Genomic DNA, 72,089 nt, shown 5'->3' with positions numbered 1-72,089 from the left:
TCTCTCCAGCCCCTTGGACCATTTTCAAACAATACACACCTGTCATGAGACAGTTTCCAGCTCTATTTTCCTCCATGTTTGGAGATACCTTAATTTTGCCTAGTAATAAATTATAAATTTGGAGTGTTTTACTACAAAAGTATACAATGATAGATAAAAATGGTGTAACTGTACTAAAATAAGTCTGTGATGCTCTTTATTTCTATAACTAACCATGTTTTATTTGAGATATTTTATGTCCTGTTTTTCTCTATCTTTGTTATCAGTTTAAATCCTATCTGATCACATTAATCAAGTACTAATATACACAATTTTAATTGAGCAAAACTTCTCTCACTTTTCTTTACTAGTGTAATGTTAGCTATAGCAGTGATTTTCTTTTTTCCCCCTTTTATTTATTGAGATTTTTTATTCATTTTTACATACCAACCCCTGATTCCCCTGTCCTGCCTCTTCCCACCCCCAAGCCCTCCTCCCCAACCTACACCTCATTCCCACTTCCTCCAAGTCAAGGTATCCCAGGGAGAGTCAGCAGAGCCTGGTACACTCAGTTGAGGCAGGTCCAAGCCCCTCCTCCCTGCACCAAGGCTGCACAAAGTGCAAAGTGTCTCATCACAGGTACTAGGCTACAAAATCAGCTCATGCACTAAGTAGGAGTCCCATTCCCACTGCCTAGGGGCCCCCTAAACAGTTCAAGCTGAACAACTGCCTCACTTATCCAGAGGGCCTAGTCCAGTAGCATGGGAGCTCCTCAGCTATTGGTCCACAGTTCATGTGTCTCCACTAGTTTGGCCAGTTTTCTCTGAAATTTTTCCGATCATGGTCTCGATATCTCTTGCTCATTGAATCCCTCCTCTCTCTCATTGATTGGACTCCTGGAGCTCTGCCTGGGACCCAGTCATGTATCTCTGCATCTGCTTACATCAGTCACTGGATGGGAGTTCTATAATGACAGTTAGGGTATTCAGCTGTCTGATAACCAGAGTAGGTCAGGTCAGTCAACCCCGGGATCATTGCCAGTACTCATTGGTGGAGTCATGTTTGTGTATTCCTGGGAACCTCCCTAGCACTCTGCTTCTTCCTACCCCCATGGTGTTTTTATTTATCATGGTATATCTTTTCTTGTTCTCCCACTCTGTTCCCATTCCAGCTCAAACCTCCCACTTCTCTGGGCTCTCATTCCCCGGTCCCTTGCCCTCCATTATCTCCCCTCAACCTCAGTTTACTCATGGAGATCTCATCTACTTCTCCATTGCTGGGTGATCCTTGCATCTTTTCTAGGGTCCTCCTTACTAGCTAGCCTCCCTGAAGCTGTGGATTGCAGTCTGGTTATCCTTTGCTTTACATTTAGTATCTACTTATGTGTGAGTACATATTATATTTGTCCTTCTGAGTCTGGGTTACATCATCCAGGATGATATTTACTAGTTCCACCCATTTGCCTACAAACCTCATGATGTCATTGCTTTTCTCTGTAGCAGTGATTTTCAATTAATTGAGATTCATGGAAGAATTGAGTGATGCATACATAATAGATTCCTATATACTATTATGTGTCTAAAATTATAAAGCAACTCTTTTAAATAAATCTTTATCCTAAGACCTAACAAGTTAAAGAAGCACAGTGAGAGACTAACTATGAATTGGAAGACTTGGTTTCACACAGCCTATGCTTAACATTTTCAGGCACAGCTTCATCCTTAGCAAGCAGGATCTGAGAGCATGGTTGCAGGTGAGATGGCCATGGAGGGGATATTGTTTGCATAGACTGTTGTTGGAATCCAGGGAAATTCTTCTCTCCTCTATCATTTTCTGTTTCTTCACCACACTGGGTGCAGGTTAAGGTTCACAGACTGGATCTGGCAGCACTTGGTTGCAGCCAACTTGTTAACTCCCTGTGTAGAGGAGTGCCACAGACAATGGCTGCTTGTGACTGGAAAGACTTCCTTGATGATTTTGGGTCCAAACAGCTCTTCTATCTTCACAGAGTAGAGAGGAGGTTCTTTGTTTCATTTTGTTGTGCCAGGACTTTTTAAAAATATTTTAAATTGCCGGGCGGTGGTGGTGCACGCCTTTAATCCCAGCACTCGGGAGGCAGAGACAGGTGGATCTCTGTGAGTTTGAGGCCAGCCTGGTCTACAGAGTGAGTTCCAGGAAAGGCACAAAGCAACACAGAGAAACCCTGTCTCGAAAAACCAAAAAAAATTTTTAAATTTAATCTTTCTCTTTTTTAAACGCAATTTTAATTTATCTTTTATTTTTATTTTCTCTCTCTCTCTCTCTCTCTCTCTCTCTCTCTCTCTCTCTCTCTCTCTCTCTTCTCTCTCTCTCTCTCTCTGTATCTTGGCCATATTGGTCCTTTGCATAAATAAATATAGCTTGTAGCTTCTGGTTTTGTGGGGTTTTTTTTTGAGTCCTGAGTGTGTGAAAAAGTGGCTTTCTCAGTGATTATGTGTTTCTTGTTTCTTTTCTTGGGATCTTTTCCATCTCTTTGCTGACTTTGTTTTATTCCATTATTTTTGGACTCATTTTATTTTATTATTATCCCTCAGAAGCTTGTTTGTTTTCTAATGAGACAGAAGGGGTGCATCCAGATGGGCGGAAAACTAGGGAGAAACTCGGTGGAGTAGAGGGAGGAAAATGAAAAATGAGTAGATTTCATACAAATAAAATCTGTAATTTTTGATTTCCAGATGTTCCTCAGTTAGGGATTTCTTTATTGATTCTATTTCTTCTTCCATGTCTTGAACTGTTTTTTTCATCTTGTTTCACTGGTGGGAATGCAGGGATTCCTTCCAATCCAGGGATGCAAGTACGTTAACTGCAGATCTTCATCTCTGACTCTTTCACTCTACCTCCAACCCCTGCTCTCACCCCCAGCTCTGTAACAGATCACCTACTGAGGCCCCCCTTCTCCGATATACCCATCTCCAGTGAATCATGAAGACCCTTTCTTCCAACCTCCCTCACCACATACAATGTTATCTAAATCTGCAGTGCCAACAGGACTCTCCTCAGGCCTGTTCCTTCAAAACTAAGCAGATCTCAGTGGATCACCTTGTCTCCTCCTGCCTTTGGTCCCACTCAGATGTATTCTGAGCTCATCTCCATTTCTAAGTGTCATCTCACAATAACTAGAAACATATTTTACCCTGAAGGCTCAATGACCAAAGTTATAATGATCATAGACAAAGTTCCTACCAGGTAACATCAGACACAATACTCTCCTAACAATGGGGGAAGGCAAAAGAAATTTTAAAAAATGCAGTGTCCACAAAATAAAGACTAGTTCAGATATCAACACCTAGAATTATAATCATACTAAACCTAGATGCCTTGACATCAATGTAAAAATACAATCAATAATAACCCGAACACTGTCTCCACTAGAGCCCCACAACACTACTACTAACTACTCCAATGAGTGGGGCAACACAGCTGGAACGCATGACAAAGATGTAAAAATACCATTTTTTGCATATAATAGAGGTCTTTAAAGATGAAAATAATAAATCCCGTAAAGACATCCATGAAAACGCAAATAAACAATGGAAGGAAATGCATAAATTCGTTCAAGACAGGAACGTGAAAATAGAAACAATAACTAAATCCCTACCTGAAGAAAATCTGGAAATTAAAAATGTAGGAACTCAAACAGGAACCTCTGATACAAACCTTACAAGCAAAATATAAACCATGGAAAAGAGAATCTTAGGTACTGAGCATAATAGAATAAAGAGTTACCTTAGTAATGAGAACATAAAATCTTAAAAACTCCTGGCACAATTAGGGTGTTTGGCCATCCCATCACCAGAGTAGGTCAGTTCGGGCTGTCTCTCGACCATTGTCAGCAGTCTGTTGTGGGGGTATCTTTGTGGATTTCTGTGGGCCTCTCTAGCACTTTGCTTCTTCCTATTCTCATGTGGTCTTCATTTACCATGGTCTTCTATTCCTTGTTCTCCCTCTCTGTTGTTGATCCAGCTGGGATCTCCCGTTCCCCCAAGCTCTCTTTCCCTCGACCCTTGCCCTTCATTACCCCCACTCTTGTCCAGGCTGTTCATGTAGATCTCTTCCATTTCTCCATCATTGGGTGATTCCCATGTCTTTCTTTGGGTCCTGTTTTTCAGGTAGCCTCCATGGTGATGTGAGTACCAGTCCAGTCATCCTTGTTCCACATCGAGTATCCTCCTATGAGTGTGTACATACCATGTTTGTCTTTCTGAGTCTGGGTTACCTCACTCAGGATTATTTTTTCTAGATCCATCCATTTGCCTGCAAACCTCATGATGTCATTGTTTTTCTCTGCTGAGTAGTATTCCATTGTGTATATGTACCACATTTTATTTATCCATTCTTCAGTTGAAGGGCATCTAGGTTGTTTCCATGTTCTGGCTATTACAAACAATGCTGATATGAACATAGCTGAACAAGTGCTCTTGTGGTTGTCAAGCTAGAAACCCCATCCAACTACTGAGGGATCTGGATGCAGAGATCCACGGCTAGGCCCCGGGTGGAGCTCTAGGAGTCCAATTAGCGAGAAAGAGGAGGTTTTATATGAGCAAGAATTGCTGAGACCAAGGTTGGATAAAGCACAGGGACAAATAGCCAAACGAATGGAAACACATGAACCATGAACCAATGGCTGAGGGGTCCCCATCTTGATCAGGCCCTCTGAATGTGTGAGACAATTGATTGGCTTGATCTGTTTGGGAGGCATCCAGGTAGTGGGACTGGGTCCTGTGCTCATTGCATGAGTTGGCTGTTTGAAACCTGAGGCCTATGCAGGGTCGCTTGGCTTGGACTGGGAGGAGGGGACTGGACCTGCCTAGACTGAGTCTACCAGGTTGATCTCAGTCCGCGGGGGAGGCGTTGCCCTGGAGGAGGTTGGAATGGGTGGTGGACTAGGGGAAGGTGAGGGGGGCAGGAGGGGGGAGAACAAGGGAATCCATGGCTGATATGTAGAACTGAACTGTATTGCAAAATAAAAAAAAGAATCTCAAATAAACTAATTTTTTCTTAAAAAGCAAAAAAAAAAAAATAATAATAAAAACACAAAAAAACAAACAAACAAAAAAACCCTCCTGGCACAAAGCCTTCAGGAAATCTGGAATATTTTGAAAGACCAAATCTAAGAATACTTGGACTGGAAGAAGAAAATCAAATCAAGGCACAGAAAATATTTAAACAAAATTATACCAGGAATTTTCCCTAACATAAAGAAGGAAGTGCCTAAAAAGGTACAGGGAGCAATTAGAACAGTAAGTAGACTGGACCAGAAAGACAATTTCCCTTGGTTCATAATAAAAATACTGAATGTATAAAACAAAGAAGTTTGTTAGAAGATGAAATGGAAAATGATCAATTAACCAATAAACACATAAAGTCAGAGCCTAACACCTGGGTCCTCTGTGAACTGTTTTTTTTTTCTTTTCCTTTCTTTCTTTTTTCTTTTTTTTTTGGTTTTTTGAGACAGGGATTCTTTGTGTAGTTTTGGCACTTTTCCTGGAACTCACTCTGTAGCCCAGGCTGGCCTTGAACTCACAGAGATCCACCTGCCTCTGCCTTCTTGGTGCTGGGATTAAAGACATGCACCACCACCGCCTGGCATTTTTTTTTTTGGCTCTGTGAAGTCTTTAAAAGTCAGAATGTCATGGGCAATTATTTTCCAGACTCTAAGAGACCTTTGCTGCCAACCCAGACTACTATACCCAGTAAAATTTACAGTCACCATTGATGGACAAAATAAGATATTTGATGATAAAACTAAATTTTAGCAATAGCTGTCTATAAATATTGTTCTACAAAAGGCACTAGAGAAATCATATAACCTAAAGAGGTTAATCACACCCTAGGAAACACAGGGAATAAATGTGCCACGCCCACCACGGTGTCGCCCGTGTGACAGATGCCTTGGATGAGGTGGTTATGTGGGAAAGGGGGGCTTGCAGCCCTTGGGTCTATGCCCCCGGCGACCCCTTATCAATCTGCCCGAATCATGGTGCCAGGCTACATGGAACCACACAAAATCTGCTTGCAGAGGCTGGCTGGCACTTTGCCTTTTTTCTCTTTGCAGCTGTGACTATTGCTGTTTCCTTGTGTATTGATTTCAGGGAGTTAGCTCTCAATGTTCCTGATGTGCCCCATAAAGACAATAATGATTCCTCAAAAGTGGCCTCAATACCCCCACCTATAATTCAAGCTTTTAGGCAAACAGTTAAAGAGGGTCCTAGAAGTTTGAGGGAATTTATGAATGATTTAGAGCAAAAAGAACTTATGACTCAGAGGGACAAAGATTCTAGCGAGGAGAGAATGAAAGTAAAAGTCCAGGAACTCATGAGCAATCCACACGCGCAGCCAACAGCAGCTGCAAGGAAGCAGTTACAGGAACTAACCAGTCCTACAAGAATTATCCAGGGACAAATAGAGTTTCTCATCAAGGGTCGGTGGTGGCAACCCCCTAACTTTAATCCTAGATATAATAATTATTTGGAGCCATTGCCCTTTACGGGAGCTTATGATAAACATGGGAACCAATGGGTGAATCATAACAGTATGAAAACAGAATGGCATAAGTTACAGTTCATGGAAAGAATAGCTAGGTCACAACCCCCCTGGTGCCTTCTCACCTGCAGGCAAAGGTTAAATATTTTCACACAAATGAAACCATGTTTAGAATGATGGTGGGAAGGGTTTAATTTTGATACAAAACAAAGGTCTAATAATTACGTAGAAGGAAAACTTCAGCTAGGGCCGTAATGTTCTCTGTCTGGATGAGGGACCACAAAAGAGGAAATAACACCTGTACTCAAGAGATCTGTTAATCATTCTGAGAAAATTGTGTGACCACATTGTTAATTCTATATCTATCGCCCCACTGGCCGATTGCCTTGTTTTCTTCAAATGATTGTATAAAAAACACTGCTTGATCTGAGTAAAACTGCAGCAGTTTCACAGCATACTCTCATGTCTGTGTCTGTCTGTCATTCGCCGAATCTCACTTATCCTGAGTACCTTCGACCTGTTCTCCCTCGGTCTGGTGTTCCTACTGAGACCCAGTCCACGGCATAAATGATTCCTGACAAACAAATTAGAAGAGTAAAGACATACACACACAAATACACACACACACACACACACACACACACACACACACACACACACACACACACGACACAGGCACTGCTACTACCACCACCACCAAAACAACAGCAAAATAACAGGAATCAACAATCATTTTTCATTACTATCTCTCAATCTCAATGAGTTCAATTCCACAATAAAATTACACACACTGATAGAATGGATGTGAAAACAGAATCCATTCATCTGCTTAGGAGACACACCTTTACATCAAGGATAGATTTCACCTTAGGTTAAATGATCAGAACTATATATTCCAAACAAATGACCTAACAAGCACACAGGTGTAGCCGTTTTAATTTCTGATAAAATATACTTCAAAATAAAATTGATGAGAAGAAATAGGGAATGTCACTACATATTCATCAAAGAAATACTCCACCTAGAAGACATTGCAATTCTTAACATCTCTGCACTAAAATTAAGGATACACTAGTACATAAATAAAACACTATTATGTCTTAAGTGACATATTGACTCTCAAACACTGATAGTGGAAGACTACAATGCCCCACTCTCATCAATGGACCAGGCATGCACACAAAAATTAAGCAGAACCATGCTGAAGCTTGCTGACATTAAAAAAAAATGTTCTAAGAGTTATTTTTGGAACCTTTAACTCAAACATGCAGAAAAAATACTTTTTCACAGCAGCTCATCTGTTTCTCCAAAACTGACCACATGCTCAGTTACAAAGCAAGTATCAACAGATACAAGAAAAAATGAAACAGCACCTTTCATCCTATCTGAGCACCATGGTTATGTCTGGAATCAACAACAATAGAAACAGGAGAAAGTTTACAAACCATGGAAAATATAAGACTAACTACTGAATTAAAAATGGGTTAAGACAGAAATTGAAGACTTGCTAAAATCAATGGAAAATTATTACAAAGCATACCATAACTGGGTATAGGAAACAGTGAAGACAGTACTGAGAGGAGAGTCCATAGCACTAAATGTCTACATGAAAAAAGTAGAGATAACATACACTACTAACATAACAGTACACATGAAATCTGTAGAAAAAAAGTAGAAATCACACCCAAAATTAGACAGCAAGAAATAATTGAACTCAAGGCTTAAATCAATAAAATAGAAACAAAAACAAATATAAATCCTGGAATCAATGAAAAAGAGTTGGTTCCATAAGAAAATTGATAAGACTTAAATATCCTTGTCCAAATTAATTAAAGTTGGTGAGAAAAAAATCCCAAATTAGCAAACTTAAAAAAGAAAAGGAGGACATAACAGCAGACACCAAGGAAATGCAGAAAATTGTAAGGACATATTTTAAATAACTTGGTTCCACTTAACTTAGATATGTAAAGACATGGATAACTTTCTCAATGCATACCACTTACCAAAGTTAAATCACGATCAGACAAACGACTTAAACAGACCTATAGCTCCTTGTATAATAGAAGCAAACATTTGAGCTCTCACAACCAAAAAGAAAAAGAAAAAACACCTCAGGATCAGATGGTTTCAGTGCAGACTTTTACCAGAATTTCAAAGAAGACCTAACATAAACACACCTCACATTGTTTCTCAAAACATAAAAAAAATTGTCCAATTCATTGTCCTAACCAAATAAGCATATAACAAATAAACAGAATTACAGACCAATTTCCGTCATGAACATAGATGAATATTTTCTCAATATATTCCAAATAGATGGATCCAATTACACATCAAAATGATCATTCACTATTATTAACTATGCTTCATCCTAGAAATGCAGGGATATTTCAACAGTTGAAAATCAGTAAATGCAATTCACCATATAAGCAAACTGAAAGAAAACAAAATCTCCAGGATCATCTCATTGAATGCAGAAAAGGCCTTTGACATAATTCAACACCTCTTTATGATAGAATTACTAGAGAAATTAGAGATACAAGAGATATACCTCAGCAAAATAAAGACACTTTACAGCCAGGCCATCACCAACATGAACTTAAATAGAGAGAAAATCATAACAACTCCATGAAAATCTGGAAAAAAAACAAGGCAACTCACTCTATGTTGAACTTGTATATTATATTTTTGCTTCATCTAACTATGTTTTAGGTTGTCATATTTGGTTGTTTTCTCTTAGAAGCCCATTCTTTTCTTATGAGAGACAGAAAGCCAGTGGATCCAGAGAGCAGGAGATGTCAGAGAACTTGGAAAGAGTAGAGGGAGGGAGGATTATAATCAGGATATATTTTGTGAGAATATATCCTGATTATAATCTATAATCTATAAAAGAAATTTGGGATTTTGTGTCTACTTCCCAGTGCCATGCTAGAATTTTTTTTCTCACTTAAGCAATCCCAGGTCTTGTGAATACTGTCACAATCACTGTAACTTCAAATGTTCACTTGCCCTGTGGTGTTTGGAAAGCAATGTTGCCCTCAGTCTATTCACACACTCTGGTTTTACACTCTTTCTACAGACCTTCACCAAAGATCTCTATGTTTAGTGGGGATGAATATATTCTTTGTCCCATTTATGGCCTTCACAGTCTCTTATTGTCTGCAACTTGATAAGTTGTAGGTTTCTGTTTGAATTGCCATCCAATTCAAAAGGGACGTTCTTTGGTGAGGATTGAGAGGTTCAGTAATCTGTGGTATATCAATATTTAACTAGGCCTTGTTTTAATACTGTGTCCATTGGCAGAATACCAGAATTTGTTTTTCCCCTAAAGTCTATGAACGATCTTGCCACAGAAATTTAGTTATGTTTATAATTCCAGTCAGGTGTTCCATACCCTGGGATGGACCTTAGATCCAATCAGAAAATGGTTGGTTACAAACATAACTTTCTGTTCATTTACCCCCACACAGGCCAGTTGTTACTGTACCTATCATGTTTCACAGCTGGGTGAATGTGATGATTGTATTTCTTCTGTGAGATGATTCATAGTTTCCCAGCATGATAAAATCAAACCAGAGTAATTGCATCTTTCAGACGAGTAACTTGGTTTCTGTATATTATGTGATTCAGCTTGTGGTGTCTTCAGCAATGGTGTTTTACCATTAAATTATGGAGTATGTAATCCTGTACCTTCCCAATATATATGCTAGATAATAAATGTTAAAAATGTATGGTGCTTTCCTCTCAGATTATGATATACTTGGCTTAAAATTCTGTTCCTCATTTCTATTTACTTATTTTTTTCCTGCAGGATTTATGATTTCTTACTTCCTTGCAGGTGAATAAATCTTCATCATGTTGGTCTGTGCATTGAGATACAAGCATATAAGTTGCATTTTCTTTATTCAGTAATATCTCATTAGGTACCTAAGACAGTTTTTGTGTCTTAAACAGTGCCAAACAAAAATAAATGTGTATCTAGGTGATGTGGTATGTCGATTGAAATACACAGGAGTTCAACAGTCTGTTCAGGTGGCATGTGCACTTTTCAGTGGTAGTACACATTTGTGTGGAGCACATGTTTTGCTTTCTGTATTTACAAATATGTGGATCTGCCCATCTCTCTCTCTGTCTCTTTCTCTGCCCCTCCTCTCTCTTCCTTTCTCTCTCTCCAGTTGCTTTTGTTAGTTTTTTGTACCCACAAGAATATTCATCATTATCATGACTTTTTATAAAAGCCCTAAGTTGTGGACTAGTGTACTGGGTCATTACGTTAGCTTTGGTATGGTTCAAGTTTCTAATTGCACTTATTTTCATGCTGTTACAGTTCTTTAGATGGTACATAAAATTACTTGTTATATATGGGGCATGAATAAATATAGGGCTTTTAATTAAAGTAACTAATTTCTAGGGACACGGTGTGTAGTTGGAAGTTTTCCTGTGTGCCACTCACTCTGCAGCCACTCAGATCCAAGTAAACACACAGAGGCTTATATTCATTAAAACTGCTTGGCCATTAGCTCAGGCTGACTACTGACAAGCTCTTACACTTAAACTCAGACCATTTCTTTTAATCTATCTGTCACCATGTGTTCAGTGGCTTTACCTGTGTGCCATTACATGATGCTTCCTGGAGGGTGGGCAACCCCTGCAACAATGTAATAATGTAAAAAGATTTCTGTTAAGAGATGTGCTCAACTGTGACTGGGATAGTTGCAAGTGTTCCAGGAAGGACCATTGTGACCTTTGTGTAAACTCCACTCCCACCCAGATACCCCCCTTGAGGTTTCAGGAAGAATGTACATGTGGTCATGACTGTACACATTCTGTGATCAGACCATAATCTTGTGAAACGAAATTGTATGGGAATTGTAATCTTATGGCTTTTGTGGGTTTTTCCTTTAAAAACCCCCATATGGCTGCAGTAAGTTGCGACTCTTGCTCTCAGGACAAGAGTTTGCCCATCTGTACAGTTGCTTCTTCAATAAACACCTCTTGCTGTTGCATCAACTGGACTGGAGTCTGGGTTCTTGGGGCACCCCCTCAAGAAGGTAGTACTCTGGGTCTGGGGTCTATCATTTGGAGGTCCCACTGAGATTTTTTGGGTGCCCCTGGACCCCCACTCTGCCAGTTGGAGGTAAAAATCACCTCAATCTATGTTTTATGTTATTGTGTCCTTGTCCTTTGTCTGGTTGATTTGGCATCTGTACTCTGTGCCTGTGCATGAGGTGAGCGCAGGACCTGTATCTGGGACCTGTGTGGGGAGCAGACATGCTCAGATGTCCCTGGGTCCCCCTCTGGAGGTTTCCTCCAGAGTGGTCTGGAGGAAGGAGGTAGACATAGTGTCTCTCCTTCCCGGGGGGGGGGGGGGAGCGAGGATGCAGGCTGTTCGTGGCCACTCCCATCTGAATCTGTGCTTTTGGTTCTGTGGCTGAATCAACCACCGTGCAGACTGTGTCTGTCTTTGTCCTCTTTGTTTTTGTTTTTGTTTTTGTTTTTTTTTTTTTTTGAGTCTCTCTTTTGCCTCTACCTCTCTCTCTCCATATGGAGCAACAACTAACAACTCCTCTAAGTCTGACTTTAGATAACTGGAGAGATGTTCTCGCCTGGGCTCACAATGCCTCTCTGGGTGTCAAGAAAAAGAAATGGATCACCTTCTGCTCCTCAGAATGGCTGACATTTGGGTTTGGCTGGCCGGGGGATGGGACTTTTAACGTTGATATTATTTCACAGATGAAGGCTCGAATCTTTGACCAAGGACCACACGGGCACCCAGATTAAGTGCCTTACATTTCAGTCTGGGAGAGTTTCGCCAGAGACCCACCTGCCTGGCTGAAGTTGTTTCTCACTGCTTCGCCTGCCCCAGCAACGCTGGGACCCAGACCCCCACCTCTCCCTTCTCAAACTCCCCTTATACCCTTACCCCAAGCTCCCCAAGCTCCCCTTGTTCTACCAGCCCCGTCTGCCCCTCAACCATTTCCAAACTCTCCTACTTTCTCCTTTTACCCCCTTAAGGAAATCCAGCATAAAGAATCTAAAGAAAAGAAACCCCTGATTCTTCCAGAGGACCAGGGAGATCTACTCATGATGGAATCACCCTCCCTTATGCCAGTCCACTGGCACAGGGAAGGAGAACTCAAAATGGCTCTGGAGGAGAACTCTCCCAGCCCCTTCCCTCCCCCAAGCAGCCATCTCCACTCCCGCCATGATAGGGCCGGGGAGGGAGGAGACACTGGGATGTCACAGGTTTTTCCCCTTGGCTCAGTGGGCGGCCAAATGCAATACTGGCCATTCTCTGCTTCGGAACTCTATAACTGGAAAACTCATAATCCGTCCTTCTCCCAAAACGCCCAAGCATTAACCAGGCTAATAGAGTCCATTCTCCTCACCCATGTCCCCACATGGGAGGATTGTAACCAATTATTACAGGCCCTCCTCACAACTGAAGAGAGACAGCATGTTATCTTGGAGGCTCGTAAGAATGTGCCGTGGGATGATGGCAGGCCCACTCAACTGCCAAATGAAATTGAGAAAGCCTTCCCCTTGACCCGCCCCGACTGGGACTTCAACACCCCTCAAGGTAGGGAATGACTCTGTCTTTATCGCCAGATTCTCATGACAGGTCTCAAAGGGGCAGGTAGATGCCCCACAAATTTGGCAAAGGTACGGGCTATAGTTCAAGGGTCAGAGGAAACTCCGGCAGGGTTTCTAGAAAGATTAATGGAAGGATACCACATGTATACTCCCTTTGACCCCCAGGCGCCCAACAGACAGGCTGAGGTCAAAATGTCCTTCATTGGACAATTGGTCCCCGACATCCGTACTAAGCTGCAGTGGCTGGAAGGGCTCCAGGAGTATACTTTGCCAGACCTAGTAAGAGAAGCTGAAAAGATTTTTAGCAAAAGAGAAATGCCGGAAGAAAAAGAGGAAAGATTACGCAGAGAACAGGAACAGAGAGAGGACTTAAGAGATAAAAAGAGAAATAAAGAATTATCTAGATCCTGTAGTCTCAGGAACAGAGCAGAATAAGCCTAGACAGAATAAAAACCTGGGAAACAGGAGGAGGCCGCTGCTGGAACAGGATCAATGTGCTTATTGCAAAGAAAAGGGACACTGGGCCAAAGATTGTCCAGTCCGTATCCAGAAGACAAAAACGTGTAAGCCTGTCCCGGTACTGTCCTTGGAAAAAGATTAGGTGAGTCAGGGCCAGGAGCCTCTCCCTGAGCCCAGGGTAACTCTTAAAGGGGGATTCCAACCGGTGACATTTCTGGTTGACACAGGGGCCCAACATTTGGTCCTCACCCAGACCAAGGGGCCTCTGAGCTCCAAAACATCATGGGTCCAGGGGGCTACGGGGGGAAGACTATATAAATGGACTTCAGAAAGAGAGGTCCAATTATCCACGGGGAAAGTCACTCATTCATTCTTGCTGGTACCAACAGTCCATACCCATTACTGGGAAGAGATCTCCTCTCCAAGGTAGGAGCCCAAATTCACTTCCAAGAAAAGGGAGTCTCTGTTATAAAGCCTCTCCAGGTACTGACCCTGAGACTGGAGGATGAACACCGGCTACACAAAACTCCTCCAAAACCTCTCCGAATAGACCCCAAATGGCTCACCAACTACCCCTTGGCATGGGCAGAAATAGCAGGCATGGGACTGGCCACCCAGCAGCAACCGCTGGTGATAACTTTAAAGCCTACCGCCACCCCCATGTCTATCCGTCACTATCCCATGGCCAAGGAGGTGAAAGAGGGTATAAGGCCTCATATCCAGAGACTCTTACAATTGGGCATTTTGAAGCCCTGCCAATCGGCATGGAACACCCCCTTGCTGCCAGTCAAGAAACCTGGCACAAATGACTATAGGCCGGTCCAGGACCTGAGAGGGGTAAACAAAAAGACTGAGGACATTCATCCCACTGTACCTAACCCTTACATTTTGCTCAGCACCCTGCCTCCAGGACAATCTGGTACACCGTACTTGATTTAAAAGATGCCTTTTTCTGTTTGAGATTGAGCCCTCAGAGCCAGACCCTTTTTGCCTTTGAATGGAAAGATCCAGAGTCTGGATAATCGGGGCAGGGATTCAAAAATTCCCCCACCTTGTTCGATGAGGCCCTGCATCAAGACCTGGCAGACTTTCGAGTTAACCATCCAGATCTGACCCTCCTCCAATATGTAGATGATCTGTTCCTCGCAGCTGAGATGGAACAAGGATGCCTCCAAGGTACCAGGGCCCTGTTGAAAAGACTGGGGGAGCTGGGATATCGGGCCTCAGCCAAAACGGCCCAAATCTGCCAGTGAGAAGTGACTTACTTGGGGTATCTTCTACAAGAGGGCCAGAGATGGCTAACTGAGGGACATAAACAGGCCGTGGCTCTCATATCCCACCCTCTAGCGCTAAGAAGCTGAGAGAGTTCCTAGAGAGTGCAGGCTTCTGCTGCCTCTGGATACTGAGGTTCACAGAAATGGCAGCCCCACTATACCCCCTCACAAAGTCCAATGCTCCCTACACCTGGGGCGAGAAAGAACAGCAAGCCTTTGATAACATCAAGAAGGCTTTATTGTCAGCCCCCGCACTGGGCCTCCTGGACATGAAAAAGCCATTCACCCTGTATGTGGATGAATGAAAAGGGATACCAAAGGGAGTCCTAACCCAACAACTGGGCCCCTGGAAAAGACTGGTAGCCTACTTTTCCAAGAAATTGGATAATATAGTGTCAGGATGGCCTCCTTGTCTCTGCATGAGAGCCTCAGTGGCAATCCTGGTCAAGGACTCTGATAAGATCACACTGGGACAACCTCTCACAATAATGGCCCCACATGCTATAGAGACAGTGATCCGACAGCCCTCTGACCGGTGGCTCTCAAATGCAAGAGTCACCCACTACCAGGCTATGCTGCTGAACCCTGAGCGAATCCATTTTGGGACCGTCAATTCCCTCAACCCAGCTACTCTGCTCCCTGAGAGAGGAGCAGAAACTGCAGTGGAGCACAACTGTCACCTAGTGTTGGCTGAAACTCACGACACTCAAGAAGATCTGACAGATCATCCACTTCCGAATGTAGACATCAGCTGGTTCACTGATGGGAGCAGCTTTCTACATCAGGGAGAACAGAGGGCAGGTGCAGCAGTGGTGGATGGCACCAATGTGATCTGGGCAAGGGCCCTAACTCCTGGGACCTCGACCCAGCAGGCTGAACTAGTGGCCCTTACACAGGCCCTGAAGACAGCTAGAGGTAAGGCAGTTAATATTTATACCGACAGCCAGTATGCGTTTGCCACTGCACACAGTCATGGGGAGATATATCGCAGGAGAAGATTGCTGACCTCTGCAGGGAAGGACATTAAAAACAAGCAAGAGATTCTGGATCTCTTAGAAGCCCTTTACCTGCCCAAGAGACTGAGCATTATACACTGCCCAGGATACCAAAAAGGAGATGACCAGGTACTGGGGGAAATAGAATGGCCAATGAAACAGCCAAGGCCGCCACTCTAGGTGAACAGATACTCACCCTAAAAGAGCCTAGAGAACAGCCTCAAACCCCAAGATATAAATATTCAGATAGAGATCTGGATGTTATTTAGCAGATAGGGGCACAATATGATGAACAAGAAGGAGCTTGGAGACTTCAGGACAAAACAGTCCTACCCCAAAAGATGACTAGAATGCTAGTGACTAACCTCCACTGCCTGACCCACCTAGGACACAAAAAGCTCAGAGAGCTACTACAGAGAGAAGAACATTTTTATTTCATACCTAACCTAAACTCCCTGATCAAGCAGATTACGGGGTCCTGTGTTCCTTGTGCCAAGGTAAATGCCAGCCATCGGATACTGTCAGAAGGGGCCAGAGTTCAAGGATCCTGCCCAGGAACAAACTGGGAGATAGACCTCACTGAGATCTGCCCAGGACGATATGGAGCTAAATATCTCTTAGTCTGTATAGACACGTTGTTAACGTGGATAGAAGCTTTCCCTATGAAGAAAGAAGAGGCACAAGTGGTGGTCAAAAAGATCTTGGAAGAGATTTTTCCCCGTTTTGGCCTGCCCAAGGTAATAGGGTCGGATAATGGCCCTGCCTTCATTTCCCAGGTAAGTCAGTTGTTGGTCAGAATTTTGGGGCTGAGTTGGAAATTACATTGTGCCTATAGACCCCAAATTTCAGGACAGGTAGAACGTACCAATAGAACCCTCAAAGAGACCCTCACTAAATTAACGATGGAGACTGGCACTTGAGACTGGGTCGAACTCCTCCCCATGGCCTTGTTCTGGGTTTGGAACACCCCTGCTTTCTTTGGATTAACTCCCTATGAAATCCTCTATGGGGGCCCTCCCCCAATAGCAGACCTGTTGGGACCTCACATAGATTCCTTTGCTACATCCCTCAGTCTCCAGGCATGACTGAAGGCCCTCCAACTCATCCAGAACCAAGTCTGGAAACCGCTGGCAGCTGTGTACCAGTCCAAACCACCTAGTGTGCCTCATCCCTTCCAGATTGGAGACTCTGTCTATGTCCGAAGACATCAGACTAAGACTCTGGAACCTCACTGGAAGGGACCTTATGGCGTCCAACGTGGTGGCAAGAGTTTCCACCTAAAACCTGAAAAAAAAGATTCTAAAACGGAGCTAAAAACAGTTCCTAATTGTCTCTCTCAAATGAGCGGCAGCTGCCGGTTTGAGCTACTGGCGGGTTGCTGGCGTGCGCGCTCGACCTGCAGTATGGCGGGAATGAGGCCTCTGCAAGTGGCACATTAAGCTACATTGTGGATTTAGCCTTTGCTAGTACAAAACAAAAGAGGTTTCTGGGCTACACGCTACTTGGATAAAAGCATAGACCCAGGATAGCTCCCAGAGCTGGTGGTAAAGTACCACGCCATGTTGGGAAGCTGAGGTGGGCGGAGCCAGCAGCCACAGCTGCTGCAGCTTAAAGCAATAGATTCACAATAAGGCAGATTCAGATGTAATAGTTTAAAATGTGTGTAAAATATACGTAGGCTTAAAAGAGAAAAAAAAAGGTGATATATACAGTATAGAAACAAATACATGGTTTTAAAAAATAAAATCTTTAAAGAGACAGTAAAAAATAAGCCACGTAGAGATGACTATTACACAGAGAGTCTGGATTGTGTTGTCTTTGGGATTCTTAACTACAGAGAGATATTTGATTGTAAAGGAAGCTGAGTTAAACCAGTATGTATATTTTAAAGATACTTTGACTTCAAAATTTGGATGTAAGGATATGTTGCTTTGGAAAAGAGTCTCTTTTGTTTCCACAGAAAGCAAGAGGCTATGGATTTGTTCCAGATTAAGACACATCAGGTTTGACCAGCCAAGACCACCTGAAAGGTCTCCGATGACACCATGGCCCAGATGATCCAACATCCAGAACCGTTTCAAGGCAACTGGCTCAGATGATACAGCCTCACGGACTACTCCATGATCCTAAAATTTTCTTTGTTTCCCCAGAAGATACAGCACCCCCCTCCAGCAGGAAGTAGTAAGAGAAGCTACGCCCAAATTCCCAAATATACCAAGCTGACTTTGGAGATGTGTCAAGGTTAAAACCTTCCTTTTTAAGAAAAGAAAAGGGGAGGTGCTGTGGGATGGTCTGTATGTCAAATGTGTTGCTGATTGGTCAATGAATAAATCACTGATTGGCAGTGGCCAGGCAGGAAGTATAGGCGGGACTAACAGAGAGGAAAATTGAGAGAACAGGAAGCTGGGAGGGGAGACACTGCCAGCCGCCATCAGAACAAGGAAGATGTAAAGTACCGGTAAGCCACAAGCCACGTGGCAAGGTATAGATTAATAGAAATGGATTAATTTAAGCTGTAAGAACAGTTAGCAAGAAGCCTGCCATGGCCATACAGTTTGTAACCAATATAAGTCTCTGTGTTTACTTGATCGGGTTTGAGCGGCTTGGGACTGGCGGGTGAGAGAGATTTGCCCTGACTGTGGGCCAGGCAGGAAAACTCTAGCAACAACCTTACACCATGTTGCTGGACACCCTGACAGCTGTTAAGATCGACAGAATTGCTGCTTGGATCCACACCTCTCATGTCAAGTCGGCACCTGCTGAGGCCAACGAGGACCCTACGACCCTGAGATAGAAGCTTCAGCGAACTCAATATCCTCTAAAGCTCGAAATCATGCATGTCTGACACTGGACTTCATAATGGGGATGACTGGGACACTGTCTATGAATAACCTCCATACACCAGGAACAACTACCTGGACCTTAACTGTTGCAGACACTGATGTTGTTCTGGATACTAAATCTTTCATCGGCCCATACAGGGTTGGATGCCCAAACAAGATGGAAGCAGACCTCAAAAAGATCCTCGAGCCTTCCTTGCCCCAGACCCCATCCCTGGGCACCAGCCACTCCAGGGAAGACCTGCCCAACTTGGCCCCAGGTTCTGGCCACCGGGCAGGTTCCCTGCTAGCCCCACCGGGAAGGATCCCCTTCTCCAAGACCCCTGGCAGACCCTGCAGTCTCCACGCCCTGCCCCCACGCCCATCTGCCTGAGGCCCAAGCCTCTTCCTGAGACTTAGAGGCCGGCCCCCAGCTCCCATCTTGCTCCGGACGTCCCTTTTGGAACACTCGTGAGTACCCTTCCTTGCCCCAGACCCCATCCCTGGGCACCAGCCACTCCAGGGAAGACCTGCCCAACTCGGCCCCAGGTTCTGGCCACCGGGCAGGTTCCCTGCTAGCCCCACCGGGAAGGATCCCCTTCTCCAAGACCCCTGGCAGACCCTGCAGTCTCCACGCCCTGCCACCACGCCCATCCGCCTGAGCCCCAAGCCTCTTCCTGAGACTTAGAGGCCGGCCCCCAGCTCCCATCTTGCTCCGGACTTCCCTTTTGGAACACTGGTCTGTCTGAACCTAGTGTTCGGATAAGGCCAAGAACGAACCACAAGGAGATGGGCAGACGTCAAGGCAGAAACATATACAACAAAATGAATAGCAATACAGCATCACCAGGCCCTAGCCCTCCTCCAACACCTAGACCTGAACATCAGAAATTGGAAGAAGCAGAAGAAAACAGCCTTATGAATGACATCATGAAGAAGCTAGAGGCTTGCGTAGAGGAAAAGACAAAAAAAAATGTGAAGAACGCTGTAAACAACTAGAGGAAAGGGCAAACAAATTAGAAGAAATCAATAAAGTCCTGGAAGAAAACAATAAAATACTGAGAGAAAATCAAGAAAAATCAATGAAACAAATGAAGGAAACAGTCCAAGACCTGAAAAGGGAAATAGAAAAAATGAAGAAGACACAAACAGAGGGAATGCTGGAAATAGAAAATCTGAGAAAACGATTGGGAACTTCAGATGCAAGTATAATCAACAGAATGCAAGAGATGGAAGAGAGGATCTCTAGCGTTGAAGATACAGTAGAAGAAATACATTCATCAGTCAAAGAAAACACTAAAGCCAACAAAGTCATGAACCAAAATGTCCAAGAAATTTGGGACACCATGAAAAGACCAAACCTAAGAATAATAGGGGTCGAAGAAGGAGAAGAATACCAACTCAAGGGCACAGAAAATATATTCAACAAGATCATAGAAGAAAACTTTCCCAACTTAAAGAAGGAAATGCCTATGAAGATACAAGAAGCTTATAGAACACCAAACAGACTAGACCCCCAAAAAAAGTCCCCTCGCCACATAATAGTTAAACAACTAAACGTACAGAATAAAGAAAGAATATTAAGAGCAGCAAAGGAAAAAGGCCAAGTGACATATAAAGGCAAACCCATCAGAATAACACCCGATTTCTCAATGGAGACTTTGAAAGCCAGAAGAACCTGGACAGATGTAATGCAGACACTAAGAGACCATGGATGTCAACCTAGACTAATATACCCAGCAAAACTTTCAATCACCATAGATGGAGTGAACAAGACATTCCATGACAAAGCCAGATTTAAACAATACTTATCCACAAACCCAGCCCTACAGAAAGCACTAGAAGGAAAATTCCAATCTAAGGAAGTCAGATACACCCTCGAAAACACAGGCAACAGATAAAGCCACAGCAGTAAAACCCAACGTATAGAAGTACCCACACATCACCACCAAAAAATAACAGGAATGAACAATCACTGGTCATTAATTTCCCTCAATATCAATGGACTTAATTCACCTATAAAAAGACATAGGCTTACAGAATGGATACGAAAGCAGGACCCATCTTTCTGCTGCATACAAGAAACACATCTCAAATTCAAAGATAGACACTACCTAAAAATAAAAGGCTGGGAAAAGACTTTCCAATCAAACGGTCTTAAGAAACAAGCGGGTGTAGCCATCCTGATATCCAGCAAAATAGACTTCAAACTAAAATCAATCAAAAGAGATCAAGAAGGGCATTACATACTCATCACAGGAAAGATCCACCAAGATGAAGTCTCAATTCTGAATATTTATGCCCCAAACACAAGGGCACCCACATATGTAAAAGAAACATTACTAAAGCTTAAATCACATATAAAACCCCACACATTAATAGTGGGAGACCTCAACACCCCACTTTCACCACTGGACAGATCTCCCAAATTGAAACTTAACAGAGAAATAAAGGACTTAACCGATGTCATGACTCAAATGGACTTAATCGATATCTACAGAACATTCCATCCTAACAAAAAAGAATATACCTTCTTCTCAGCACCCCATGGAACCTTCTCTAAAATTGACCACATACTTGGCCACAAAACAAATCTAAACAGATACAAAACAATTGGAATAACCTCCTGTGTTCTATCAGACCACCATGGTCTAAAGTTGGATTTCAACAACAACAAAAACTACAGAAAACCTGCAATCTCATGGAAACTGAATAATACCCAACTGAATCACCAATGGGTTAAGGAAGAAATAAAGAAAGAAATTAAAGACTTCCTAGAGATCAATGAAAATGAAGACACCACATATCCAAATTTATGGGACACTATGAAAGCAGTACTAAGAGGAAAATTCATAGCACTAAATGCCCACATAAATAAGTTGGAGAAATCTCACACTAGAGACTTAACAGCATACCTGAAAGCTCTAGAACAAGAAGAAGCACAGTCTCCCAGGAAAAATAGACGCCAGGAAATTATCAAAGTGAGAGCTGAAATCAATAAAATAGAAACAAAGAGAACAATACAAAAAATTAATGAAACAAAGAGTTGGTTCTTTGAGAAAATCAACAAGATAGACAAGCCCTTATCCAAACTAACCAAAAGACAGAGAGAGAGCATCCAAATCAACAAAATCAGAAATGAAAAGGGGGACATAACAACAGACATTGAGGAAATCCAGAGAATCATCAGGTCATACTTCAAAAACCTCTATTCGACAAAACTGGAAAACCTAAAAGAAATGGATAACTTTCTGGATAGGTACCACATACCTAAGTTAAATCAAGACCAGATAAACTATTTAAATAGTCCAATAACCCCTAACGAAATAGAAACAGTCATTAAAAGTCTCCCAACCAAAAAAAGCCCAGGACCAGATGGTTTCAGCGCAGAATTCTACCAGATCTTCAAAGAAGAGTTAATACCAATACTCTCTAAATTGTTCCACACAATAGAAACAGAAGGAACATTACCAAACTCCTTCTACGAGGCTACAATTACCCTAATTCCTAAACCAAACAAGGATACAACAAAGAAAGAGAACTACAGACCGATCTCCCTCATGAACATTGATGCAAAAATACTCAATAAAATACTGGCAAACAGACTCCAAGAACACATCAAAACAATTATCCACCATGATCAAGTAGGATTCATTCCAGGGATGCAAGGGTGGTTCAACATATGAAAGTCCGTCAATGTAATACACCATATAAACAAACTCAAAGAAAAAAACCATATGATCATCTCACTGGATGCAGAAATGGCATTTGACAAAATCCAACACCCCTTCATGATAAAGGTATTGGAGCGATCAGGAATACAGGGAACATACCTAAACATAATAAAGGCAACTTACAGCAAGCCAACAGCCAACATCAAATTAAATGGAGAGAAACTCAAAGCAATTCCACTAAAATCAGGAACGAGGCAAGGCTGTCCACTCTCCCCATACTTATTCAATATAGTACTTGAAGTTCTAGCCAGAGCAATAAGACAACATAAGGAGATTAAGGGGATACAAATTGGAAAGGAAGAAGTCAAGCTTTCCCTATTTGCAGATGACATGATAGTATACTTGAGCAACCCCAAAAATTCCACCAAGGAACTGATACAGCTTATAAACACCTTCAGCAACATAGCAGGATACAAGATCAACTCAAAAAAATCAGTAGCCCTCCTATATACAATGGACAAAGAAGCGGAGAAGGAAATCAGAGATACATCACCCTTTACTATAGCCACAAATGACATAAAATACCTTGGGGTAACACTAACCAAGCAAGTGAAGGACCTATATGACAAGAACTTTAAGTCCCTGAAAAAAGAAATTGAAGAAGATGTCAGAAAATGGAAAGATCTCCCATGCTCATGGATAGGCAGGACTAACATAGTAAAAATGGCAATCTTACCAAAAGCAATCTACAGATTCAATGCAATCCCCATCAAAATACCAACACAATTCTTCACAGACCTGGAAAAAATAATACTCAACTTCATATGGAAAAACAAAAAACCCAGGATAGCCAAAGGAATCCTGTACAATAACACAACTTCTGGAGGCATCACGATCCCTGACTTCAAGCTCTACTATAGAGCTACAGTAATAAAAACAGCTTGGTACTGGCATAAAAACCGACATGTGGACCAATGGAATCGAATTGAAGACCCTGACATTAATCCGCACACCTATGAACATATAATTTTTGACAAAGAAGCCAAAAGTGCACAATGGAAAAAAGAAAGCATCTTCAACAAATGGTGCTGCAAAACTGGATATCAACATGTAGAAGGCTGCAAATAGATCCATATCTATCACCGTGCACAAAACTTAAGTCCAAGTGGATCAAGGACCTCAACATAAATCCAGCTACTCTGAACCTGCTAGAAGAGAAAGTAGGAAGTAGTCTTGAACGCATTGGCATAGGAGACTACTTCCTAAATAGAACACCAGTAGCACAGACTCTGAGAGAAACAATCAATCAATGGGACCTCTTGAAACTGAGAAGCTTTTGTAGAGCAAAGGATACGGTCAACAAGGCAAAGCGACAGCCTACAGAATGGGAAAAGATCTTCACCAACCCCACATCTGACAGAGGACTGATATCCAGAATATATAAGGAATTCAAGAATTTAGACATCAAAATGCCCAACAGTCCAATTAAGAAATGGGCTATAGAACTAAACAGAGAATTCTCAACAGAGGAAACTCAAATGGCCGAAAGACATTTAAGGAACTGCTCAACATCCCTAATCATCAGGGAAATGCAAATCAAAACAACTCTGAGATACCACCTTACGCCTGTCAGAATGGCTAAGATCAAAAACACTGAAGACACCTTATGCTGGAGAGGATGTGGAGCTAGGGGAACTCTCCTCCACTGCTGGTGGGAATGCAAGCTTGTACAACCACTTTGGAAATCAATATGGCGCTTTCTTAGAAAATTGGGAATCAATCTCCCCCAAGATCCAGCTATACCACTCTTGGGCATATACCCAAGAAATGCTCAACCACACCATAAGAGCACTTGCTCAGTTATGTTCATGTCAGCATTGTTTGTAATAGCCAGAACATGGAAACAACCCAGATGCCCTTCAACTGAAGAATGGATAAACAAAATGTGGTACATATACACAATGGAATACTACTCAGCAGAGAAAAACAATGGCATCATGAGGTTTGCACACAAATGGATGGATCTAGAAAAAATCATCCTGAGTGAGGTAACCCAGACTCAGAAAGACAAACATGGTATGTACTCACTCATAGCAGGATACTAGACATGAAACAAGGATGACTTGTCTGCTACTCACATCACCAGGGAGGCTACCTGGAAAACAGGACCCCAAGAAAGACACAGGGATCACCCAATGACAGAGAAATGGAATGAGATCTACATGAACAGCCTGGACATGAGTGGGGGTAATGAAAGGCGAGGGTTGAGGGAAAGAGAGCTTGGGGGAGCGGGAGATCCCAGCTGGATCAACAACAGAGAGGGAGAACAAGGAATAGGAGACCATGGTAAATAAAGACCACATGAGAATAGGAAGAAGCAAAGTGCTAGAGAGGCCCACAGAAATCCACAAAGATACCCACACAACAGACTGCTGGCAGTGGTCGAGAGACAGCCCGAACTGACCTACTCTGGTGATGGGATGGCCAAACACCCTAATTATTGTGCTAGAAACCTCATCCAACTACTGAGGGATCTGGATGCAGAGATCCATGACTAGGCCCCGGGTGGATCTCTGGGAGTCCAATTAGCGAGAAAGAGGAGGGTTTATATGAGCGAGAATTGTTGAGACCAAGGTTGGATAAAGCACAGGGACAAATAGCCAAATGAATGGAAACACATGAACTATGAACCAATGGCTGAGGGGTCCCCACTGGATCAGGCCCTCTGAATGGATGAGACAGTTGATTGGCTTGATCTGTTTGGGAGGCATCCAGGCAGTGGGACCAGATCTTGTGCTCATTGCATGAGTTGGCTGTTTGAAACCTGGGGCCTATGCAGGATTGTTTGGCTCGGCCTGGGAGGAGGGGACTAGACCTACCTGGACTGAGTCTACCAGGTTGACCTCAGTCTGTGGGGAAGGCTTTGCCCTGGAGGAGATGGGAATGGGGGGGGGTTGGGGGGAAGGTGAGGGGGACGGGAGGGGGGGAGAACAAGGGAATCCGTGGCTGATATGTAGAACTGAATTGTATTGCAAAATAAATTAATAAAAAAAAAAAAATTCTCGAAACTCTAGGTAAAAAGATTCATGATGTGGCCTGGTTTGATGACTGGTATGTTTGTCCTGGGAACAAAAACACCCACCGCTCGGGATGTAACACCCCACAGAAATTCTACTGTGATAATTGGGGTTGCAATACATCGTCTTTTGGTGGAATGGCAGGAAGATGGGACACAAAGCAAGGTAATGACCCTCTTTCAGCTGTATGGAAAGATTGTGGGCATGTTTGCTATCCAGACCAAGGTGTAGACAATCTCCGACTGAAATTTAATTGCAAAGACCCCTCCAAAGTACCAGGAATCTGGGGGTTATGACATTATAGCCTTATGGGATATGATTGGGGGCCCTCATCACTCTTTTCCATCTATTTGTGCCCTCAATCCCTCCACAAGTCTTGGGGCCAAACAAGGTATTGGCAAAACAAGAGACATCCCACAGACCCATGGACCCAACCCCTAGATCTACCCTGAGCCAGGGCACCACTCTGACTCAGGTAGTTACCAACACTATAAAATCCAATGCCTGGCACCACAGAGCACCGAGAAAAGAATGCTCAACCTGATAGAGGGAGCTTTTGAGATCATCAACCAAACCAAGCCTAGCCTAGCAGACCCCTGCTGGCTATGCCTAGGGGCAGCACCCCCTTATTATGAGGGAATTGCCACTATTGAAAATTACATGATCGGTGAGGCTTCCACTTGTCGCTGGAACGCAATCTCTAAACTAACTCTAACTGAAGTTAACGGGGCAGGCCTTTGCATTGGGCAAACTACAGGACCACAAGCTAGCCCCTGTAATAAGACCATCTCAACCTCCAAAATACAGGGACCATACATCATCCCACCTGAAGAGTCATGGTGGGCCTGCAACACCAGGCTGACTCCTTGTGTATCCATTGAAGTCCTTAGAAGGATAGAAACAGAGGGAGGCTTCTGTGCGATGGTCCAGATCATCCCCAGGATATATTTCCACCCGGCAGGCACCCTTGAAAATTCCTATTCCAACCACCCCACTCGCTTCACACACGAACTTGTGACTCTAACTCTGGCAGTTCTACTAGGGCTTGGAGTCGCTGTAGGGATTGGGACTGGGACAGCAGCCTTGATTCAGAAAAATCAGCATTATTCAACCCTCCAGGTTGTAGGCGATGAGGACCTCCAAGCATTGGAACAATCACTTTCAAAGTTAGCATAGTCCCTCACCTCCCTGTCAGAAGTAGTACTCCAGAAGAGAAGAGGGTAGGATCTACTATTCCTAAAAGAAAGTGGCCTCTGCGTCACCTTAGGAGAAGAATGCTGTTTTTATGTAGACAACTCAGGGGTGGTCAGGGACTCCATGGAAAAGCTGTGAACTAGATTGGATAAAAGATAGAAAGATCGGGAAGCCCGACAAGGCTGGTTTGAAGGATGGTTTAATAGGTCCCCATGGATGATGACCCTGGTGTCTGCAATTATGGGACCCCTGCTTATTTTACTCCTGCTTTTAACCTTTGGCCCATGCATTTTAAAAATGTTGCTGCAGTTTATACGGGAGAGATTATCTATTGTATGAGGTCTTGTTTTAACTCAACAATACCAAGCTTTAATTGTTACTGAATACATTTTCAGATTAAAATTTGCCAAAAAGAAAATGGGGGAATAAAAGACGCTAACCCTTCAGGCTTACACCCATCCCCAAGCCCCAGGAAATAAGGAACTAAAAAGAAAACTAGTTCCAAGGGCAACCTGACTCAGCCATTACTCAATCACCCCTGCAACAATGTAACAATGTAAAAAGATTTCTGTTAAGAGATGTGCTTAACTGTGACTGGGATAGTTGCAAGTGTTCCAGGAAGGACCATTGTGACCTTTGTGTAAACTCCACTCCCACCCAGATACCCCCCTTGAGGTTTCAGGAAGAATGTACATGTGGTCATGACTGTACCCACTCTGTGATCAGACCATGATCTTGTGAAAAGAAATTGTATGGGAATTGTAATCTTAGGGCTTTTGTTGGTTTTTCCTTTAAAAACCCCCATATGGCTGCAGTAAGATGCGACTCTTGCTCTCAGGACAAGAGTTTGCCTGTCTGTACAGTCGCTTCTTCAATAAACACCTCCTGTTGTTGCATCAACTGGACTGGAGTCTGGGTTCTTGGGGCGCCCCCTCAAGAAGGTATTACCCTGGATCTGGAGTCTACCAGGATCTCTGTGAGTTTGAGGCCAGCCTGGTCTATAGGGTGAGTTCCAGGAAAGGCACAAAGCTACTCAGAAAAACCCTGTCTCAGAAAAAAAAAAAAAAAGAAAAGATGTCGAACTGGTGCCTATGAAGAATATTTACCCTTACTTTCTAGCATCTTTTGTACAGAAACTTACTCTGCTTGCTGCCAAATCGAAATGTAAACAACAAGTTAACCAAATACCCTATATCTACGATGGTGTACTGCCTGCAAGATATGCTAGGGTATTGAAAGCACAGTGCATGCGGGAGTCACCATCTTTTAAGAGATTTGACTTAAAGCCCACTCCCCAATATAAAATCCATTTACAACACTGACTGGGTGACCAAGAACCTGAGATTAGCTTTCCTAGGGATCTATAGTAAAAGCAAATAATAATGGCTTAATAAAGAAAAAAATATGTATTTTTCTTTTATTATACAATATATAGTATTAATTAGATAAAATAAAAAATAATCATAAAATTTTCTCTTATACTTTATTTTACATTTTATATATATAGATATTTATAGATATGAGGAATATATATATATATATAGTAGTGATAAAGTATCTCTTAGTGATACTCTGTTATAGTATAGACAGGGCCTTATTCAGCTATCATCAAAGAAGCTTCATCCTGCTTCAGACTGGAATAAACATCTATATGACCCCCTTATGTTATGCAAAGAATGAGAGACATTGTAACACTCAGCCCTAAATGGGTTGTCTGCCTCAAATTCTGCCCCTCAGAGCTCAGGTAACCACACGTATAAGGAGGAGGAAACAGTGTGAGACCCTATAGGGATTGAGGAGAAAAAAATTAATCTCTAAACATACATGATGAAAGGTCATATGAACTCACTGTTACTAAACCAGCAAACACAGGGCTTGCACAGGTCGGCTCCAGGTCTCCTTGCTTGTGTTTTAGCTTACAGTGTAGTGTTTTTATTAGATTTCTAAGTTTGAAAACTAGTGGATCTCTGATTTTTGTGTCATCTCTGGGGTACTTTTCCTTTTTTTAGTTTGTCTTCTTCAACTTTGATGTGACAGTTTTGTTTAACCTCATTATATTTCATATTGTTTTATGTAAATGGATGGATGAAGAATGAATGAATGAATGAATGAATGAGTGACTGAATTAATGAATGAATGAAAACCTTTCCAGTAACATAAAAATTAGACTTTGAACTCTTTTTTTTAATTTTTATTTTTATTTTGCAATACAATTCAGTTCTGCATATCAGTCACGGATTCCCTTGTTCTCCCCCCTCCAGCCACCCTCACATTCCCCCCAGCCCACCCCTCATTTCCACCTCCTCCAGGGCAAAGCCTCCCCCGCGGACTGAGATCAACTCTTTTTTTATCCTACTGTGATAGGAAAATGCAATTTTCTTCTATGGAGTGACAGTATGTATATCAACAACCGTAGGGTAGGCCTCACATTCAGGAGTTGTTGGTCAATATTATGGACTCCACAGTTCTCTTTTTTCCTTTTTCTTTTTTGGTTTTTCGAGACAGGGTTTCTCTGTGGTAGCTTCGCGCCTTTCCTGGAACTCACTTGGTAGCCCAGGCTGACCTCAGACTCAAAGAGATCTGCCTGCCTCGGCCTCCCGAGTGCTAGGATTAAAGGCTTGTGCCACCACCGCCCTGCCATGGACTCCACAGTTCTTTGTGATGGTGATTTTTATTTGGTTATAGTTTGGTGGGGCTTTACTCTTTATTAGTGTTTTATTTTCTTCTCTTGGTGGGATATTTTATTTGAGCTGAAATGTGGTAATATTTTTTGTATGTTAATAAATAAAGTTTGCCTGGAGATCAGAGGAAATAACAAGTCATTAACACAAGTCAGGCAGGGATAGCATACACCCTTACTCTGATAACTTGGCAGACAGGGTCTCTCTGTATTCAAGGACACACTAGTTGTAGGGAAAAGGGGCTGGCTAAAGAAACCCACCCTGACCCTGAAGCCCAGAATTAGGGAAAGAGGGCTCAAAAAAGGCCAGTGAAAAAAAACACAATTTGGCTCAGATCAGAACCATCTCTGCCCCTGGCCAACTGACTTGTGAAACCAACCATTCATAGAGCAGCATAGTAGAATCCTGGCCCCAAAGACCAGGACCAGGGAAAGAAACACAGCCTGCATTTGGGACCTGAGCCAGAGAAATGAACATTTTATGCCCAAACCCAGAACCAAGAAAATGTGCCCTGATGCTGAAACTAGTGACAAAATAAAACTCTTGGACCCTAGAATCAGAGTTAGTGAAAGAATGTGTCCTGGCCTTAAAGATAGTGTCAGAAAACCAAGAAAGGACAGTGAAAGAAATATAATTTGACCTCCCTAGCCCACAAAACTGCCCATTCCCTGGGCTGAAAAAAACTAACCAATCATGGGTTGACTCTGCCCCCAGGACATCCTATATAAACCACCCTGCCTGGTCAGTTGTGAGCTGTTCTCTCTATCCTGGTAGAGGTAGCTACTATCCTGGACGTCCTTCCCAAATAAATGTCTCTCTCAAAAGAGTTTTGCATATGAAGACCTTCATCCACTGGTGCACAGAAGAACCTTTTTGTGATGTCCCATAGTGGATTGAGCAAGGGGGAGCTGAACAGAAGATCTGTACTGAGACATCCCTCAGTGGGCAGAGCAAGAGAGAGCTTAAAAGTAATACTTTTCTCCTGAGATGGAGGAGATAGCTACATTTTTGAAATTTCTTAGGCCTGAGAAGCATAGCTCTGCTAGGAAGCTCTTAAGTGGGGGCTGAGCAAAGTTCAGCTGTAGTGGCTCTTTAGAAGAGGATCAGGATTGCTATATCCTGCTGGGAAACCATCTCCCATTACACCAGGTATAGTCTGACTTTCCCGAACAGTCAGGGTACCTTGACTTTCCTGAACAGTCAGGATACCATTCCTTGCTGAAGCAATTCCAGGCCTGACTTTCCTGAGAAGTCAGAAAAACTTCCCTCCAGAGCTAGATTGTCTCCTAGCAGTCCCAGCTGTAAAAGCTGTACTAAACAACTCCAGCTGTCAGGGACTCCTTCAGGGCAGAGCTTTTGTTCTGAGCAGCTCGAGGTGTCCAGGATACCTTGCAGTTCAGCCATCAGACCTGTCCTAAGAAGCTCAAGGTGTTGCCTGACTCCCATGTAGTAAGGACACCTTTCTCAAAGTTGCAAAAGTCATGTTTTAGTGCCAAAATCCAGGACCAAACCCAGAGTTGTTGTGACCAGTTTACTTAAAATAGAGAACAGCCAAGCATAGTGATACATGCCTTTAATCCCAATACCAACCATAGAGATGTGGAGATCTGTACAGACAGGCAGTGACAAGGAAGTAAGTAGCACGTCTAAGGGCAAATGAGAGGGCAGAACAGCAAGGCAATAGAGGCATGGGTAGACAGGAAGTAGCTCATTTTGGAAGTTTCAGAGATGGTGGGGTAAGGTAGTGACCCATCCTGCTGGCCAGGTTATTTGATGAGACCCGAGGAGTCACCTTCTGAAAGATCAATGGGGGCGAGAGAGAAAGGAGACCAGGTGCATAAGGGAAGACAGAGTCACTCTGAGTCGCATCGAGGTCTCGTTTATTGACTGGGTATTGAGGCTTATAAGCAGGGCTTCAGGCAGGGAGGGGGAGCAGGGGAAGCAGGGAGAGAGAAAATTCCTAAGGGAGGGGTGAGGTCGCTTTGGTCCTAGGCCCCTGCAGCTGGCTGATTAGCACGTACTCCAGGAAGTTGTACAGCCCGTGGTTAGGCCAGGAACCTGTTTTTGCAAGGTTTGATAAAGTAAGGAAGGTCACACAAAATTCAAGACACAGCTGTCCGGAGTCGGTCCCCAACAGTTCCCCCTCTTTTCTCAAAAATGGACCAAGTCCTTGTGATCGGGGTGGCTAGGGTCCGAGAGAGTCCCTGTCTTAGGCTACACAGGGGGCTTCCCACATTCGGCAGCATGCCATGTTGAGCCGGTCTCGACGACCTCTGTACGCTGTTGTCTCTGGCATGGGCCCTGTACTATTCCCGTCATTGGGTACCCTCTAGCAGGACCGTGGGGATGTTAGGGCCTTAGGACACTGAATATGAGTCTTTGATGGGGCTCCTGGCCAGCCTCCTCAGAATCTACTCTGTGATAATGAATCGAGATGTGTCGTGGTAAGGCCGAATCAATCTGATTTTTGATAAACTGAGTCAACTGCTGAAGGGCCCAGGGACCAAAGGTAATGAGAAGGAGAAAAACAATTAAGGGGGCTAGAATGGTAGGTAGCAAGGTGGAGATCCAGGGGGACCCTTGCAGCCAATCTTTAAACCACCCGTGCTGATTTTCAAACTCCCTTTTTCTTTGAGCCACCCTTTCCCTTAATTTTTCCATCGATTCCCTGACAATACCAGTATGGTCGGCCTAAAAGCAGCATTCTTCCTTCAAGGCTGCACATAATCCCCCCTCCTTTAAAAATACTAAATCCAGACCTCTTATGTTTTGTAACACAACCTCAGAGAGCGAGGTTAAAGATTTCTCCAGAGCAGAAATGGATCTTTCTACGGCCTCTAGGTCAGTAGTCATAGCCATTTGTAACTGCATAAGGTGGTTGCTCTGCACGAGGGCAGTAGTTCCTGTACCAATTCCTGCAGTGATGCCCCCAATACCTAACAAGAGGGCAATAGTCATAGACACAGGTTCTCATGTGTATCTGCCTCTCTGCTCAAAGAATTTCATATTGGAGACTAATTGGACCAGAACATAAGAGTTTTCCCATTATCAATGGCAAAGCGAGCTTCCCCTTATTCAGTTTTTGCCATCTGCAAGTGTGTCATGGGTTCAGAGGTGGATATTGGGATTCTAGCATCCTCAGTTTAGTGGTACCCAGTCATGAATCATCATTTAGTTAAGACACCAGTGATATAAGAGCCAACAGTAATTAGCAGAAGCACAAGGGCCAAAAGCCTTGTGATGGCTGACAGAGTTCCTTATCCTCAAGGAACTTGGAACTTTATCTCAGGTTCCCTATGACAAGAAATTCCCTTTTGATCTAACATTCCAGGGAGGGGGGAACAAGGGTGATGTTTTCTCTTCTGTAATTACTTCCTGCTGACATTGGGACATTGTTGTCAAGGCCCTGGAAAGCCAGAATGTTAGTCAAAGACAAGAGGGAACGTCTTATTGACCAGCTGAAGAGATGGTATGCATATTGGCTGAATTGGTCCATATCAGCTTTCAGCAAGTTCAGGGCTCACAGGCATTTGCAGTAGCTTGTCACCAGCAAATGATGCTAGGATGTATCTGTCAGCCAAGTGGAAACCTGTTGAGATAGATATAAACTAGGAACAGGAGTTAAAACTTATGAACTTATTTGGAACTTTTAGACCCATAGTCTTGGTAATTGTAGTATTATCAATTTGCCCTGAAATCCATAGTGTCTTTTTTATATAGAGAGCCAAGTATAGATTGGACTGAAATTTCCTTAGCCCAGTGAAAAGCATCTGTAAGTCTATATTTAGAACCTGTTTATCTTTTTTTTAAAAAGACTTATTAGCTTTAATTAATCAATCCATTGATCAATCAATTACTAAGCTGAGAAAGCTATAGCTAGTCCAGTCATCAATGTCATCAAAGATCTGAGAAGGATAAACTTTACCTGAGTGCAGACTTTTAGATCTATTTAAAAAACAACAGAGACTATCCATTACCCAGACTGCCATCATCCCAGGCTCCTATAGTCTTCATAGTGTTGGCAGGACAGGTGTCAGGACAGCATCAGTCTTGGCTGCTGGGCCCATAATGTGAAATTCTCCCTGTTGAGGAGCAACTTGGTAAAAACTGACCTTATCTTGTCAGTGTCTCATAGGCCAAATCCCTGGCAGCAGGTGTTGAGTCAGAGCATCTTGCCCAGTGGTCGATGCTGTCCGAAATTCAGGTGGCATCTTTTTGTCATTGTTCCATATCTTTTTTTGGAGACCTTGGGAGTCATTGCTAGGAGCTGGGGAGCTTGGAGTCTCTGTTTGCTATAGTAAGCTTTTTATCAAATAATGTAAATGCCATATTTAACAGATCTTTGACAGGTTTGAGGACCATTATCTATTAAATGTATCTGAGCCAAACAAATCTAGGCCCAATCTTGAAAATATCTCTAAGTTTGGTAACAATAACCAGGCCAATTTGTTCTCTTATAGATTTATTAGTTAAATATACCTCTCAGTTTTTTTTTAAATAGAACAGTTTATGCTTTAAACTAGTATCTGAATAGCCAGATGACTAGTATTAACTTGTATTCCTTAACATAAAGGACATGCAAACTCAGACATTCAAAACCAAACATACATGTGGCCACATTTTTCATTCATACCTGTAGAGTAGACAGACATTTTACAACTATGACCCTTTGGAGTCTCAATATAACAGCAGAATAGCAAGACAAAGAAATCTGAAACATGTTTTTTTTTATATATATCTCAAGTCATTTTTTTTAAATCATTATATAAGCCTTTTTATCCTCAGACCTTTATACCTTGCTTTTACGTATTCTAATAACTTGCATTTTACATATTTTTTAAAACATTTTTTTTATCTTAACCAACAATAATTTGAAACCAGTTCTCTTAAATGATGGCAAGTATTTGTAACCCATTGAACTCAAATGACCAAAACCCATGTTAATTTTTATTTTTCCTGTGGAAACAAAAGCATAATTTTCCCAGTATCTTGAACTGATAATTTAACATTTCTTTTTAAGCAATATCAGGACAGAGAAGGGTTAACAAGAGAAGCTGCTGGCCGGCAGAAGAGACCTTGAAGTTATCACAGTAAAGGAAGGGAAGGGGAGCAGTGGGCTTAGAGCATGTCCTTGGCTGCCAGTGTTCCTGAAAAAAAGTTTTTGTTAACTCCTCTGACTAAAGTCAGATTCTCTGTTCAGTGTTCACACAGTTTTTGTCAATTGCAGGCAGTCCCCATTGCCCTGTCCAAAGCTCCCATCTTTGCCCGCCTGTACTGAGAGCATGCACCCCCACAATCCTGAGAGCAGCCAGCTGGCTGCAGTCCTGATAGCAAGAGAGCTAGGGAGGGACGGAGGTGGCCTTAGTTATGCCTCTCTTTCCTCCTCTTCCTTTAGGAAAATAAGGGAGGTTAGTAGACAGAAACAAGTAACATTTACACAGACAATCCAAGAACCGGAACATCAGCACTGAGATGAGGGCCTCATTCACAGCCAGCAAGTCCCTCTTACAGTATGCAAGCCCCATTTGGCAGGAGCTACCTGTTTATCTCAGTTCAATCGGGGAGTGAGGGTGGGGGACCCAGTTCCCTCTATTGTGGCTCAAATATCCATTCAGTGGGCTAGGCAAAGGTCTAGTGGAGAAGAAGGGAACTGTCCCATAGTGTCCGTCACAGTCAAGTCAACAATGAGAACAGTTAATACATTACACACAAGACCAAGGGCACACAAAAAAACTTTGCCCCAACAAAACAACCAACAAAGCTCCAAGAACAATGACTGCCTGATGTGCTCTGGGTGGGGGGAGGGCAACCCTCCAGGCTCAATCACACCAAAAACAATCCAGAGTGGAGGATCTCTGTCCTTAATCAAACAGACATCAGGGGCTTCCACATCCCTGTCAGTCAGACACGCACCTTTTTTTTCTTGGAAGAGAAGGAGAGAGTAAAGTAACAATGATCACAACAAAACATACAAAAAAACCCCACAAAATGGCTTTGACAATTTCCCAGGACAAAATACAAAGTGGCACTTCCTCCCACCGTGGGGGAAGATACCCAAAGATGCTCCTAAACCAAATGGTCACCTCTGAGGTGGCCTTAGGGCTCTGGGACGTCTCCCTTTGCTACCAGGTTCACTGTCCGGACACGTCTGTCCCAGTGAGAGCCTACAAAGTACAAATCAAGCCTGCAAAGTACAAAACAAAAGTAACAAGACAGAGAGACACAGACAAGACAGAGAGCGGTCTTACTGGTAGATGTCAATAAACCTCTGGACCCTTGGGTGTCAGGCAGGGGGAGTTTGAGAGAAAATCCTCTGCAAGTGCTAGTAAATGTGAAACATGCCCATCTCCCTCTGCTTCCTTTAGAACATCTCTAATCACACCATAAAAACTAAAAAAGGCATCGGGGACATTTTCCTGTCTCTGATTAATTTGTTAATATCTTTTCCAACCTTGTTCCAAGTCAAAGGGTGAATTCCTGGTCCATTAATCACTAACCAGGGACATTTCTCCTCCACATATTGGAAGAATTTTATTAAATCCTTTTTTTTAACTCTTATTCCTCTCTCCCTAAGATTACCTTTCATCTCCTTTAGAAAAACAGCCTCTTTAGATAAATTTTTGCCCATGATCGATGGGACGACACACTTACCTCAAGACTCTCCCGTGTTGCACGAGTGATACAGTCTGGGCGTCTCTACCCTGATCCTCTCCGGGGCCCCTTATGTTGTCCATCGTCCGGCAGGTCACCGTGCCTTGAGCCCCACATTGGGGCGCCACTTGCCCATCCCTCGGGTCAGGTTATTTGATGAGACCCGAGGAGGCACCTCCTGAAAGATCAATGGGGGTGAGAGAGAAAGGAGACCAGGCACATAAGGGAAGACAGAATCAGTCTGAGTCACATCGAGGTCTCGTTTATTGACTGGGTATTGAGGCTTATAAGCAGGGCTTCAGGCAGGGAGGGGGAGCAGGGGAAGCAGGGAGAGAGAAAATTCCTAAGGGAGGGGTGAGGTCGCTTTGGTCCCAGGCCCCTGCAGCTGGCTGATTAGCACGTACTCCAGGAAGTTGTACAGCCCGTGGTTAGGCCAGGAACCTGTTTTTGCAAGGTTTGATAAAGTAAGGAAGGTCACACAAAATTCAAGACACAGCTGTCCGGAGTCGGTCCCCAACAAGGTAGCTGGTGGTTATCACAATTTCCTTGATGTCTAAGTCTTTCTCACCTATATTTGGCTCTATGTTTTATATTTTTTAAGACTGTTTAGAAATTTGTCTACAATTGGTGGCAAGAATTCATTAAATAACCATTGGTGGCCTAAAAGGCAATGGGTTATAAGCCCCTGGCTTGGTTGGAGCTTACAAGCCCTCAGGCTTGGCCAAAGCTACAAGCAATCCAGGTTACATGTAGCCAGAGTTAAACTCAACTGTAGGTGCAAGCAGCCTTAGCTACAAGCATCCACACAGCTTATGGAGATACAGAGCCCCTGGCTCAGGCCCTGCACAGCTCAGGCCAGAACACATGACTGGACTTTCTTAAGCTTTTTTTTTCTCCTGGTGGCTAGTAGGCTCTGTCTCTCTGTCTCTGTCTCTCTGTCTCTCTCTTTTTTTCCCTCTCTCTCTTGATTCACATTTTAGACTGCTACCACACTAGATTGCTGCTTTGAAATTTCCTTGGACTTATACTGTTCTACACAGACTTGGTAAGTCAATTAAGATAACTTAAAGGGAGAAAATAGTTGAAGGAAAATTTTTTCCACATTAAAAAAATGGAAAATATTTTTACAATGGGAGGAATTGGTCTTTGATGATAATACATTAGACAGTCTAAAAATGGAACAATTGAATGAGAGGATAATTAATGTTGATTGGATATATCCAACATCAATTATGAATATTATTTTTTAATTATCCTTATTTTAGTATTAAAAAGGTTGATCAATATAAGTGCCAAGATAAAACTTTTAGAAAAGCCTGTTAAAATAAATTATAGAGAAATTCAGACCCAGACAAATGAATTGAAAGGTGAAATTATTTCAGGATTGAATTATATGGATACAGAGAGACAGCCTGTTTTCAAACAAACAAACTTAATTTATCTTATAGCCTTACAGGAACTGCCTGCTCAAAGCCATGTACTTGCTAATTGGACACCAGTTAAAATATTAGATTTAAGGAGGTTTTAGGAAGCCACAGGTATCATGTGGCATGCATTCTCTATTTGTAAAGCAAATGTTAAACTTGTGGTCAACTTGTAATAGAATTATTCCTCAGGACTGGAAAGGTTTGGTAACATCTGTCCTGGAGTCTGGACTACAATTACAGTCACAAACATGGCTTAAGTATGAGGTTAAGAAAATAGAACACCAATGGAGAACTAGAGGAGTGGAAATTTCCTAGCATCAGCATCTTGGAGAAGGTGAATACTCTGATATAAAAGTTATATGATAACCAAACCTTAAATCTATGCCACATGGCAGCCATGAATGTATGGGACAGAAAAGAGGAAGTAGGATAAAAGATTGAATCATTCACAGAAGTTACACAGGGACCCAGAGAAACCTTCATGGATTTCTTACAAACACTGTCTTCAGCAGTAAATGGAATGATACCAAATTCAGAAGCTAGACAGGTAACAATTAAATCTTTGGTTTTTGAGAATGTGAATGCAGCATGTAAAAGAATAATCTTGCTGTTAAAGACAAACGCTTTGAGTTAAAATGTCAGATGTTTTGGTTATGGTAAACAAGGCCATTTGAAAAGGGAGTATAAACAGGGCATTCCCAGAAAGGATGCTTATTCAAGGAAAAATGGCAACACAATGCCCCTCCCTTCTGGATTATGCAGAAGGTGTGGTAAAGGTAAACATTGGACCAACAAATGTAGATATAAATAACAAGCCATTAACACAATTCAGGCAGGGTTAGCACACACCCTTAATCTGAACATTTGGCAGGCAGTGTCTCTGTGTGTTCAAAGACACACTAGGGAACAGCCAAGCATGGTGAGACATCCCTTTAATCCATGTAGCAACCAGAGAGATTTGGAGGTCTGTATAGACAGGCAGTGACAAGGAAGTGAAGTAGCTCGGCTAAGAATCAATGAGAGGGTAGAACAGTAAGGTAATAAAGGCATGGGTAGACAGGAAGTAGCTCAATTTTGGAAGTTGCAGAGCTGATGAGGTAAGGTAGCTGGTTGCTATTCCTACTTTCCTGAAATCTAAGGCCTTCACCCGTATATTTGGCCCTGTGATGTTTATTTTATAAGACTACTTAACAATTTGTCTACATCTTGGGTTTTGGGTGTTTTCTTTTACTGAGATTGAACGTGATTTTGGAGGATAGGGAGGAGAAAATCTGGAAGGATTTCTGAGAGGTGAAGAATATGAATGAAATACATTTGAATTTAAAATATTTTTACATTACAAAAATATACCAATGAATTAAAAAACATGCAAAAATTTCACTATGCTCAAAATTATCCTTTCTTCTTTCATCTCTCTGTCTCTGTCTGTCTTTTTCTCTGTGTTTCCTTCTGTGTGTGTCTCTCTCTCCATTCATTTGCATTACATCTACCAAAACATATTGGTGACAAGTACTTCTCTGACACTGCAATGATGTTTGAGTTCTCAGACTATAAACATATTAAGTAAATTCACACCTGTAATGTTTATATCTGCAGGTCAAGCAATTCATTTTTGCAGCAGAATTTTACAAATACATCAGTGCTTGGATCCAAAGAAAGAAAAGTATGTCCAGCAAAAAATAACTGTTAGGTATTTGCTTTATCTATTTCTGTCTTCATGAGAGTTTGTGGGGTATGAAGCTTATAAAACACACAGTACTATTTATTTCTTTGTTTTAGAGAGATTTTAGACCATTGTATGAAAGAACAAATAGTAGTAGGTCTGGTGAGTAGACTAATAAGAACTTATAATATCCACTACTTACACAGTTGAGTATGCGGGTACAGAAAATGCACTGTATTAGTCTGGATTTTTTAAAGTAAGGCAGCATAGAGAATGAGTACATATATGTATATATTTAAGGGATTTATGAGATAGGTTTCCACATTGTGTTCCAGGCTGGTAAGCAATGGAAATAGATATCTCACACTGGAGAGGCTGAAAATCCAGAAGTTCTATTCAAGAGACTATATGTCTCAGCTGTCCAAATCTGGTGTTGGTAGTCTGGAAGTTTCCTGGAGAGATGCTTGTAGCAGGAGTCTTAGAGAGTCTTATTAATAAAACAAACCCAGAGCCACGAATTGGGGTGAAGCTGGAAGATCAGAGAGACAGAACAAGCCACAGCTAACCTCACCTGGCCAACTTCTCAGCTGATCCTGTTTCCTCAGACTGGAAGTCTCTGTGTCATCATATCCGAATGGCTCTCAGCTGAATTGTGCTGCTAGAAGCCTGAAAGCTTAACCAGCCAAATGCTTAACCAGGCCAAATGCTTCTAGTTACTGGTCCTCACGCCTTGTATAAATTTCCACCTTCTACCACCACTCCCTGGGACTAAAGGCTCACTTTCTGGGATTAAAGGCGTGAGTCACAATGCTTGGCTGTATCCTTGAACAGATGGATTTCAGCCTCTGGAATGCTAGGATTAAAGGCGTGTGCTACCACTGCCTATCCTCTATGTTTAATATTGTGGCTGCTCTGTCTCTGATCCTAGATAAGTTTATTAGCCTGCACAATATTTTGGGGAACACAATTCCACCATAGATTCTGATTGTCATTTTGTCTTGAAGTTATAAAGATTCTGGATCTAATATCAGTGAAATAATTCCAGAGCAGCAGTAAAAATTGACTTGGTAGATGAGTGAGGACATGTCTCTGAAAATTGTATTTTTTTGTCCTATACAATTTGTGTGGTCTGTTACCAGAAAATGATGCCCATGTCTATGGTAGGTCTTTCTGCTTCCAGTAATCTCGTTAAGAAAATATGTTGCAGGTTTCCCTAATAGCTTGTTAGATTATTACTGACACAATACAGTTGTAAACAGAGGTTAGCCAATCAAAATCTATCCTACATCAACATGACACACAATCAAATCTCTTTCTGTCATGTTTAATTCCTTATAAAAACAATAACCTGGTCACATGTTCCAAATAATATGATACAACAATCTTAAATGCAATGTCAAATTCATTATATATTTAAAAGTAGATGGTGATGTCCTTTAAGGAATACTTAGTCTTTTGTTCTCATAACTTTAGCAACTATGAATATATCAATCACTGTCTTCACCCATAAGAAATGTTGAATTAAATCATAAATACTGATATATATGCTTGTTTATACACAAAAAGTTGTTCTTAACAAAAAAAATCCTTATTTCCACAGCTGTTCATGTGGTCTTAGCTGATATTACTGAACTTATACTACTACCTCTCATTATTTATTTCCCCTCACAATAGCCAAGCACCTTTGAAGGTCTTGATAATTTCCCTGAATGTGTGATCTCTAACTTCATTCTGAAATCATGGGCTCTGTATCATCCTACATGGATTAGTTCTAGTTTCTGTTTCCCACTGGCATTAATCACAGGACATAGTAATACAGACCATAGTCCTAAAGTTTCTGCTGTAATCCAGACATAATCTTCTACTCCTTCATTGTAGAAAAACAACCAAGTTTACCCTCAGTTCTGTGGACTAATCACATCTCCTAGCTCTGTTAATCTTTTAGTAACACATTCACATCAGAGCATTGAAAGCTTAACTTGACCAGGGTGAAGTATCAGGTTCTAATTTGAAGAACTATTTATTGTGTCTCCAGGTAGTAGTACTCCAGCTCCTGAAAGCACATTTCTAGGAGAGCAAACCACAAAGTCAATGCAGCAGTAAGCATTTTTTCCAGGGTCATAAGAGGAAAAGTTGAGTGGAAACATTCCAATTTCCACACCAGAATTCCTTGACCCATAAATGATGGCTAAGAAAGACAGCATACAATACACTGCATCCTGATTCAAAGCATTTACCACCTTCTGGAAAGCACTGTCACAGCCCTTTGTGCAAACACCACATAAATGGTATCTTACCTGTGAAAAGCTATGTTACCATTACACCATGCTTGTTGATAAAGGATGGTGGAGGACATATTAAACTAGTGGTTTCCATGACTATGGGCCTAATGTTGTAATTCCCTTCTGTGAAGAGAGTTCCTTTGTAAGAAATAATGCTCTATTATTGTCCTAGTCTCCACTGAAAGATGTGCCTTGTTACAGGAGATGACTGGTTTAGTCTCCATATCCTGTATTGCTAAGAGAATTGGCTAGGGTCACTGTCTTCTATTCCTGGAAGTTTCCAGTGCTCTAGGTTTCTAGCTCATTGAAGAAATGCCCCCAGATTCTAATTATCTCTCCAACATGGGACTGACCTTAACCCTGTGCATATATGTTACAGTGGTGTAGCTTAGATTTCTTGTGTGAATCCTAACAGTGAGATGAGGGGCTGTGTCTGACTCTGTTACCTGGTTCCTCCTTCTGATTGCCTCTTCTAGCATTGATAGACGACGTGCCCAGTCTTACTGAAACTTTATATACCATGGCTGACTGATATCCGTGGGAGGCCCCCAAGTATCTGGAGAGAAACAGGGAAGGAGAAGTGGATGGTTATGTTGGGTGAATAGGGACAAGAGGAGGACTTGTGAAGAGGGGAGGGAGGAAAACCTGATTGGGATTTAAAAAGAAAAAAAAAACAAATAAACACACACACACACACACACACACACACACACACACACACACACACAAACACACACAAAGAAACAATGCTGCCTGGAATGGCATTATGGTATGTAAGATACTCATTAAGGCACTCAATGTTAGTTTTGACATGTGCGTTATGCTCTGGATAAGCAAATTCACAACAAGAAAAATATCTAGTCCATTAAGGTGAAAGCATTTTTCTTTCTTCTTTTTAACTTTTTCCTTTTATTAAATACAGATTTTTTCTTATACAATATATCCTGATCAATTTTCCTTCCCTCTACACATACTACTCCCTCCTATTCTTCCATAATATCGAGATACACTTGATTTCTATCTCTCATTTAAAAAGAATGAGCTTCTAAGAGGTAACAGCAAAATATAAAATAAGATATAATATGCTAAAACAAAAACCAACATATTATAGGATCTAAGTGACAAAGTCCAAATAGTGTTGTGCATAATTAGCAATCCCTTAGAAGACATTCACACAGCATCTAGATATCCTGTTTGGTTAATTCAGTTCCTCCTGTTTTCTATGTTCCTGAAGCACAAGTGATGGAGGGATTTACTAATTTCACTGCCAAATGGACTATTTGAGAATTTTCAGTTTGTCTTCTAATGCACATGACTGAAAAAGAAATGATAATGTTTATCAATTCTCAGACAATTGTCTTTGGGTTTTTATTCACTCCACCATTCCATCCTTTCTTTAGGGAACTTATCAATGTGTTGGAGCATCCACTCATTTATACAACATAATACAAAAGACTTTGACTGTGTTAACTTATCCTGTGAACTAGGAAATAGAACGATGCTCATAACAGCTTCATTTGGTTCATTGTGTGAAGGATACATTTAGACACTATTAAATTATTATGCTTTATAGAGAAAAGAGAAAGATTTCCTATCATCCTCATGTTCTCAGAACAGGGTAAGTAGCTGGTAAACCCATTGTACTAAGTACAGGTATTTATCAGAACAACACATCTACCCAATTATTTACTGAGGATTAACTAGGACAACAGAGGTGCAGTAGCTCAAAGCATAGAATCTAAATAGGAAACTTCATGTCTAAGTTAGTTGGTCCATTTGGAACTGAGTAATTTAGTAAGATCATCAATTTTCTGAAAGTGAGAAATAGATTTTACTGGATGTGGACATTATATTAATACTCATATACAGATGTATTGTAGAAGCAAAGAATCTCTGAGACACAGACACTAAGAAAGGTAGAATCCACTGACTTCCTTTGGTTTGGAAAATCATGATGTCTCAATCATTTGGCTGGGTTCCATTCATCATGGGATTTTGGCTCATTCTCTACCCACTACACTTAGAATGTCATCCTCTTATGTAGACTGTTAACACCAATCTTAGTTGTTTTCATATGAAAAGTTTCTTGCTTCATTCTTGTGACCAAATTATCCAAAGAGGAGTTCATCCCTGAGCTCTTACTGCCTGTTGTTTTAGCTGAAGTCATGGTGCCTACGGGTGCAGAAGAAAATCTATAAACATATTTTCCAGCTTGTTTTTCTCCTGAATACAGAGCCTCAGATGCATAGCCCAAGGGAAGAAAGAGTTCCAGAATTCTCAGTGGCAGTGGAGGAGGTATAAGAAAGTGCTCAGAGTGTGACAGCTCTCTGGGTTACTGTGACAGCCTCAGCCATCAACAAAGTTAGAAGCGCATATGGTCACAAACACTTGAGCTAAGTATAAACCTGCTGGACACTGTGAGATCTGGATCCATCAGACTTATGTCTGAGCAGACATGTGTGTTTGTGGGATGTTTTCTTTTGGTTATTATCATCAGGATCTTGTTTAATCACAGTCATGCATATGCCTATAGCTCCTCTGAGTGTTATTTCAGAATCAAAGAAGAATTTCACCATGAAGGAGATGTGGTCATTGGTGTATTTTTCCCAGTTCATACTATGTACACAGACAACAAAGTTCCACATCCTTATCTGCCAAACGTTTATACCGACTTTCACATACAGTAAGTGTTGTTGTTCATTTATGCTGTTTCAGATTTCATGTTAGAAATGACCCAGGTGATATGTGTATTCAAGCTCCTGTGCTTCTTATTTATATCAAGAAAAACCCTCTTCCAATCCAAAATTCCTTATTTAATCCTATGTTACTCTTCATTTATTTTCTATTCTCAAAGATGATACAATAAGTTGCTTGTTTGTTTATTGATTTTTGTTTCCAAATATGACTATTGAAATATTGGATCTTCCTTGGCCATGCCTTTGCAGCCACAAGTTTCTCATATTAGGTCTCAGAGGGAGGATGCTTTTATCAAAGTTTACCTGGCTCTTCATTATAGTCTAGAAATCTATATGTACTCGTGTAAAAAGAGGTGATGCCACCAAGTTGTTACTATGGAAGGATGTGATGATAGAGTAACAATTTTGCATCTGTTAGATATCACTGATTTAGCAGTAAGGATGTCAGATTTAGAAGTTGGCAATAGTTTCTTCTTGTCAAAACAGCTGTGCCTGTCTTCAAAGTTTTTTAGTTAAAGTAATTATTTACTAATATTTTACTACCAGAAGCATTTTTTCTCTTTTCCATGTCTTCCCATGCATTTCTAACAAGTTTTTAATCTCATTTTCATGGATGTGGTCATAAGACATGAGACGATTGTGGCCACTTAGGGTTGTTTCTTACTAAGTCAGAAATAAAATTAAGTTTGTGGTAGGAAAGTATTTTTGTTACTGCAAAAGTCTAATTTTTGTGTCTTTCTCCCTTTCCATTCCTCCCTCAAAATCTTCCATTGTACAACACTGTTCCTAATTTTTCATACAAGTTGGTGAACAAGAAGTGTATTTATCTTAAAGCTAAAATTATTTTGTAAGGCTTTTGATTACATCCTTTATTACACTGTGAGAATGCGTATATGTTTTCAAAGAGAGAATATTTCTGCTCTCTAAGTTTCTTTGTCTCTTTTCATGCATAGAATTTTGACATGCCTAGAAATGATCATCTTAATTATCAAGATTACAAAACATATTAGCTGTGGGCAGGAATTTTGCTTCACTACATTGGTTTTTTGTGGTCTAAGTTTTTAAACAGATTTTTCTTTAAGGCTATTATAACTATTCAGATGTTATGATATAAAAACATAAAGTTATATATCTATTTCCAGATTAATGTAAGTTTTCTTTTGAGGCAACATGACTATAGTCTATTGGACTGCACATGATACAGACTTTATAAGACATTTTTACCAAAATTTTTGTGTTGGTCCCTGCACACTCATGCCTCAGGTCTCACATGCAGGTGAGAGATCATCTGTGGAAGGACAACTTAACCTCCCACCATGTGTGTGTTGACATCAAATTCATCCCATACTCAGTGCCAGGTTTTTGCCCTAGGTGAACTGTTTTTTTCCATATGTCACACCCTGTTATACATGGTGCCTGTTATCCTTCCAAATTAAAATTGGTACTGTCTCTAGAAATGTATGAGAAGAAGAACATGTCTATCCCATTGACTTTAAATTGTGATTGACTAGATATGTCAAAGTAGATTATCCCAAATCTCCAAATATTTCTTATGTTAATAATGTGACAAAAATACATTTATCATATGAATATTACCTTTACAATTTGGATGTTAGCGGTTTTTCTCCTCTGCTATAAATATATGCCCTTTTGTGAGCAGTTTCATACACCAAAATCAAAAAGCATTTCTTGCAGCTTATTCTAAAATATTTTTCAGTGGGATGCTTGTTTTAAAATTTTTAATTTCTTCATTTATTTTTAAAATTGTAATATAATTGGAGTATTTCTCTTTTCCTTTCTCTTCTTCCTCCCTTCCAAACTTATGAACTTTTTAAAAAATTATTAATACATAAACATGTGTGAGTACATATATATACATATGTATGTATATATATATATATATGTAGTTAGGAATATGTATATAATATTATATACATATTATATACATATATACATATATAATATTTTATACATATTCCTAACTACAAACAGGTCAGTTTACATAAATATACTCCTATGCATAGTTTTGAGGATGACCATTTGCTATTGGATATCTGATGGCTTTGTTTTACACTGTAGAAGATTATTTCTCTGAATTTGATATTCCTTAGTTGCCTCTAGTTCTTTGTATAGAAATAAGACCCTATGATCTTTCTCCCAACTACTTTGGAATATCTATTGTTGTCTTCTTAATTCATATCATGTTTAGACAGTCATGTTCATGAAACTTTCAGGATAAGTCATTGATTATAAAATGAGAAAGTTTTCAAACAAATAACCTAACTGAGAATGACCAAGATTTATCAACATTGCTTTTTATTTATTTATTTATTTATTTATTTATTTATTTATTTATTTATTTTGGTTTTTCGAGACAGGGTTTCTCTGTGTAGCTTTGCGCCTTTCCTGGGACTCACTTGGTAGTCCAGGCTGGCCTCAAACTCACAGAGATCTGCCTGGCTCTGCCTCCCTAGTGCTGGGATTAAAGGCGTGTGCCACCATGCCCGGCTCAACATTGCTTTTTAATAATAGCAATAAATGCTTTCATTATCTTGTTCAAGACAAATAGTTAAGAGTAACACCACATACACATAATGATATGTACACTGAATTTTTGGGGAATTGGAAAAAAAAGCAATAAAGTGATAAAACTATCAATTGTCTGGAGCATAACTCAGACAGTAAAGTCAGCTTTCATGTTTCCCCCCAATCTGTCTTCCTTTTGTGTATTAGCAGTGAAAATATCTTGATGCCTATCTATATCATGATTCTGAGCTCTTCCTCCATTGCTGCCTGTGGCCTCACAATTGATCTCTTCTTTCCATGAATTGAAACTCTGTGGTATTTTCTCTTCGTGTGGGCAGAGTAATCTTTGAAAGCTCTCTACATCCTTGTATAAAGTTCAATGTTGATTGCATTAATTTATTAGAATGCCCTTCTTTGGTGTCCATTCTGTTGTAGCCACTGTGTTTTGTTTATCCTCACTTAGTACTTTTCATTAGCATGGAGATCTTATTTGCTAGCTCCCCTTTTCTTAGGCTGTTTCACAAAGAATGTGTAATCTGCCATGGTATTTTACAACACAGCAAGAAACACACATATAGCTAATCAGATACACACAAGCTTACCTGGTGTAAGAATGTTTTTTGGGTTCTCACAGAAGTGAGTACTGATGGCTGTCATTGTTAGCACTATGGGAATTCTTTTATTATTTACCTCAATGTGTCACTGCAGAAATATATGTGACTATCTATCACTGTATTCACATTCAATAATAATTAGTAGCATTTTAGACTGTCTAATAAGATTTATAAATATTAAATTATCCAATGTCACTCTTATATCCAATGTAATTGAATAAATAAATAATGACATCTCTGATTTGCAGTTTAAATTATGCAATGCAGGGACAATAATTCCTACAACATATTCTCAGATTTCTAAACCTTTCAATATGACTGTCCATCTTCTACAGCTGTCATCCAGTGGCAATATTGTACATCATAGGTTACTAAAATACATTTATGAAGAGACAGAATCTTGTATTTTTATTTCTCACCATTTTTGCCAAATTCTTAAGTTTCACTTTAGTGAAAATTGTTAAAAATTAATGTGCAGGAAATATATTAAAATCCAAATCAATTTTAACTAGTACATAGGAGATAGGATTAAACATTCTTGTGTATAACAATAATGAATATTCAAATTACAACATTTATGTACTTGAGAATGTCATAACTTTCCTTCCTTTTGAACACAGCTGAGAGCTCATTCAGAAAATCCTAATTTCATTTCTTTTCTTTCTTTTGGATTCTGGGCAGATATCCTCACTATGCTTCTGTGATATCTTGGGCTCCCTTTCTCTTTCTCTGAAGCCATTTTCCCTGCAATGTGGCTTCTCCATCTCTGTCTAACCTCCATGTTTGCTGAACTCAAGTACTTAAACATGGCTGTCTTTCTTCTCTCTCCCATTGTTCTCTTTCAAGAAACTAATATGATCTTTCCAGACCTATCTCGGTGCTTTTTCATTTTAAAAATCTGATAATAAAGCATTCAAGCTGCAAAAAAAACCCCCACATTTCAGTATCATATATGAACTGGACATAATTTTTGATGTTCTATATATAGAAAAAAACAGAGATCTAACAAATACTGATCAGATTTTGTGATTAAAGTTTTCATCCCCTTATCATTGCTTAGTGTTTGGAGGCTTTGAGCGCCTCCACTGTCTTTTCACGGAAAATATAACAGGGATGATGAATATAATGTACTCATATGACCACATACATGTAAGAAATTCTCAAAATGCATGCATTGTATGTACATACACCTTCAAATCTTTCTGTTAGAAAAGAAAACTTGGTTTCCACTTTTTTCTTGGTTTCCACAATTTTTCTTTGTTTCCACTATTTTTCTTGGTTTCCACTATGAAGGACTTTTGTGTCCATTTCCCTTGCAGTACATGCCTTTCTTTATTTATCATTTTGGTGTGTCTGACTGCTTTTTTATTGGTTTTTAACTCCTTTCATGAATTAATTGAGAACTTATATACAGTGTGTTTTGATTATATTCACTCCTCCCCTAACTCCTTCCATATGTGCTCCTTTATAGTAACCCTCCTGTTCATTACTTCTTTTTCCCCAAAGAGTCCTGTCTATGTTGTTGTATTACTCATAAAACCGGAGTCTTCTCTGGACTGTGGTAAACCTACTAGAATTCAAAGCTTTGATAATAACCGACTGTCAAAGAAACCTATCAAGTACAAATTGCCTTCGCTAGTGGTGTGATTTCACACAAAACTCTCTTCTCTATGCTTGAGGTTATTTTTTTTTCTAGCATGATCTTTTGCAGGTCTGGTGCCACTGATACTATGAATTTCTATCTACAATTACTCTGTTCTTTCTGGAAAATAATTATCTTTTAATTATCTACAACCTCTGGAAAATCACTGAGATTTCTGTGCCTGAGAATAATGTGTGTTCCTCATCTGAAGCTGAGCATTATCCATTGCCTCATTCTCTCCAAAATGATCAGTTAAAGGTCTCTGCTAATATACACCTACCAGGAGAGGTTTCTGTGACAAAAAAATGGATCAATGTTCTCACCTATGGTTTGAAATATAAATTATTAGGAATCATACTAATTTTATGTACATTTAGCAGAGTAATATTAATGTATTCTCTCCTTGGGCTCATGGTCTCTTTTGTGTTCCAAAAAACCATGCTATGAATGAATTTCTTCTCATGGAACATGCCCTCGATCCAAACAGAAAATCATTTGAATATTCATGTAACATTTCTTTTGCTATTGCATCAGACGGCATGTCTTATTAGGTCAGTTATTTTTGCATCTTATAGGGCTCATAACCGGATGATGTCAACTAATTAATATTCCTGGTTTAATGTGTACAATTTAGTGTTTAAGGTACTCACCAGAGAAGAATTTGGGAACACGATTTAAGCCAATAGAAAACCTTTCTTAACCAGCCTGCAACTCTACTGGGTGATCAGAATCCCAGGGTAACATGGAGAGTTTCTCAGGAAGAGCTTTTAAGTACAAAAAAAACTTGTTCTGTATTAAAATACATTAGTTAACAAGAACATTTATCTAGAATTGGAACTACAGAAGCAAAAAGCAAATCCATTTGCTGACCTTTACAAGCTGAATGGCACTTCCACCATCCAGTCAGTTGTGCTAAGCTCTGGAGGCCTACTAAGGGCTGGGGCACTGCTACATTCATCACTGTTCTCAGGGAATGAGCCAAATCATGACTATTTATTTTATGATCCAATCAGAATGAGAGTTAGATGCCCACACTGTGCTCATAGCAGAGTAGTTTGCCAGGGGGAGCAAACATTTTCACAACCATGCCAAGAACTTTTCTAATTGTTCCTGATCAGTTTAAATCAAGAAACAGGAACTTTTAATGCCTCTAAGTTCTGATCAACATATCTACTAAGTTTGGAAACAATTAGAAGAACCTTTGAGTCAAACCATTAGTATATGTCCACCAAGTAGTCCCAGAGCCCCAGTAATATTGCATATATATATATATATATATATATATATATATATATATATATATATATATATATCATCCCATTGGACTGAATATCAGCTATCAAAATAAGGAGAAGATTTATTTGTCTTTTATAAATCTCTTAATGTTAATTAGGCTACCCCCAGTCACTGTAAGTATGTCAGTCAATGGGCTCACAGTCTGTTTGATTCATATCCCTATGTACTATGAGGGCATGGTCCAAGCATAACCAGCAATTCTGGCTGTTTTTGGATGGTAATGATATACCTCTATCCCTAAGGTCCCACCTGCAGGTTATTCCTATTTCCCAAAGACCACAATCTTTTTAAATCAATCTTTTTAAAGATTTAAAAAATTCTCCAGTTTTACAATGGAAACCTCCTTGATGTTGGCAACTAGGGGACAAAGCCATGGGGAATGCATGGAATCATAAACTCTGTATTACTATCTAAAAAGATAAACTCTCACGTCCTTCATTTTCCAGTACAGCCAAACACTTAAAGTAGGCATCAGCAAGTAAAGGTCAAGATGAGATAAAGGCTGCTGGTCTGTAGTCACATTAGATAATACCTTCCATGTATCTGTCATCCTCAATCTCCAGTCCAGCCCTGAGAGCAGTGAGGCTTGGACTGTGACCCTGTGTTCATTCCCATAGTGAAAAACACAAGATTCAATAAGAGGTATAAGAGCAGGGAGTGCAAGAACCTGAGGACATATGACATCTTATTATTAATGGCCCATAGGTCAGAGACATTCCATTTGAGAATAGCATCTGTGACTTCCACTTTCTTTATCTGGGTGTGGTGGGTCTGTGATGTAAGGGCACCTACATTCACCACCCGAGGAGTAGAGAGAATGACCTTGTAGGGTCCTTAACAGATTAGCTCCAGTGTCCCTTTGGCTACTCACTTGACACAGAGGATATCACTCTACTTAAGCAAGGTGAAATTGGTGGTGGACTCAGAAGATGGCTGGGTATCTCAGATAATTCAGGGCTATAGCCTGTGTGGAGAACTGGAAGGCCTTTAGTGAATTGATACTTTAATCATTAAAGAATTTTGTCAACTGCTTGTCTCTGAGCCTGAGAAGCAGGTGGGGAATTCCTCCAAATATAATCTCATAGGTAGTTAATCCCTCCCAATATGGGGAACAGTAAACTGAGGCACAGTAAAGGAGGAAGCCTATTCATTTTTCTCTGGACTCTAATGTGAATTTTGTTGGAGTTTCATTTGATGTCCTGTTCATTCTTTCTGCCTGCTCAGAATTCTGAGGTCTAGACACACAGTGAAGTTTCTGCTCTATGTCTAAAACCATAGCTATTAATTAATGTGATTTTCGTTATGAAAATCAGGATATTGTTGGACCCTATTACTAGAAGGAAGCCAAATTGGAGTACCCATTCATGCTTGAGCTTTTTAGCTACTATTTGAACAATGTTAGTCTATGTGGGGAACACTTCTAACCACTCAAAAAAAAACGGTACCTTTAAGAAAGTTGCAAGTATTTTTCCCTTTCCCAGCAAGCCAGATCTTGGTTGAAGTCAGTTTTTACAAAGTTTGACAGGGTGTCAGTCTTTCATTTGGATCGCTTCCTGGGTAAGGACTCTGTGTTTTCGATTTGCTTAAACACAATCCTGGTATATCGCTGAGATATGCCATACTAGTGTTTTGAGTATAGCTATGACATGCCTTGGTCTGAATAACTCAGAAAATTTTGTGGTACCCAGGGGAATAGCCTGGTGAAGGTTTGTTACCAGAATCCAGCCAGTTCTTTCTGAGAGAATGAACTTTTCCTCTGGTACCTTCCATCAACACATAGGTGATGGAAGAATGTCTTTCTGTATACTACAAATAGGTGCTGCTCTGAATGGTTGATAACTAAAGCCATTTGGCTTATGGCAAGGCAGCCTAGAAGCAGAGGGAAATTCAAAGAGAGAGACAGGAAGAAGGCAGCGAGAGACGCCAGCCAGCCATTCAAGGAGGAACATTTAATGGGACGTGGGTAAAGCCACAAAATATGTGGTGATACATATATTAATAGTTATGGGCTAATTTAAGATATAAGAGCTAGCTAGCAAAAATCTTGAGCCATGGTGATGCAGTTATAATTAATATATGTCTCTGTGTGTTTATGTGGCGGATGCAAGTGGGAGAGATTTGTCCCAATTGCCATCAGGCCAGGACATAGGAAATCTCCTGACTACATATAGTTTTGTACTGACCATTTTTCTTTACCCTGCAGTCTCAGGTAGCACTGGTTTGTGGTATGTGTTATCAGAACATCAATAAGTTTTAGTGTCATCTGTCAAACAGTGAGTTAAACTGTGTTTCCATGGAGGACAGCAATTTCTAGGGGAAGACACATAGCCCCTTGGAGGGCCAAGATTTTTTAATGACCTTTGTTCCAGCAGTGAGAAGCCAACTTTCTCTATAGATCACACAGTTGACATACCCACTTGTAAAATCATATCAATTGATGGTCCATGTATATAGTATTGGAGTTTCCTTCTCCCCATATGAGTAACTGGGCTAGATCAATCAGTTCCTCTTCCAGGGATGAGGTTCCTGGTTTAGGCACAAATAATTTTATTAAAAGTAAGTATTGCATCTCTCATGTTCCAGATTTCATCTTTCATCTGGTGACAGTCTTGTCTGAGCTCCTGTAGGTCATCATCAAGCAAGAGGGATAGCTTGATTGATGACAAACTGAACTCAAGTTGGGGCCAGGAGTAGAGTCTTGTACTGGGTCAAATAGTCATTAAACAGTTGATGATTTTTTTTCCTCAGTAGAAGACCTCATTTTTTTTAGATACTATGAGCATCACATCTTAACACATTTAACTTGATTGCATTCTTTTATTAAGCTAGCAGTACTCTCCACACATTGCTGTGGGATATTCTGTATGACAAACGTGTTGCTGATTGGTCAATAAATAAAACACTGATTGGCCATTGACTAGGCAGGAAGTATAGGTGGGACAAGGAGGAGAATAAAGCTGGGAAGTGGAAGGCTGAGTCAGAGAGGCACTGCCAGCTGCCTCGATGAGAAACAGCATGTGAAGATGCTGGTAAGCCACGAGCCACATGGCAAAGTATAGATTAATAGAAATGGATTAATTAAAGCTGTAAGAACAGTTAGCAAGAAGCCTGCCATGGCCATACAGTTTGTAACCAATATAAGTCTCTGTGTTTACTTGGTTGGGTCTGAGCGGCTGTGGGACTGGCAGGTGAGAGAGATTTGCCATGACCATGGGCCAGGGAGGAAAACTTAGGTACAACACATATTTGACAGATAGGCCATCCTATGGCTACAGGGTCCCATCATTTGTATTGATGTATAAAAGGGAATTTCCATGGTCCAAACATTTGGGTAAAGCACCCTTTGTCTTTGGCAATGAAAAGGTTTTGAGGCATCTGGGAGTTCTAGGGCTGGAGCCAAATTCAGAGTTTTTTTTTAATTTTTGAGACAGAGTTTCTCTGTGTAGCTTTGTGCCTTTCCTGGTACTCACTTTGGAGACCATGCTGGCCTCGAACTCACAGATTTCCGTCTGACTCTGCCTCCCATGTGCTGGGATTAAAGGCATGTGCCATCAGTTTTAAAGGCTTGAATGTCTTTCATTTAGTCTCAGTCAAGATTAGGGGCTTATTCTCCTACTTTGTGCTTATGTATAGAGGCATTGCAGTTTCCACAAACACTGAAATACCCAGCTGCACCCAGGAATTCTGGAATCTGTCCCTTAGTCTTTGAAGTTGGAAGCTGCAGTTCTGTGTGGTCTGTAATTTCCTCAAGTATGTTTTTATTCAATCTCTGCAGATATAATTTTAAAATACACCAGTTGGTTCTGGCACTGGTATTTGCCATTGAGGAGATCAACAGGAACCCACATCTTTTACCAAACATATCTCTGGGATTTGACTTCTATAATGTCCCATACAGTGAGAAAAACATTCTTATGAATGCTCTGTTTTGGCTCACAGGCCTGAGTAGTATTCGCCATGTTTACTGTAATTATAAATGTGAAAAGGAGAGAAAGTTAACTGCTGCAATAACAGGACCATCGTGGGCAAAATCTGCCCATATTGGGACACTGCTTCAGCTCTACAAATTTCCACAGGTGAGGAGTTGTATGGGATAAAAATGCAGATCTCCTTTGCTGACATTTCAGGTGTGTCCATAGGTAAAAAGGTATATTTGGATTAGTTAGATATCAGTCACTTGAAAAAAAGAAACGGGGGGTTGGAGTAGACAAGGAGGATTAATAAAAATAGAAAATAGGCCAGCAATTTTTTGAAAAACTCTGCCACAGAAATTTGTCTTTAAAATCAGGGTGAATCCATCATTGTGCTAACCATTTCCATCTGTTTCTGCAGAACAAGGATTGTGCATAATGCCATTGTTCTTTCTCTTGTTTCCAATTGTTTTCTCTTCAGCTCACTGTTGGTCCTTTTGAGCCTATCTTCAGTGACCGAGGTCAGTTTACTTCTCTCTACCAGATGGCCCCCCAAGGCACAACTCTGTCTCTTGCCATGGTCTCTTTGTTGCTTCATTTTGGCTGGACCTGGGTTGGTCTGCTTATCCGAGATGATCACACAGGGGCTCAGTTTCTAGCAGATATCAGAGAAAATATGGAGAAAAATCAAGTCTGCATAGCTTTTGTTGAAATGATCCAAAGCACCTGGAATTCATTTTCATACAAATACTGGAAAAGTCTTGGCATCATCCAGGAATCATTGGCCAATATTATCATCATTTATGGTGACAATGATTCACTACAAGGTTTAATGAGCAATCTAGGGCAACAGATTTTGACTAGTAAAGTCTGGGTCATGAACTCTGAGTGGGATGTTACTAATATCGCTGATTATTTCTTGCTGGATTCATTCCATGGAAGTCTCATTTTTTCTCAACACCACGAGCAGGTGACTGAATTTAAAAATTTTATCCAAACAGTTAATCCTTATAAATACCCAGAAGACAATTACCTTCCTAAATTGTGGTTTTTGTTCTTCAAGTGCTCATTTTCAGAGCTTGATTGTCATCTTTTGGAGAACTGCCAACCCAATGCTTCCTTGGAATTACTGCCTAGACATGTGTTTGACATAGTAATGAGTGAAGACAGCTACAATACATACAAGGCTGTATATACTGTGGCCCACAGTCTCCATAAGATGAGCCTTCATCAAGTACAAATGCAACCATTTGGAAATGGGGATAGAATGGTGTTCTTCCCCTGGCAGGTAATATTCCTTCCATTGTATTAGAGCATCAACAATGTGAAATTTTGACAGTCTTCAGAATCACTAAACTAGGTATTACATATTTCAGTATTTTACATATAGTACATGTATATATACATACATGCATGTGTGTGTGTGTGTGTCCATCCACAGGAGATTCTTCATGTGTTATCATATCTTCCAGGTCAGTGCAGATCTTTCTGTTCATGTTGCTGAGGAATAAGATGCTAGTGGCAAGGAGGAAATGATTTTAATGAATATAAAAATTGTGTCACAAATATCTGCACAATGTTTTCATTGTAATGATTACACCAGAAACCTAAGAATTTTCTCAGTGAAACAATGAAAGCTCATTATCCCAAATTATTAGTACATAAATGGTTTCTTTTATCTACTATTTAGTCATAAGTACCCACATTTTATTCAATGAACTTTGGGATGAACCCCATGTGTAAATCAGTATAGCTTTCTTTTAAAGAGATTGAGATTTGCTTTTTTTTTTTTAATTTATTTTGCAATACAATTCAGTTCTACATATCAGTCACGGATTCCCCTGTTCTCCCCCCTCCCGTCCCCCTCAACTTCCCCCCAACGCCCCCCCCCCCATTCCCATCTCCTCCAGGGCAAAGCCTTCCCCACAGACTGAGGTCAACCTGGTAGACTCAGTCCAGGCAGGTCCAGTACCCTCCTCCCAGGCCAAGCCAAACAATCCTGCATAGGCCCCAGGTTTCAAACAGCCGACTCATGCAATGAGCACAAGATCTGGTCCCACTGCCTGGATGCCTCCCAAACAGATCAAGCCAATCAACTGTCTCACCCATTCAGAGGGCCTGATCCAGTGTGGACCCCTCAGCCATTGGTTCAATCAATACTCACTGATTCCATTTCTAAGTTTGTGTAGAAGATATTCTTGAAGCTGACAGTTCCTCAGATGTAGAATTGTATCCAATTAACTTAGGTCACCAATGCTGTCCTTCAATGATAGCTACATTATTATCATGTCCTACACCACAGATAATGAACATTGAGAGTTATTCTATAATCCATTGGAGGTCAAACTCTCAGACCTACATTAAAACATATTCTTGCATCACTTTCAGGTTCATCCTTTCTTGAGGAATGTCCATGTGGGAGCCAACATGGCTTTAGAATGGAAACAGAAGTTAGATGCTGATAAGTATGATATTCTCAACTTTTGGAATTTTCCAAAGGGTCTTGGACTAAAAGTGAAAGTAGGAAATTTTTTGCCCAGTGCTCCCCAGAGTCAACAGTTGACTTTATCTGAGAAGATGATACAATGGCCAGAAAGATATTCAGAGGTGACTTATATATTATCTCAGTGCATTAAACATCACAATAATACAAATATATCCCCACTTACAACAACTTCTACTTTTAAAATTAAATCCCAGTACTATAAATTTCCCAGCAGAAAAAGACAAAATAACTACTAGAAGACAGTGTTTTATAATCCCCTGATTCTTAAAAAAAGATATTCTTAAGGTTTCAAATGTCTGGTAATATTCAGTGGTGCATGGGTTAAATTTTGTCAATGTGACACAAATTAAGTACACCTGAGATATGGTATATTTAATTTTCATAATATCTCACAGGACATTCTGATGAACAAAATCTCTACATTCACAACAGAAAACTGAATAAGTTATATTTTCTTGGTATGATCAAACATCATCACTAGAGGTGAATTTTGGAAAAAAGAGTTTATCTGACTAATGGTTCTGGAGTTTTGAGTGTCCTTTATATTCAGGAGGCATGTCAGTATGTGGCAATCATGGAGTGATGGGCAGGGACCTGAAACAGAATGTCTCAGTCCACACACTGGAAGCAGAGAGTGAATACTGGAATTAGGTGAGGATCATAAATTTTCAAAATCCCCAATCACTGAAATAATTCTGCCAATAATTCTGCAACTTTTAAACTTGCAATTACTCTCAAGATAGCACCACCATTGAGGAAATATATAGTCACATATCTGTGTTTATATTTGCCACTTTTCATTCAAACCAATACACAATGTCTCTATTACAATTTCTTCACTGTATCTAAAATTTGAGTAGTTCATCTTGATTCCGTGCTTAAAATTACAGAAGATAAACAGTTATCATTTCTTTTATCCACCCCTTGAATTGAAATACCATAGCTTTCATGTTTTCATGTTATCTCTTGTTCTACTACTGAAGATACATGCATACCTAATATAAATTAAGCAAGTGTTTCTTTTGGCTGACAGTATGAGCCTTCAGCCCTTATCTTTGGAAATTTACTGCTCTAGGAGTATGAGGTTCCTGATGACATCATATTCTCAGTCAATAGAAAAAAAAGTAAATAAAATGAATCACCTTTTTCTCATTCTTAATTCTGAGAAAACAGCCTACAGAATGATGATGCTCACTCTTAGAGTGAACCCTTTAAACTTTTCTTTAGAAACACTCACAGGGATGCCCAACAATTTGTTTACATGGTGATTATAAGTCCTGTTAAGTTGACAAGCAAGACTTACAATCATGGTGGAAATAAAAGTTTCTCAATGCATTAGAAAGCAAGCACAGAGAGGCCGGCCCCCAGCTCCCATCTTGCTCCGGACTACCCTTTTGGAACACTGGTGAGTGCCCTTCCTTGCCCCAGACCCCATCCCTGGGCACCAGCCACTCCAGGGAAGACCTGCCCAACTTGGCCCCAGGTTCTGGCCACCGGGCAGGTTCCCTGCTAGCCCCACCGGGAAGCATCCCCTTCTCCAAGACCCCTGGCAGACCCTGTAGTCTCCACGCCCTGCCCCCACGCCCATCCGCCTGAGCCCCAAGCCTCTTCCTGAGACTTAGAGGCCGGCCCCCAGCTCCCATCTTGCTCCGGACTTCCCTTTTGGAACACTGGTCTGTCTGAACCAAGTGTGCGGATAAGGCCAAGAACGAACCACAAGGAGATGGGCAGACGTCAAGGCAGAAACATATACAACAAAATGAATAGCAATACAGCATCACCAGGCCCTAGCCCTCCTCCAACACCTAGACCTGAACATCAGAAATTGGAAGAAGCAGAAGAAAACAGCCTTATGAATGACATCATGAAGAAGCTAGAGGCTTGTGTAGAGGAAAAGACAAAAAAAAATGTGAAGAACGCTGTAAACAACTAGAGGAAAGGGCAAACAAATTAGAAGAAATCAATAAAGTCCTGGAAGAAAACAATAAAATACTGAGAGAAAATCAAGAAAAATCAATGAAACAAATGAAGGAAACAGTCCAAGACCTGAAAAGGGAAATAGAAAAAATGAAGAAGACACAAACAGAGGGAATGCTGGAAATAGAAAATCTGAGAAAACGATTGGGAACTTCAGATGCAAGTATAATCAACAGAATGCAAGAGATGGAAGAGAGGATCTCTAGCATTGAAGATACAGTAGAAGAAATACATTCATCAGTCAAAGAAAACACTAAAGCCAACAAAGTCATGAACCAAAATGTCCAAGAAATTTGGGACACCATGAAAAGACCAAACCTAAGAATAATAGGGGTCGAAGAAGGAGAAGAATACCAACTCAAGGGCACAGAAAATATATTCAACAAGATCATAGAAGAAAACTTTCCCAACTTAAAGAAGGAAATGCCTATGAAGATACAAGAAGCTTATAGAACACCAAACAGACTAGACCCCCAAAAAAAGTCCCCTCGCCACATAATAGTTAAACAACTAAACGTACAGAATAAAGAAAGAATATTAAGAGCAGCAAAGGAAAAAGGCCAAGTGACATATAAAGGCAAACCCATCAGAATAACACCCGATTTCTCAATGGAGACTTTGAAAGCCAGAAGAACCTGGACAGATGTAATGCAGACACTAAGAGACCATGGATGTCAGCCTAGACTAATATACCCAGCAAAACTTTCAATCACCATAGATGGAGTGAACAAGACATTCCAAGACAAAGCCAGATTTAAACAATACTTATCCACAAACCCAGCCCTACAGAAAGCACTAGAAGGAAAATTCCAACCTAAGGAAGTCAGATACACCCTCGAAAACACAGGCAACAGATAAAGCCACAACAGTAAGTAGTACACACACATCACCACCAAAAAATAACAGGAATGAACAATCACTGGTCATTAATTTCCCTCAATATCAATGGACTTAATTCACCTATAAAAAGACATAGTCTTACAGAATGGATACGAAAGCAGGACCCATCTTTCTGCTGCATACAAGAAACACATCTCAAATTCAAAGATAGACACTACCTAAAAATAAAAGGCTGGGAAAAGACTTTCCAATCAAACGGTCTTAAGAAACAAGCGTGTATAGCCATCCTGATATCCAGCAAAATAGACTTCAAACCAAAATAAATCAAAAGAGATCAAGAAGGGCATTACATACTCATCACAGGAAAGATCCACCAAGATGAAAACTCAATTCTCAATATTTATGCCCCAAACACAAGGGCACCCACATATGTAAAAGAAACATTACTAAAGCTTAAATCACAGATAAAACCCCACACATTAATAGTGGGAGACCTCAACACCCCACTTTCACCACTGGACAGATCTCCCAAATTGAAACTTAACAGAGAAATAAAGGACTTAACAGATGTCATGACTCAAATGGACTTAATCGATATCTACAGAACATTCCATCCTAACAAAAAAGAATATAACCTTCTTCTCAGCACCCCATGGAACCTTCTCTAAAATTGACCACATACTTGGCCACAAAACAAATCTAAACAGATACAAAACAATTGGAATAACCTCCTGTGTTCTATCAGACCACCATGGTCTAAAGTTGGATTTCAACAACAACAAAAACTACAGAAAACCTACAATCTCATGGAAACTGAATAATACCCAACTGAATCACCAATGGGTTAAGGAAGAAATAAAGAAAGAAATTAAAGACTTCCTAGAGATCAATGAAAATGAAGACACCACATATCCAAATTTATGGGACACTATGAAAGCAGTACTAAGAGGGAAATTCATCGCACTAAATGCCCACATAAATAAGTTGGAGAAATCTCACACTAGAGACTTAACAGCATACCTGAAAGCTCTAGAACAAGAAGAAGCACAGTCTCCCAGGAAAAATAGACGCCAGGAAATTATCAAAGTGAGAGCTGAAGTCAATAAAATAGAAACAAAGAGAACAATACAAAAAATTAATGAAACAAAGAGTTGGTTCTTTGAGAAAATCAACAAGATAGACAAACCCTTATCCAAACTAACCAAAAGACAGAGAGAGAGCATCCAAATCAACAAAATCAGAAATGAAAAGGGGGACATAACAACAGACATTGAGGAAATCCAGAGAATCATCAGGTCATACTTCAAAAACCTCTATTCGACAAAACTGGAAAACCTAAAAGAAATGGATAACTTTCTGGATAGGTACCACATACCTAAGTTAAATCAAGACCAGATAAACTATTTAAATAGTCCAATAACCCCTAACGAAATAGAAACAGTCGTTAAAATCTCCCAACCAAAAAAACCCAGGACCAGATGGTTTCAGTGCAGAATTCTACCGATCTTCAAGGAATAGGAGATCATGGTAAATGAAGACCACATGAGAATAGGAAGAAGCAAAGTGCTAGAGAGGCCCACAGAAATCCACAAAGATACCCACACAACAGACTGCCGGCAATGGTCGAGAGACAGCCCGAACTGACCTACTCTGGTGATGGGATGGCCAAACACCCTAATTGTTGTGCTAGAAACCTCATCCAACTACTGAGGGATCTGGATGCAGAGATCCATGACTAGGCCCCGGGTGGATCTCTGGGAGTCCAATTAGCGAGAATGAGGAGGGTTTATATGAGCGAGAATTGTTGAGACCAAGGTTGGATAAAGCACAGGGACAAATAGCCAAATGAATGGAAACACATGAACTATGAACCAATGGCTGAGGGGTCCCCACTGGATCAGGCCCTCTGAATGGGTGAGACAGTTGATTGGCTTGATCTGTTTGGGAGGCATCCAGGCAGTGGGACCGGGTCCTGTGCTCATTGCATGAGTTGGCTGTTTGAAACCTGGGGCCTATGCAGGATTGCTTGGCTCGGCCTGGGAGGAGGGGACTGGACTTACCTGGACTGAGTCTACCAGGTTGACCTCAGTCTGTGGGGAAGGCTTTGCCCTGGAGGAGATGGGAATAGGGGGGGTTTTCGGGGGAAGGTGAGGGGGACGGGAGGGGGGAGAACAAGGGAATGTGTGGCTGATATGTAGAACTGAATTGTATTGCAAAATAAATTAAAATAAAAAAAAAAGAAAGCAAGCACAGAGACAAGATCCATCTGGAAGGACCACTTGACCTTTTAGGTCATGTCTTCTATGACCCCCCCTGCATCAAAATTGTCCCTATCTCATTATCATCCAAACTGTCTAATAATGGGATAATCCTCAGACCATGTTTGTATAGATTGCAGAAGCACAAATTCCTGTTCTACTTTTATAGGAATTAAATTTGCAAAATAATTATGTGTTATTAAAAATATTATTAGACCTTCAATGAACCATGAGAATTTGTTAACTTTGCTCCCATTTTTCTCAGATTCCTCATTCTGTGTGCAGTGAGAGCTGTGGTCCTGGATTCAGGAAAGTTACCCTAGAGGGCAAGGCTGTTTGCTGCTATGATTGCACTCCTTGTGCAGACAATGAGATTTCCAATGAGACAGGTAAGAATAAATCTTACAGAAATGGTTCCACATTTCTACAGGATTCTGCGTTATCTTAAAACTGAAAAATATCTAGAGAGAAGTCAGAAAAATTTATTCCATCTCTTATTTTGGATGTGAAATGTGCATCACCATGTCTTGAAATAGTGCAGAGTAGGCACTGAAATTTATAATTGATTTACATTTATGATCAACTTCAGCTATTGTTTCCTGAAGGAAACCCCTTTTCTCTGTACTAATCAATATGCTTTATTTCCCCACATAATTTAACACATAGTAATACAGTGCGCAAATTGGATGTCTTCCTAACTGTATTTCCATAATGATTAGAACTCACCTAAATGTAGGATAGGTTATTTTAATAATGATTCTTCCCAGCCAAAACAGAAAAGTAACAATTTGTTTTTGATATCCCCACTATATAATTATTGACTGTACAGCTAACTAAAATTTCAAATTTCCTTTATGAATAGCATTATGTCCATTTTTATGATCCAATCCTGAAAAACAGTGTATAAAACAATATCCTCAAAGCAGTTCCAACAGTCTGTTACTGAGAGTTGTACCAAGACCTAAGAGCTGTGATGGAATATAGAACTCCATTTAGAAGAATAGGTCATGAACATATTCACAGCATATTTCATTGGGAATAAAAATCTTTAAAAGCTAGTATTTCCATACCTAATACTAAATTTGTGACCAGGTTTATTTCAATTTTTAAATTTTGAAACATTTTCTATTCTTTGAGAATTTCATACTATGTATTTTGATCATATTCATACCCTTCCAAATCTTCCTCTTTCCTACCTAACTTCCTTTCTTTCTTGTTAAAAAAAATTAAGAAAAACTCATTGAATTCAGTTTCTGCTACACAAATACACTTTGGAGTGTAGTCCCTGATGGAATATGGACTAATTACTACTGCCACATTCTTAAAGTTTCAATTGTCTTTCCCTTGTAGTAGCTATGAGGTCAAATAGCTTCTCAGTTAAGTGTAGTACTTTATACCAACTCTCCATACATAATGATATTTGGTCTGCCCTGAGTTTTCACATGTTATATGCATGATATCAAACCTTGAATTTATATATTCAACTGCCCAGGTGTGTCTGGCAGTTTCTACTCCCTTGAAGTGGTTCAGGACCTCTGAGTTTTACATTCTTTCTGCAACTTCTTTCATGGATTTATCACATTGAGATGTAAAAGACTGTGCCCTCAAGCCCTTATTCAAAAGAAACACATTTTTAGTGAATATGTATGTACATATTCACACACACACATACACTCTCTCACACACATATACACACACAGAAGTTTTTATTACATGTATCATTTGCCTTTAGTAAGGAATGGAGTTATATATGTGAGTCATCCATTAAAACTTAGAAAACAAAAACAAAATGAAAACCTCCACATAAAAGAGAAGGAAATAACAGAGCCTGAGGTTATATCTTGAAAGAAGGTCCTGAGAACAGATATAACAATGTATCACAATAGCTGAAGGAAACATTATTTACAAAGTACTATGTTTTATTCTACTAAAGTGAATTCAATAATATGTTAATAAAATTTGTCAACAAAATAAAATTGAAAATCTGGTGATGAGTTTCTTTTTAAAATCATACAAAAAATGAAAGTGGAAATCTGCCATGAATAAGTCACTGTTCTTGTACTTCATATGCAAGATGAATTTTATGAATTTTCAAGAGCAGAATATTATAACACTGTTTTATTTCATACCCTAAAACTGTCTCAATAGTTCTGTCCATTCCCCAATTGGAATGACGACTATTCACTAGTCCACTAGTCAAGCCTGAAACAATGTAGTAATGCCTATTCAATAAAGCTTCCACAGAGAGGATTCAATATTAGAAAACAGGAAGCATTTTATAATGATAAGAAATTTGAGACACTATCTTTAAGAAGAGTATTTTATGAAAATATTTTCAAGAGCATAATCTCTCCTTGCACTATTCAAATTAATAATGTTGTATGATTTATGGTGTGGTTTCAGAAATAACATATGTTTATGTATTGTAATTCAGTGTTTAATAAATTCCAAAAGAGATACACCCATAGCACAAGAGGTTTGAAGGAACAGAAGAGAGAAAAGTGTGTGGTGTAAAAGTAAAAGAAGTTGAGGAATGGAGCAAGAGGAAAGATACCTGAGTTGGATCAACACACCTTATAAGTTCACATAAATAATAATTGAAATGTCAGATAAGGAAGTTGGGTGGTATAGATATGAAAATGTTCACTACAGAATTCATGTTTCTTTGTCCCTGAGAAAACAGGAAAGTTTTGTAGATAGCAGTTCTGTCAAAAAGTACAGAAAAATGGCTTAGAATAAAAAGGATAACTTCAGCTTGGATTAAATCTCACCTCATTTCTGATCAGATATGGAAAAGTGCATGAAGTGTCCAGAGAGTCATTATGCAGAGACAGAGAAGAAACACTGCCTCCAGAAAGCTGTGAGTTTTCTTAACCATGAGGACCCCTTGGGGATGTCTCTCACAACCATAGCTCTGTGCTTCTCTGTACTCACAACTGTGGTTCTTGGACTCTTTGTGAAGCACAGAGATACTCCAATTGTCAAAGCTAATAATAGGACCCTTAGTTACACACTGCTTATCACACTCACTGTCTGTTTCCTATGTTCCTTGCTATTTATTGGCCATCCCAACACCACAACTTGTATCCTACAGCAGATCACATTTGGATGTGCTTTCACTGTGGCTCTTGCCACTGTGTTGGCCAAAGCTATCACTGTGGTTATTGCCTTCAAGGTCACTTTTCCAGGGAGAGTGGTGAGGTGGTTAATAATATCAAAGGCGCCGAACTTCATCATCCCCATATGTACTCTGACCCATCTTGTCCTCTGTGGAATCTGGCTAGGAACCTCCCCTCCCTTCCTTGACCAAGATGTTCATGCTGAACATGGACATATCATCCTTGTGTGTAACAAGGGCTCAGATTTTGCCTTCCATGGTATATTGGGATATTTCTGCTCCTTGGCACTTGGGAGTTTTACTATGGCTTTCATATCACGGAATCTTCCAGACACATTCAATGAAGCCAAGTTCCTGTCATTCAGCATGCTGGTGTTCTTCTGTGTGTGGATCACATTCCTCCCTGTCTACCACAGCACCAAGGGGAAGGTCATGGTGGCTATGAAAGTCTTCTCTATCTTGGGTTCTAGTGCAGCCCTCCTTGGCTTCATTTTTGTCCCTAAGTGCTACATTATCTTAATAAGGCCAGAAAAGAACTCAGTTCATCATATCAGGAAAAGGCCACATTCTAGGAGGAATAACCCTCTCAAATCCTAGTTCAAAACTCAACATAGTTCTCATATTAAGACATGAATTTCAAAGATGAAGTTCCATTGATCTCTACTGCAAATATGTATTATGCAATTAGAGTATGTGTTTGATTCTTTGTGCTTTTATATGGTCATCTGCTTACAGGAAAATTTCTGTGTACAGTCATCTAATTGTACTAGAGCCTTTTATACTGGAGCTATTGGAGTTATCCACACTTGATCCACGTTGTATTTTTATAAGAGTAGGACCTGAGTATGAATCTGGGCTTGTCTGAAACTTTCTGTGAATATCATGGTATTTTGAAAGCATAGAGATCTACCTGCATCTGCCTCTGCTACTCTGAGATGGACAGATTCACACCAGCTCTATTAAAGATGGCCACTAACACCACCCTACCATATTTTTTTATAATATAGACTACTAAGAATTACATTATTGATTTAAATTTCTTGAAAGCATCAAGTATATTCTCTTTTCCAATTTTACTCATCACATTTTGTTTTAAATTTTGAAAGTGTTTCCTAGCAAAATTTTATCTTGTCTTTCAATAGCTGTGGTACAATATATAGATCAAAATTTTATTTTCAACTTGTAATATACCAGATTTATACAAGAATATCTTTCTGTTTCTTAAGGTCTCAAGGCCCTTCACTAAATTATCATGTTTTTATTCATTTTTTTGTAATTATCCTGAAGAATATGGGATTTTCAAAATGTAAATGTAATCTTCTTGAACATAATGTTTCATCAGTCATTGAATAATATGTTGCAATGTAAGTTAGAATGTAGACTTACTATGAATTATATTTTATTACCCAATGTCAAATGTCAGTCAATCAGAACAAGTAACTATCTAACTACATGGATCCCTTATTTGCCCTCATATGATGTATGTCACATTTTCACCTGTTTTAAGTCTAGCTGACTACCCACAGTTCCCTTTTAATCTGGGCATTTGCACATCATTTATCTGAATGCTTCTTCCAATTAACTGCTTTTCCTTGAATTAGTATATACTCTTCCTTTAAAATCATGAAAATTTACAACGTGCCACTTTGTTATTATATATTTATCCAGAATTCATCACCATTTCATACAAATACATACAATATATGAAGTAAAATATTTTCTATTTCTACATCATTAAATACAAGCAAAATTGTATAAAATTGTTAGACTTTTACTACTATGAGTTTTGTCCTAGCTGTGTGGACTCTTTTGCTCTTATGTGTATCTACTAGGCTAGGAGGTTTCACACATGCTATTGTTAGCTGTCAATGAACATCATTTCTGGGAATTTCTGGGATCTAGGAAACCAACCCTAGTTATGGAAACCAAAGCAACAATGAAGAACTAGTGAAGTCTTGGATCTCAGAGGAGAAGCTACAATTGCCACTTTAGTATAATAGCATAGACCCTAAACATTCTAAATATTTGTTCTCATATAGAGTTAAGTCTATTCTTCAGATCTCTTTAAGGATATGTCATATTGAAACAGATGCATTCAATTATACAAGGCCACAAGCAATCAAATTGAATAATTGTGGATCCCAGTTCCAATTGATACATTTACAGTAAGGTTCAGGTTTCATTGATGAAGATGGGACAGAAAGAATTTAAGTGCCTGAGGACCTGCGAGTTTGCTGTGAGATTATTTCTCTTAGGAATGTTATACATTAACCATAAAGACACATAACGTATGATCAACATGACTTCATAAATATGAGCTGAATTAGGAACACAGCAATAGGCATGCAGATGTGAATCACAAACCTCATTAGACCTCAACCATACAAGGATTACAGGGAACAAAGTAAAGCTGACAGAGGAAGAAAAAGTCTTCCATGAGGCAGAGCACACTACATGATGTTTAAGTCAAAATGGTATTCATATACAATTTAGGACTGTATATTTATATGTATTTGTATACATTAATCATATAGTACATAATTATTGTGTTATAATTGAAATATGTATAGTTTATGTATTATATAAGGTAAATATTATATATATAAATTATACATACATTTATATTCCTAATATGTACTCACAGATATTTAAAAGTATTCATGTAATAAATCCTTAACAAAAGAGGTCTTGAGTTTTTAACAGAAAAAGAATAGGTATTCAGGATAATTTAGTCAGAGAGAAAGGAAGGAAACAATGATGTATTTTCACTATAATATGAAAAACAACAATGCAATTCTATTAATTGGCATTTAAAGTTGATTTATATCTTCTATATTTTTAATGTTCTTTATTTTTCCTTACTAAGTAATTAAATAAGTTGTGAAATTAATTCTCCTTCAATTCACATCAAAAAGAAAATTTAAAGAGTTACCTTTACAGCTGTGGATCTCGCATGGAACCAGAGTATACCTTCTGCATATGGGAGATGATTGTGTAGCTGGGTCTGTTTGAGGGGACCCTGGCAGTGTGATCAGGATCTATCCCTGGTGCATGGAGTGGCTTTCTGGACCTCATTACCTGTGGTAGGACATCCTGTTCACCCTTGATGTGGCTAGGAGCAGCTTGGTCCTGCCTTAACCAAACGTACCAGACTTAGGTGTCCTCCCATGGGTGAACTTACATTGTTGGAGTTAAGGATGAACTTACTCTGTTGGAGGTGGGTTGGGGAAGGGGGAAGACGAGGGCACAGCAGGAGAAGGGAAGGGAGCGGGGTCTGTGCTTGGTATGTAAAATGAATAAAAAAAAGAGAGAGAGAGAGTACACCAAATATATTAGTCAAAGGAACGTGTGTTAAGGCTAGCCCCCTCCAAAGAATAAAGATGCTTGAGCAAAGGTGAATCTGGACAATAAAATCAATAGAGAGAAAAAAAAGTTGTCCTCTAATAAAAATAATGGAATAAATTAATTTATACTTGAATGACAATGAATGTATGGAGATAATTCTTCTTACTCTCAGCTTTAATCTAATAGTAAAAAAAGGAGACTAAAATTTCTTACAGTATAGACTTTTTTTTGTTTTAGAAACATGTTGAAAATTTATTCATTTTAACTATGGGACAGTTGAGTCTAACATTCTACTAACATCCTCTACTGACTCACAGATTGAGTAAAAAACAAGGTGCATTTTTTCTGATGCTTCCAAGATACATACTTCACAATCAAGGTCAGTTATTGCATACTTTAAAAATATTATAAAACATTACAAGGAAATGAATCTAAATGAAAGCAGGCATAGCTATTTTTATATAATATGATAAAATAAATTTCAAACTCAAACTAAACAGAATAGGTTGAGAAGGATATTAAACAATAATCCAAGGAAAAATATAGTTAAAACATCTAACAATTCTAAGCATTGCATCAAATACCAGGCACAAAAGTTTGTAGCAGGCACAGTACTGCTGTTAAAATCACATATTGATATGAACACAGTGACACTAGCTGACTTCAATACCCTAATCACACAAATATGTTGGTCTTCCAGACATAATCTAAACAAAGAATCACTGTAGTTAGATAACATTATGAATCAAATAGACATGACAGACATCTATGGAATGTAACAACCATACACTAAAAAATATTCCTTTTTCCAAGAGTTCACAAAGCTTCCTCCAAAATTAACCACAAATAAGGAATAACCAAGTCTCCACAGGTATAAGAAAATTGAAAAAAAATACCATAGACTATATCGTACCACCATGAATTAAGGCTGGATATCGACAATACAAACAGGAAATATACAAACTCATGGAAGATGAACAACTCACTACAGAATGAACAGTGGATCAAGATAGAAACCAAGAATGAAAAAGAAAACACAACATATCCAAAGTATGGAACACAATGTAGGCAGTTCTAAGAGGCAAGTTCAAAGCACTTAATGCCTACATAAAAATACTGGAGTGATATCTTATTAATAAATTCATTACACACTCGAAATCCCTAGGAATACAATACTTGAAATGGTAGATAAAAAGAAATAAGAGGGCTACTAATCAGGGCTGTGAAAATCAAGGATGAAATCAATGAGATAGAAACAAACATTAACAGCATAAACCAAATGAAGAATAAAAGATATGGAAGGTTGCTTCCTCAAAGAAATCAAGAAGATGACAAGGCCTTAGACAAATTAGTCAACAAAATGAGAGAGAATAATTAACTAATGAAGCTAGATATGAAAGAGATGACTTTACAACATATCCAGAGGAATTCAGAGAAACATAAGGACATACTTGTGGGAGCCACACTGACTCCAGCTTCTGGCTTGATTCCATCTTGACTTAAGGTCAGATAGTTCAAGCTTGTCTTTGCTCCTCAAGGCTGAATAAAATAAAAAATAAATTGGGGGCTACTACCATATTCATTGAGAGCCCTCCAATTCTATCTTCTGTCTTTTGTCTTTTTTTTTCTTAATCTACACTCCCCCTTTAAGGGACTGTTGGACAGGTCAGTTGGCTCTGACATGTGGTTCCCAAACAGGGGATCTGAAAATGGGGGTGGGAGTGGGGCTTCATGAAGGACACTCAGGTGATTGGAGCACACAGATATTATTAAATTGGAAGTGCAGTGAGTAATTTGGGAGTGAAATTGTAAATATGGGGCAGGGTAATAGTAGACAACTGTTTATACATTTGCTTAAAGATATTTTAAAAGTCAGAGGAGCTAAAGTAAGACAGCAGCCAGTACAGAAATTTTTAGTTTGGAAAGCAAGTGAGCCCTTGGGTTCCCAAGCATGAGACCTTGGGTACAGGCACTTGGGGGATAATTGTAGTCAAAATCCAACAGCATTATAATCAGCATGGGCCTGGGAAGGTCACAAGGGATGCACTTATTATGTGGGCACTTATCAGGGATACTTTTAATTTGTGGCACAAACAGCAGAAGGTATTTCCCCCTAAAATGGTTAAAAATGAAACAAAACACTCCATGACACCAGAGGAGCCACTAGACACAGACTCCTTTACAAAACTGTTTGATGATGATCAGCTCAATCCCGGTGATGAAGCTGAGCTTAAGGAAGAAGCCAGTAAATAGCATAATCGGGAGTTTTCACCTGCTCTGCTTCTGACCATGAATGTTAAGAAGCTCAAATTTTGAAATGAAACTAAGGAGGAGCTGAAGGGCTTGAGAGATTTAGTAGTTTCTCTGTCACAAAATTGGAGACTCTGCAGGTCTCCTCTGCTTGGAAGAGCATTCCTCTTTCTACTGTAGTGGCTGGATTAGATCTACCTGGGGGACCGTCTATCAATGTAGAAAATTTGCCTATGACTGCTATGGTCGAAAGTCCTCCTGAAACATGGCAAACCCTCACCCTTACTCATGCATCTCCCCTGCAAGCTAGTGTTAGAGAAGCAGTTGGCAGAGGGGAGGATGTGCTAGGATTTCAATTGTTCCCAGGGATTGATAGAAGCCTTGCCTCCCAGAGATTGGAAACAGATTGCCAAAGCTTGCCTGTCACGAGAGGATTACCTGTTGTGGATTCAAGAGAGGGAAGCATTGGGCTAATAAATGTAAGTCAAAGAAGGATACCAGAGGAATCCACTGTGTTATTTAAGTGATAATTTGCTTACCCATAAATATGAAGGAGTTTTGCTTGCCACATCTATACAGCTTCAGCAGAGTCTTGTTCATGCACGGTTGTTAGTTGCTACAGGAAAGTGCAAAGACAGCTGCCTGTTCAGTATTTAGGACATATATCGTATTCTAAAGAAATTAAACCTCAGAAAATGGAAATTAGGAAACATAGCTTGCAAACTTTGAATGGTTTTAAAAAATTATTGGGGATATTCAATGGCTGTGGCGCTATTAAAAGTTGTCTGTGGGCGATCTGGAGTCTCTCAGTGAGATTCTTACAGGAAACAGTGATCCTAGTTTCCCTTGTTATCTTACAGATGTTGCTGGACAAGTACTGGCTCAGGTGCAGCATGCCAATCAACATCAGCAAGTATGCTATGTTGACTATGCAAAACCATGGGTAATCTATTTGTTTTCTACATGACATACTCCAACAGCTTTGTTATTGCAAAATGGGCTTTAATTGTGTTTGAATGTAGCTGTTTCACCAGCCTGAGTGTTGAATTCTCTTTTTTTATATTTCATAATTTAATTTATTTTTATATATCAGCGGCAGATTCCCTTGTCGTCCCCCCCACCCCCAGCCCCTGCCTTTCCCCCAGCCCACCCTCCATTCCCATCTCCTCCAGGGCAAAGACTCCCCTGGGATTGAGTTCAACCTGGGAGATTCAGTCCAGGCAGGTCCAGGACCCTCCTCCCAAGCTGAGCAAAGTGTCCCTGCATAAGCCCCAGGTTTCAAACAGCTAGCTCATGCACTATGGACAGGTCCCGGTCCCACTGCCTGGGTGCCTCCCAAACAGTTCATGCTAATCAACTGTCTCACTTTTCCAGAGGGCCTGATCCAGTTGGGGGCTCCTCAGCTATTGGTTCACAGTTCATGTGTTTCCATTCGTTTGGCTATTTGTCCCTGTGCTTTATCCAATCTTGGTCTCAACAATCTTGCTCATACAAACGCTCCTCTTTCTCGCCATTTGGACTCCTGGAGCTCCACCTGGGGACTGGCTGTGGATCTCTGCATCCAGTTCCCTCAGTCATTGGATGAGATTTCTTGCACGACAATTAGGATGTTTGGCCATCCTATCACCAGAATAGGTCAGTTTGGGCTTTCTCTCAAACATTGCCAGTAGTCTATTATGGAGGTATCTTTGTGGATTTCTGTGGACCTCTCTAGGACTTTGCTTCTTTCTATTCTCATGTGGTCTTCATTTATCACGGTCTCTTATTCCTTGTTCTCCCTCTCTGTTCTTGATCCAGCTGGGATATCCCACTCCCCTAA

General features: G+C 40.2%; 1 protein-coding gene and 1 pseudogene across 1 annotated transcript; both read left to right on the top strand.

The window, feature by feature from the left end:
• The first annotated feature begins 12,045 nt into the window (after positions 1 to 12,045).
• On the top strand, positions 12,046 to 18,617 carry LOC128124306 (uncharacterized; annotated as a pseudogene).
• Positions 18,618 to 25,924: 7,307 nt separating this feature from the next.
• On the top strand, positions 25,925 to 65,272 carry LOC128124305 (vomeronasal type-2 receptor 116-like). Its single transcript, XM_052760460.1, has 7 exons — positions 25,925 to 26,559; positions 43,789 to 43,974; positions 53,841 to 54,141; positions 54,458 to 55,264; positions 56,365 to 56,583; positions 61,823 to 61,946; positions 64,344 to 65,272. Exons 1-7 carry the CDS (start codon positions 25,925 to 25,927, stop codon positions 65,270 to 65,272), a joined length of 3,201 nt encoding a protein of 1,066 aa, XP_052616420.1.
• The last annotated feature ends 6,817 nt before the right edge of the window (positions 65,273 to 72,089 follow it).

Source organism: Peromyscus californicus, unplaced genomic scaffold (genome assembly GCF_007827085.1).
Source record: "Peromyscus californicus insignis strain IS unplaced genomic scaffold, ASM782708v3 Scaffold_4__1_contigs__length_199733344, whole genome shotgun sequence".
Classification (NCBI taxonomy): Eukaryota; Metazoa; Chordata; class Mammalia; order Rodentia; family Cricetidae; genus Peromyscus; species Peromyscus californicus.
Note: the sequence above shows the minus strand (reverse complement) of the source record. Positions and strands in the feature narration are given on the sequence as shown.

What these genes read in the sequence shown, in the direction of transcription:
- LOC128124305 (XM_052760460.1), top strand. Translation starts at nt 25,925, where the DNA reads ATGCTCAACCTGATAGAGGGAGCTTTTGAGATCATCAACCAAACCAAG. An exon ending in TGGTGTTCTTCCCCTGGCAG is followed by an intron (nt 55,265 to 56,364) that starts GTAATATTCCTT and finishes CATCACTTTCAG; the next exon opens with GTTCATCCTTTCTTGAGGAA. An exon ending in GGCCAGAAAGATATTCAGAG is followed by an intron (nt 56,584 to 61,822) that starts GTGACTTATATA and finishes CATTTTTCTCAG; the next exon opens with ATTCCTCATTCTGTGTGCAG.